Genomic DNA, 72,089 nt, shown 5'->3' with positions numbered 1-72,089 from the left:
AGGATTCTACGTGTTTCTTCTGTAAAAAGAAAGGGACACATGAAGATAGACTGCATTAAGTTTAAGGCTTGACTAAAGAAGAAAGATAATTTTCACGCGTTTGTTTGTTATGAATCTAATATGGTTAATGTTAATCATAATACATGGTGGATTGATTCTGGAACTACAATCCATGTTTCGAATACCTTGCAGGGTATGACAAACCTAAGAAAACCAGTGGGTAGTGAACTTTCAATCTATTCAGGAAACCAGATTAGTTCACATGTGGCCATTGGGACATGCAGCTTAATATTAAGTAGTGGTTTTATTTTGCATTTGGAAAAGACATTTTATGTTCCGAATTTCTCTAGAAATTTTATTTCAGTATCAAGACTTGTACCTTTGGGATTTACCTTTAATTTTTCAGACTCTGGATTCAGTATTCTCAGAAATTCTGAAATTATTGGTTATTGTATTTTGTCTGATAATTTATATCGTCTTGAATTACAAAACAATATAACTCATAATTCTATGCATGTCAATGCTGGTTTAAAACGTTGTATTATGAATGTGAATTCCTCTATTTTGTGGCACTAGAGATTGGGACATATCTCCATTGAGAGGGTAAAAAGATTAGTAAAGGATGAAGTACTTGATAATTTAGACTTTGCTGATTTTGATACTTGTGTTAGTTGCATTAAGGGTAAGCAAACTAACATGTCTAAGAAAGGTGCAAAGAGAAGTTCTAGCCTATTAGAAATCATACATACGGATATTTGTTGTCCGGACATGAACGTTAATGATCCAAAATATTTTATCACCTTTATTGATGATTACTCACGTTATATGTATCTTTACTTACTTCGTTCTAAGGATGAAGCTTTTGATGCCTTTAAATTGTTTAAGGCTGAAGTAGAGAACCTATGCGGTAAGCGTATTAAGATTGTGCGATCTGATAGAGGTGGTGAATAATATGGTAGATACACTGAGAACGGACAAGAACCTAGTCCATTTGCTAAATTTCTTCAAGAACATAGGATTGTTGCCCAATACACTATGCCTTGGTCTCCAGATCAGAATGGTGTAGCAGAAAGAAGAAATAGGACATTAATTGAGATGGGGCGTTGTATGAGAAGTAATGTTAAGCGTATATCTTAAATAGGGTTCCTTCCAAGGCTGTGTCAGACACCTTTTGAGTTATTTAAAGGATGGGAACAGAGTTTGAGACATATACGCATCTCGGATGCCTGTCGGAGGTGAGAGTATATAATCCACAAGAAAAGAAACTTGATCCAAGGACTATTAGTGGGTATTTCATTGGATATGCCAAAAAGTCTAAAGGTTATAGGTTTTATTGTCCATCTCATAGTACAAGGATTGTGGAATCAAGAAATGCTAAATTTCTGGAGAATGACTTGATCAGTGGGAGTGACCTAATTCAGGACATTGTCCTAGAGAGGGATCATCATGAAGTTCCACCCTCTGATTCAAGTGACAGATTGGTTGTCAATCGCGCTCCTCAAGTTCAATCGAGTGTTACACAACTAGTGATAGAAATTCTACAAAATGTCGATCAAAATATGATAGATCATAATGAGGAAGAGGTTCACCATGAGGATGAAAAAGTTCCATTAAGAATATCTATTCGTGAAAGGAGATCGGCTATTCCTGGTGACTATGAAGTATATTTACAAGAATTGGATAATAATATTGGAACTGATAACGATCCTATGTCATTTTCACAAACCGTAAGTTCTACAGATTCTAACTAATGGTTGAATGCTATGAAAGATGAGATGAATTCAATGGCATCTAATGGAGTTTGGGTCTCGTTGTGTTGCTTGATGGTGTAAAACCCATTGGGTGCAAGTGGGTCTATAAGACTAAAAGAGATTCACTTGGCAACATCGAGAGACATAAGGTAAGACTCGTTGCTAAAGGATTCCTCAAAGGGAAGAAATTGACTACACAGAGACCTTTTGTCCTGTATCAAAGAAAAATTCTTTTCGAATTATTATTGCATTAGTAGCTCATTTTGTTTACGAGTTACATCAGATGGATGTGAAAACAACATTTCTCAATGGTGATATAGAGGAAGAGGTTTATATGAAACAACCTGAAGGATTCTTCTCTAAAGATGGTGAGCATTTGGTTTATAAGCTAAATAAATCCATATACGGTTTAAAACAAGATTTCCGCCAATGGTATAAGAAATTCCATGAAGTTATTTCTTCATTTGGTTTCGAAGAAAATATAATGGATCAATGTATATATCTTAAGGTCAGTGGGAGTAAGGTTTGTTTTCTAGTGTTGTATGTAGATGATATTTTGCTAGTAACTAATGATAAAGTGTTGCTACATGAGGTGAAACAATTCCTTTCAAGTAATTTTGATATGAAGGATATGGGTGAGGCATCTTATGTCATTGGCATTAAGATCAATAGAAATAGATCTCGAGGCATTTTGGGGTTGTCTCAAGAGGCCTATATCAATAAAGTACTTGAAATAGTCAGGTCAAAGATTGTTCACCAAGTGTAGTACCAATTGTGAAAGGTGACCGGTTTGGGTTGGACCAGTGCCCTAGGAATGACATTGATAAAGAACAAATGAAGAATATTCCATATGCTTCAGCTTTCGGTAGCATTATGTATGCTCAGGTCTGTACAAGACCCGACATTGAATATGCGGTTGGAGTGTTAGGAAGATATCAGAGTAACTCAGGACTTGATCACTGGAAGGCTGCAAAGAAAGTGTTGAGATACCTTCAAGGTACTAAAGATTACATGCTTATGTTTAGACGGACTGGGAATCTTGAAGTAGTAGGTTACTCCGACTCCAACTACGCTAGCTGCATAGATTCACGTAAATCCACATCAGGATATGTGTTTATGCTAGTTGATGGAGCTGTGTCATGGATGAGTGTTAAGCAAACCTTGACGGCTACTTCTACTATGGAGGCTGAGTTCGTATGTTGTTTTGAGGCTACCTCACATAGTGTTTGGTTGAAAAGTTTCATATCTGGGCTTAGAGTTATTGACTCTATTTGTAGGCCGCTAAGAATGTATTGTGATAATTCAGCTGCTGTGTTTATGGCTAAGAATAATAAAAGTGGAAGTCGAAGTAAACACATCGACATAAAGTATCTAGCCATAAAAGAGCGTGTTCAGGAAAAGAAGGTGATCATTGAACACATTAGCACAGAGTTGGTGATTACAGATCCCTTGACTAAAGGCATGCCAATTAAGACTTTCAAGGATCATGTAGTGAGAATGGTACTTGGTTCCATTATGTAGTACATTCATTAAGTTTTTGTAAGAAACTTTTATTAAGCTGGATATTTTCTCTTTTGGATATATATGCGCATATTTATTAAAGTTATGTTGAGAAATATCATTTTATTTGAACCTCGAATAAACATGGAGTTTACTCATTAAGTTAAATGTGTGTGGTGTGAGTGACTTGATATATTGTGATACATGGAAGATTAATTCTCGCTCTAAGATAATTTGTCGCCATGATCCATATGTTGTGTCTCTTGTTAAATGGACCAAGTGGGAGAATGTAAGATATTCCATAAAATAAATAAGTATTATATTAATATTTAATTAATTTATTTTATGGAAATTAAGTTGGTCCATTGTATGGTGGAATTTACCTAGGATTTTGTTTCCACTATTGTCTCCCATAAGTTACCACTCACAATTTAGGAAACTGTTCAGTTGACTCTTTGATGGCAAGAGTCTATATAAGGAAAACATATTTATTCTGATTAAGTTTCACCAAACCTACCTCATTAAGAAAATATACCATCTAAATTGTGAGGCTGAGGGTTTGGAAGCCAAGTCAGATTTGGAGCATAAGAAATTGGGTTATTCATTAAGACGGATCAATTATTTGAAGCATTGGCTGAAGGTAAGTAATCGATCTCTTTTATCGCTTCTGTATTCAGTTTATACATATTCATTATGAGACTAGAACATGTTATTTTAGACTATAAAACTTACACCGGTTCCATGGTTTTTCTCAGTACTTAACACAACCATGACAATTGAATCTCCATTCAACGCCTCCACGACCACCCGCTCCGTCACAGAACCACCATGATGGCAATTCGACATCCACGGATTCAATCAACATCAGCTGCAGCTCTCGGTCTCGAAACCCGAACGAAATACGAATCCGACATCTACCCTCCATCAAACCACCAGTTTAACTCCCCGCTGCTCCTTTTTCTCGTTGGAACTCCGAGCAGGTTAACCTCGAGCCTAAATTGATGAGCCACCACGACTCAATTTGCAGTATCATGGCCGACCTAATTCAACAGATCTTCCTCCCCTAGCCCGTTGGGTCACCGTCGGCCGAATACCCGGCTCCCAACGCGCAACACTATCAACAACATCTCAAATTGCTCTCCTAGCCGCCCCACCGACTACCGACGCCATCACCGGCTCCAACCACCATCCATTGTTTCTCCAATTTTCAGGAGCTTCCAGGCCGGTAGCCTCACCGGCGGTCGGTGGGCCGGCAGAGAGCCCCCTCCGCTGCTCACCGTCTTGTTTTACCCCATTTGCCCCTTTTGTCTTGTTTGTCTCTTTTGTATAAACATACCCCCCGCCCTTTGTTTTGTTGAGAGGATGTCGTGTGAGAGTATTAGAGGTTTATTATTATTATTATTATTATTATTATTATTATTATTATTATTATTATTATTATTATTATTATTATTATTATTATTATTATTATTATTATTATTATTATTATTATTATTATTATTATTATTATTATTATTATTATTATTATTATTATTATTATTATTATTATTATTATTATTATTATTGTTATTGTTATTGTTTTTTTTTTTTTGCAGGAAATGCAAGGGATCTTCTCATTAATAAATAGGAGTTATAAGACAAGACCCACTAGACAAAAAAACATCCTACAAAGGTAAGCCATGGTAGTCATCTTCCAAAATATAGAACATCAACAAAGTAGTTATCCTCCTAAAAGCCCACCGTATGGTGATACATTCGAGTGGCAATGATAGAATATCCTTGAGTTGAGAGTGTATGGGAAAGGTCCTCAGTTCTCTAAAAATGCGATTATTCCTTTCTTTCCAGATTATGTAAAGAGTACTCACAAAAGCAACCCGTCTAATAACATTTTCACGAGCTCTCCCTCTATTCCATTCTTTAAACCAAGTCATCAAATGGGGCAGATGAGAAGGGGGATCAAATTTGCACATTCTGTTGCAGACCATTGACCAAACCTACAAAGAGTATGAACAAGTGAAGAAAAGATTATGGGCATCCTCTTATGCATTCTCACTGAGTGCACATCGATTGGCCATACTCATGCCTCTACTCTTCAAGTTATCCACAGTTGGAAGCTTATTTGTACATGTCATTGCACCAATGACGGCATGTGTAAGGATAATTTCAGGGTCATGAATTGTCCTATTCCATCCCATAACAGTGGCTTTTAGCCTGCCCAACTCATATAAGCGCCCTACATACAGTTTATCATGTTGAGAGCAGCTTGCTAACAGTTCCTCCTCCCTATTTGCAGACCCAACAAACTGGACTTGCATGTCTTTGACCTGTATAACTGACTTCTAAAACCAAGAGTGTGAGATGATGTTGTTTGTTTGCCAAATGGACATCCCCTTCAAGACATACTGTCTAAACCAGAAAGTCCATAGGCAATCTGGTTTATAGATCAATTTCCATACCCAGCGTGCCATTTGACACATGTTCCAGCTTAAAACATCCTTGATATCTAGCCCGCATTCCCTTTTAGGTTGACACAAACCCTTCTATCCTTGGAAAACCATTCTCCTCTTGCCATCAGGTATCCCCCAGTAGAAATCTCTACAAATTATTATTATTATTATTATTATTATTATTATTATTATTATTATTATTATTATTATTATTATTATTATTATTATTATTATTATTATTATTATTATTATTATTATTATTATTATTATTATTATTATTATTATTATTATTATTATTATTATTATTATTATTATTATTATTATTATTATTATGATTATAATTATTATAATTATTATTATTGTTATTATTGTTATTATTGATATTATTGTTATTATTATTATTATTATTATTATTATTATTATTATTATTATTATTATTATTATTATTATTATTATTATTATTATTATTATTATTATTATTATTATTATTATTATTATTATTATTATTATTATTATTATTATTATTATTATTATTATTATTATTATTATTATTATTATTATTATTATTCATGGAGAATTAGAGGATGAGGATGGGGAATCTGGTGTAGAGGTAAATAATCATACACCTAAAGCTGCTGGTTTAGATATAGGTGATGAGGCATATGATGTATGTGTAAACAATCGTTCACCTACACCTGAAGTTGTTTTAGGTGAGAAGTTTGCTGAAGATGATGGATTCGATGATTTTGAAGTTATCGGTGATGAGAAAATAAATGTTGATGATTTAATTGAGAAGTTGATTCAATCTTAAATGCCTTTATTTACTGGTTGTAAGAAGTATACCAAATTGTCCGTGGTGGTAAAGTTATATACGTTAAAGGGGGCAAATGGGTGGAGTGATAAGAGTTTTACGGATCTTCTAGCTTTGTTATTTGACATGCTTCCTGACGGTAATGTTCTTCTGAGTCGGACATATGAGGCTAAAAAAATGATTAGAGAATTGGGCATGGAATATGAGAAAATACATGCTTGTCCCAATGTTTGCATATGTACCATAAAGATTATGAGAAATTATCATATTGTCTGCGCTGCTCTGTATGGCGTTATAAGACTAAGGAAGGGATCCCAACTAAGGTGTTGTGGTATTTTCCAATAATACCAAGATTCCTAAGGATTTATTTGAATGAAGAAGATGCAAGAATGTTGACTTGGCATAATAGTGGAAGGATTGAAGATGGAAAGTTAAGACACCCAGCGGATGGTAAACAGTGGAAAGAGTTTGACGCTAAATATCCTGACTTCGCCAAAGAAGCAAGGAACTTGCGTCTAACGCTCTCCACAGATAGAATGAACCCTCATGGAAGCATGAGTACCCAACACAGTACTTGGCCAGCTGTGTTGGCCATCTATAATTTACCCCCATGGGTTTGCATGAAACAGAAGTATCTGATGTTGTCTTTGCTGATATCTGGCCCTCGACAACCTGGAAATGACATAGATGTGTATTGGGAGTCACTTCTAGATGATCTAAAGATTCTGTGGGAAATAGGGATACCAGTGTTTGATGGTTATAAGAAGGAAAGTTTTAATCTGAGAGTTATGTTATTGTGTACAATAACTAATTTTCCGGCGTATGACGACCTTTCTGGACATACTGTACATGGGAAAGAGGCTTGCCCATTGTGTGTGTGTGTGTGGGGGGGGTGTTGAATCAGAATATTTGAAGCATTCTCGCAAGCATGTGTACAGGGGAAATCGCCGATGGTTATGCCCTGATCATCATTATCGTAAGCTTCGCAAGGCAATTAATGTGTGTCCCGAGCAACGTGGGAGTCCTCAGATTTTGAATGGTCATAAAGTGTATGAGAAAGTGAAAAATATTGAGATAACGTATGGGAAGAAGGGACCTAAGCTGTCTACTCGTGGTTATAAAAAAAAACCATATTTTTTACCAAACTTCTGTTAGGTTCATATACATATTATTAGACTCCTCTAATAGTGAAATAATTAACTTGTTAATTAATTGTTCTTTAGATCTAATGCATGCATAACAAAATGAAAGATTTATAAGAAAAACAATGTTCCTTACATTGTTATGTATTTCGAAAATATGGGCACAAGTAAGGTCACCTTCCTTCACTTGTTCTTGAGCTAAATATGATGGATGATCCTCCTAAGACTCCAAGTATAGAAGCCACTCCAATAAATTGCACCCAAGATTAATCCCAAAAATTCCTACTAATATTAACTAGATATATAGTAGAAATATTTCCTTAATAATACTAATGTTCTTGCATTACTACCTCTAGTAATATATGATGAGTGTATTAGTATTTTAGAGAGATTTAAGCAATTGCATGTGAGGAAAGGCTTGAGAGAAAAACAAGTAAAGAAGCAACAACAAAATGAGCAACTTATGCTCCCTTTTGTAAGCCATAAACCGGTGGCTTTGGGAGCTTCAAGGGAATATTTTTCTCTTGTTTTTATTCTCTTGTTTAGTTTAGGTAGAGTGTGTAAGAGTAGGAATGATTAAAGCTAGTATGCAAGGTCACTATCAAGCTTTAATCATAAATCAACAAAGACAAAAGAGCATATTTTGCTCATCTTATTTGGCCGAAATATTGGTCCTTATTTGGTCCATTTTTTTGCGTTTTGTCATTTGTCCCACAAATGCTTATAAGTCTTATGTTTAACTATCTTACATATTTAATTATTAATGTAATCGTTTAACACTTAAATATTACACTTAATAATATAATATACGCTCCACTTTTGAGTAGTATACTACCATTATATCAAAATATAATGGGTCCCATAATTACTAGTTAGTTAAAATTACAACTTCTTGTAACTTTAAATAACTAATTATCTCTACCACAAAACTTATATTAATACCTCAACAAATTTAGTAATATAACACTTAATTACTAAATTTAATCTTATTTAATCACATTAAAATAAGACGCAAAATTGCACTCCCATAATTAAGGAATTAATTAATCTATATCGCATACAATTAATTAAATATCTATTTGGGCCTCATCCTATAGGTGTGACCTAAAGGGATCAAGTGACCACCACCGTCACACGGCAGTAATGTCAAACTCTACTTAGCCAATCATTACCGATTAATGACGGTCAGTCGACTGTATAAAGAATCATTCCTCACGTATTCTTAATATGAGATTTAATAATGATATTTTAATCATGTGATCGCACTATTGTTGAGGACACATTTCCCAACAATCTCCCACTTGTCCTCGACAAGTGTGCGTCACCAATTCTCTTGTCCTATTACAATCTCCCACTCAATGCAAGGTGTCTTGCAGGTCGTACTTACATTTGATCATATCTTGAGTGTGACACCCCACGATAGCGCGGAAAATATAACTAATAAAATGCGGAATTTTAGAGAATTTTTGAAACTTTTTAAAATTTAAAACGCGGGTTCACCAAAATCTAAAACATAAATAAAGAGTGCGGAAATAAAGATTTTAAATTATACAAACGTGATAGTCGAGGTGAGGGAAAATATATCCCTCGAATGACAATACAAAAAAAGGTAGGTCTAAACAATCCTAATAAATCAACTACTAGGCCGAAGTGCTCGCTAGCTCACACATGTCTTCACCTCTTGAATGCATCACTAATACCTGTCATTCATGTAAACATGAACGCCACAGTCAGTGGGGAGTAACTCAAGGTTCTCTCAGCCACAATATGTCGAAACGAACATAACAAAGAACGTAAACAAACAATCATATTAGATAAGACAAGAGTGAATCGAATCATAACTCAACATGGAATTATACGTGTTTAAACCAACAAGAGTAAAAGTAATGATGGAATAAACAAGTAAGGCATAAGCAACAATAAATAAATGGAAAATAAAGACAAGGAAACCGACACGGCCACTTAGCCATGAGCACGTATTTCAAGGAGATATGACCAAAGTAACCATCCAGATAATGCAAGACATTTATCACTCTTAGACTATAATTTCCCCGGGTAGGACTACGATAATAATACGGTCCTAGTCTAAATCTGCAGATTCTCGGGTGTACATCCCGATTCGACGTGCGCCAAAGACAAAGACGCACCCAAGACTCGACTACTAAGGAGACCGAGTACCCCAATCGCCCGAAACAAAGACACGAAAGTGGCGGAAAGACTAAGATAAGACTCACTTGCCGAACAAAGACAAGTGGCCAAAAGCCGTACTTGCGAACAAAGACAAGTAGGCCAAAACCGTACTTGCTTAACAAAGACAAGTAGGTCAAACCCGTGCTTGCGAACAAAGACAAGGGGGCAAAAATGTATGTCAAGCACGTCCGACGGTAATATGGCATTTCCACAAGAATACGACTCTTACAAGTAATTATTTATAATACCCTTTTCATGCTTGTAACATATAAATAAACATTTCATTTCATAATTATACATGCCGGTTAAATAGAATAAACAAGTACAACAAACAAGTACATGGGACGGGATTATTAATGTCACACTCATACTTATGGCTTGCATCTCACCATAAATACGGATGGGAACATCTGTCCCGACGATCATATCGCAACTAGAGGGCCTATGGCTCACCCCTAGTGTCCGATAGGACCACGACTCACACCACCAAACAATACAAGACATTATCAAGGATATGACCCTTCACAAATAATTACTTAACAATAAATACCTCATACTTGTCTTGTGCAGATAAATATTTCATTTTGTATTTTATCATTCCGGTTAAATAAAATATAACAAGCGATAAGGAATAATTTACGTTATATGAATTACGGGCCAAAACATAGACAACCACAAACGGGCCACTTCTAAGACCATACCATCTTATAAAATTGACCCAATACCATGAGGTATGAACAAGTCCAATATAGGGCACAACAAATATCAAACAAAAAGAGGAAGGGAAACAAAGTGGGTAACCCACAAAACATGACCCAATAATAAATGAATTATCACCACCTTTCCGGAAATTATTGGACTGCATTGTCCATTTAAGAAGAAAACAACTAACTTATACATCATCCGAAATCTATGACCCCGTTTTGTTCAATATGATTCACTGCAATAAAAATAAAGAGGCGGTAACTTCTGGACCGAACATGATAATCAGTTAATCACCAATGCCAAATACAGTCGAAATAGACAGGATTGAAGTTCAAGCCACCAAAAAAAACAATATCACTTGCCCTCAAAAATCTTTCAAATCTTTCAGAACTAACATACAGTTTGAAATAGAAAAAGTAAATGCTCCATATCAGGGGAAAACAAATTCCCAACATGCAGTTTGCTCTTAATTAGAAAGCAGATTAAGAATTCCCAAACGAAAGCGGTATGGAGCCAAAATATGACAGTACGTCATCCTACACAACCGTCCATAGGACGGGTATTTCATCAAGTATCACAAAACAGAGGCAAAACCTCAAGTATCGCAGCACAGACCGACATCAAACAGCGCATTTCAACCACTATTCGAGACGGGAATCATCATACAAATGCGAAACAACATAAAGACTCAAACTTTACTAAACAAGAACGTATCAAAATGACGCCTAAGACGGAAATTCCGACAATTGTCGAGTAACCTGTCACCGTTACCTGTTTATGAGCTCTTAAACGTCCAAGGAACCATCCAAGGGTGATTCTAAACCCAAAAATGGAAGATATTAGCCCAGAAACCGCATCCTTGAAAGATGGTCGAAAAGAAACCGGACGAAAGCTGGGTTCTTTCTTGTACATAAAGGAGGAGGACGAGATGGGGAAGCTATTGGTGCAAAAATAATGAGATTTGGTTGAGGAATGAAGGCGGGATCTGAGATGGGAGGAGCGTAAAAATGGCGGAGCTTCTATTTTTGGGTTGTTGTAGCTGCGTTTTTGTTGTTTTCAAATGAAGGGGAAGAGGAAAGAGGGGATGCAGTGGGTGTGGGGTTGGGACACGCTTAAGCAACAGCAACAAAACATATACTACTACATAATAATATTAATAATAATATATAATAATAACCAATGAATTATAATAATATATAATAATAATAATAATTAGAAGAGATATTTAAAGATAGAGTGTAAGGGGTAGGTGAGCGTGTTGTCAAATTCTGGTTGGTCCGGATTAAAGTGGGTACAAAGTGAAATGTGACGGTCTATAGCTAGACGGAAAAATGTCTCGAGTCTAAATTAACTTGAGACGGAAACTAATATTATTACTGCTCGACCAAAAATACGTATACATTTATCCTTATGTAAATTATGCCTGAAGAATATAATTTGATAATACGTATTTTTATAAAAATTAGCTTTTATATAATACATTTATAAAAATCGTATTTGAAATGAAATTATTTAAATTGAATAATTCAAAAATATAAAATAAAGCAATCAAACGGTTTAATAAATTTTAAATGTCAAAATTGAAAATTCGCGGGTGTTACAATCACCCCATCTTTTAAAAAGTTTCGTCCTCGAAACTTAAAGGTAGAAAAGAAAGGTTATAAAAAAAAAACTGAACTTTTAAAATCGGTAACCAAAACATTAAAAAGGTTACTTGTGAGAATTAAAATTCTTTCAAAAGTTTCAACTAAAATTTTCCGACAGAACCAAGTCGAAAGGCAACCATTTGTATAAATCAAAATTAAAATACTTCCCAAAACATTAATGACGAGTTTTCAAAAGTGTACGTCTCATTCATGGAACGAAATTGCTCTTGTCGTGCACACAAGAACCCTTACTTTCCAAGTCAAAGACAAATTTAAAACAAAAATCATTCGCCGACAAGCATAGAACAAGTTATTAAACGTCTCTAATAACGAGTTCTAACATCCGATCAACGTCAAAATCAAAAGAAAAAGGCAATCCACTCAAATTTTCTCTTGTAAAAGTCAAAATAGAAATGAAGATTTCTCCTTTAAACTCAAAAGGGAATCAAATTCCTGAAAATATAGCATTATTCTTTGACAAAGAAATCATAAATAGATCAAAGTTTAACAGAAATTGGTTAAAATTTTAAAGAAATCTCGGGTTTAGCAATTAAAATTCTGATAAATAAGTCTATACTCAAGGAACAAATATGGAATTAAATCAAATTTTCATTTTCAAATCTTTAAAATAGGTAAGGTTTTGCAAAAGTAATATCAACTCTTAATCAACGAATCAAAACTGGTAGCTTGAAAGTTTAGGAATTGAACAAAAGAAAAGTAATTTAGACAACATAAATACCAGGCACGCTAAGAGAGTCCAGACTTAACCAACAAGGAGAGCTATGATAAACTTCACAGGGTAAAAATTGAAGTCAAACTAATAAGAATGTCAAGGGTAGAGTTTTTTTTTTTTTTTTTTTTTTTATAGGTCACTAGCATCGAACTTAAGGGAGGAGCAAGATGAGGCGAGGGAAGAGAGGTATGAACGGTAACGTTTATGGTCAAAGGAGAAGATGAATTAGACAACAAGGAAACGGCAAGTACTCAAACCTCAAATAACAACATCATCCTAAGCGGTTCCGAAAACTTCCTAACAACAAAACTCATAATCACAACACTCCCAAGGATTTCCTCAAAACACTCATGTTACTTCATCCTAAGCAATTCCATGAAACAAGGTACTCAATACAACCTCAAAGTTTCTATAATCATATGGTTAACAAGGACTTCTCAATACTAAGTCTCTCTCTCTCAACTCAAAAACTCTCAAGAGCCAACTAATATCAATTCACATTACCAATCCTTTATGGTCATCAACATCCCAAGGAGTATTCTTTCAAATCTGACATCCTAAGACTTACTTACCATCAAATTCCCAAGAAACAAGGTCTTAATTGTAACAACACTTTATCACCTCATATTCCTCATCCTAACACCAAAATTGAAACTATGTCCTTCAACTTAACAATTGGTGTCAACCATACCTTTATCCTTTCTAGCTACAAAAACAAGCACTAAGACTCTCCAACAATGTAGCTTACTCCCGCTCTCATACCATACCTCAAGTAGCAATCAATATCACTCACTTAAACCAACTAGTAATCCCACAATTAGCATTTATCACATGGTGACACATACTTTAAACCCTCATATTCAAAGCAACTACCAATGTTAATCACAAACTTGACTTACTTAGTCAATCCTATATCCTCAATTTCACCATTCAGTTTAATCCACCTTAGGTCAAGTACTCAGCACTAGTATCCCAAACATAAACAACAAAGTCAGGTTCTATAACCTTAGTTACCAACGCAACTCACACTTGACACACAAAATCCATCAATCAAATATACTCACTTTATCAAGGATTTAGGTATAAGAACCATCAAGTATGTCTCATCACACTACCTAAGTCTTTCCAACATCAAATCCTCTCAAAACCAGGTTTAAGGGTCAAAACACGAACAATCTCCTCAAAAGTCAAAATTTCCAACTAAGGTCAACATTCCTCAAAATAAAGAGTACTGTAAAAAGGCGTTAAGAGAGATTAGCAAGGATCAAAGGACAAGTTAGGAGTACCACAGTAGCTTTCAAAGTAAAACAGAAAAGAGTTTAGAAGAAGAATAAGCACCAAGAGATAAAGATTAAGGCAAGATACACAAAGAACGAGAAACATCTTCAGGGAAGGAGAAGCACTCTTCAAAGGTTGAACAAATCTTCAATCCTCATCAATAGGCACCAAATCTTGATCACCACATTGGTAAGTTCACGGTCATTGATCCACGGGCATAACAATTATTAAATGGCAATCAACAAACATGTTAGAACCTAACAAAGAGCAAACACACTACAGACTACCACCTTAGGTCCTTAAGTCTACCCATCTCTCATTCATTATTCAAGGTCAAGTTCAAATTAAATTTGGGGTACACGTGTGTGCATCGGGAGCAATATAGGCTCTGATACCAACTGTGACACCCCGCGATAGCACGGAAAATATAACTAATAAAATGCGGAATTTTAGAGAATTTTTGAAACTTTTTAAAATTTAAAACGCGGGTTCACCAAAATCTAAAACATAAATAAAGAGTGCAGAAATAAAGATTTTAAATTATACAAACGTGATAGTCGAGGTGAGGGAAAATATATCCCTCGAATGACAATACAAAAAAAGGTAGGTCTAAACAATCCTAATAAATCAACTACTAGGCCGAAGTGCTCGCTAGCTCACACATGTCTTCACCCCATGAATGCATCACTAATACCTGTCATTCATGTAAACATGAACGCCACAGTCAGTGGGGAGTAACTCAAGGTTCTCCCAGCCACAATATGTCAAAACGAACATAACAAAGAACGTAAACAAACAATCATATTAGATAAGACAAGAGTGAATCGAATCATAACTAAACATGGAATTATACGTGTTTAAACCAACAAGAGTAAAAGTAATGATGGAATAAACAAGTAAGGCATAAGCAACAATAGATAAATGGAAAAGAAAGACAAGAAAACCGACACGGCCACTTAGCCATGAGCACGTATTTCAAGGAGATATGACCAAAGTAACCATCCAGATAATGCAAGACATTTATCACTCTTAGACTATAATTTCCCCGGGTAGGACTACGATAATAATACGGTCCTAGTCTAAATCTGCAGATTCTCGGGTGTACATCCCGATTCGACGTGCGCCAAAGACAAAGACGCACCCAAGACTCGACTACTAAGGAGACCGAGTACCCCAATCGCCGAAACAAAGACGAAAGTGGCGGAAAGACTAAGATAAGACTCACTTGCCGGAACAAAGACAGTGGCCAAAAGCCGTACTTGCGAACAAAGACAAGTAGGCCAAAACCGTACTTGCCAGAACAGCACAAGTAGGTCAAACCCGTGCTTGCCAGAACAGCACAAGTAGGGCAAAAATGTATGTCAAGCACGTCCGACGGTAATATGGCATTTCCACAAGAATACGACTCTTACAAGTAATTATTTATAATACCCTTTTCATGCTTGTAACATATAAATAAACATTTCATTTCATAATTATACATGCCGGTTAAATAGAATAAACAAATACAACAAACAAGTACATGGGACGGGATTATTAATGTCACACTCATACTTATGGCTTGCATCTCACCATAAATACGGATGGGAACATCTGTCCCGACAATCATATCGCAACTAGAGGGCCTATGGCTCACCCCTAGTGTCCGATAGGACCACGACTCACACCACCAAACAATACAAGACATTATCAAGGATATGACCCTTCACAAATAATTACTTAACAATAAATACCTCATACTTGTCTTGTGCAGATAAATATTTCATTTTGTAATTTATCATTCCGGTTAAATAAAATATAACAAGCGATAAGGAATAATTTACGTTATATGAATTACGGGCCAAAACATAGACAACCACAAACGGGCCACTCCTAAGACCATACCATCTTATAAAATTGACCCAATACCATGAGGTATGAACAAGTCCAATATAGGGCACAAGAAATATCAAACAAAAAGAGGAAAGGAAACAAAGTGGGTAACCCACAAAACATGACCCAATAATAAATGAATTATCACCACCTTTTCGGAAATTATTGGACTGCATTGTCCATTTAAGAAGAAAACAACTAACTTATACATCACCCGAAATCTATGACCCCGTTTTGTTCAATATGATTCACTGCAATAAAAATAAAGAGGCGGTAACTTCTGGACCGAACATGATAATCAGTTAATCACCAATGCCAAATACAGTCGAAATAGACAGGATTGAAGTTCAAGCCACCAAAAAAAAACAATATCACTTGCGCTCAAAAATCTTTCAAATCTTTCAGAACTAACATACAGTTTGAAACAGAAAAAGTAAATGCTCCATATCAGGGGAAAACAAATTCCCAACATGCAGTTTGCTCTTAATTAGAAAGCAGATTAAGAATTCCCAAACAAAAGCGGTATGGAGCCAAAATATGACAGTACGTCATCCTACACATCCGTCCATAGGACGGGTATTTCATCAAGCATCACAAAACAGAGGCAAAACCTCAAGTATCGCAGCACAGACCGACATCAAACAGCGCATTTCAACCACTATTCGAGACGGGAATCATCATACAAATGCGAAACAACATAAAGACTCAAACTTTACTAAACAAGAACGTATCAAAATGACGCCTAAGACGGAAATTCCGACAATTGTCGAGTAACCTGTCACCGTTACCTGTTTATGAGCTCTTAAACGTCCAAGGAACCATCCAAGGGTGATTCTAAACCCAAAAATGGAAGATATTAGCCCAGAAACCGCATCCTTGAAAGATGGTCGAAAAGAAACCGGACGAAAGCTGGGTTCTTTCTTGTACATAAAGGAGGAGGACGAGATGGGGAAGATATTGGTGCAAAAATAATGAGATTTGGTTGAGGAAGGAAGGCGGGATCTGAGATGGGAGGAGCGTAAAAATGGCGGAGCTTCTATGTTTGGGTTGTTGTAGCTGCGTTTTTGTTGTTTTCAAATGAAGGGGAAGAGGAAAGAGGGGATGCAGTGGGTGTGGGGTTGGGACACGCTTAAGCAACAGCAACAAAACATATACTACTACATAATAATATTAATAATAATATATAATAATAACCAATGAATTATAATAATATATAATAATAATAATAATTAGAAGAGATATTTAAAGATAGAGTGTAAGGGGTAGGTGAGCGTGTTGTCAAATTCTGGTTGGTCCGGATTAAAGTGGGTACAAAGTGAAATGTGACGGTCTATAGCTAGACGGAAAAATGTCTCGAGTCTAAATTAACTTGAGACGGAAACTAATATTATTACTGCTCGACCAAAAATACGTATACATTTATCCTTATGTAAATTATGCCTCAAGAATATAATTTGATAATACGTATTTTTATAAAAATTAGCTTTTATATAATACATTTATAAAAATCGTATTTGAAATGAAATTATTTAAATTGAATAATTCAAAAATATAAAATAAAGCAATCAAAAGGTTTAATAAATTTTAAATGTCAAAATTGAAAATTCGCGGGTGTTACATTGAGTGGTTTTCTCGATCTGGAGATTAACTGTCTGACCGGAATTATCTATCACAGATACCTTCCAAGCGTGGCCACGCATTTCCAGTTAACTACTCCTCGAGTGGCCTTGAGATTTCAAACAACCCTGAGAAGGGGTGGACAATTTCTATCGCCCTATTCCCTTCGTTCAGCCACAGACCATCATAACCCAAAATATACCCAGTTTGACCTCATATACGAAATCGTAGAGTATAAATCAAAGCTAATTAGAAGTTGGCCAACTTGGGCGAATAGTCTCTAGTCAAAAGAATTGACTCATAAGAATACTATAGTAGCTCTTGCCACGACCAGGCTTTATGAATTACCAAAACTCTATAAGCAGTCACTGCCCGACAGATTGTCCCATACAGTCTGCCTATGTGATCGACTAGTCATCTTATATGACTCTATGGCACTTGAACTTGCCATCAATCGCATCACACTCTAGTCACTTCGAGACGTCACCTCATATAAGTAACTAGGGGCGAATACCATGTTAATCCAGTTCACTTTAATGGGGTTCAATTTGTCTCCACAACCCATTTGGATAGAATAAGGTTATAAATAAACGAGTTTGTATAAATAAACTCAAAAGACAAATGCGATTATCATATATGAACCAAAAACTCAGATTTTTATTTCATATCTTATAATCTAATACAAATTTGGCATACGCCTTAGACCCATGGATACAACATGATGGTTATGTTTTGTTTGCGATAAAGGTTTGGTCAATGGATCCGCTATGTTGTCATCCGTTCCAACCTTACAAATCGCTACTTCCTTTCTTTCAACAAAATCCCTAATTACATGGAAATTTCTAAGTACGTGTCTAGATTTATTGCTAGACTTGGGTTCTTTAGCTTGAAAGATCGCCCCACTATTGTCACAGAAGATCGTGATAGGATCTTTGGTGGTGGGAACTACCTTTAGCCCTTCCATGAATTGCCTAATCCACACGGCTTCCTTAGCAGCCTCTGATGCTGCAACGTACTCAGCCTCCGTAGTAGAATCCACAATCATAGCTTCTTTGAAGCTTCTCCAGCTTATGGCACCACCATTGAGCATTTATATAAATCCAGCCTGGGATTTCATATCATCTCTATCTGTTTGAAAACTCGAGTTTGTGTAACCCTTAACACATAACTCGGGGTCACCTCCAAACACTAAGATAGAATCCTTAGTCCTTCGCAAGTACTTAAGGATATTCTTCACAGCTATCCAGTGACTCTCACCTGGATTCTCTTGATATCTACTAGTCATGCTTAAAGCATACGAGACATCTGGACGACTGCATATCATGGCATACATGATTGATCCAACAGCGGAAGCATAAGGAATCAACTTCATGCGTTCAACATCTTTGGGTTTGGAAGGAGATTGAGACTTGCTCAAAATGATTCCACTACCTATAGGAATCAAGCCTCTCTTGGACTTTTCCATGCTGAAACGTCGAAGAATCTTTTCAATATAAGATTCTTTACTTAATGCCAATATCCTTTTGGTTCTATCTCTATAGATTCGGATACCTAGTATGCGTTGTGCTTCTCCTAAATCCTTCATTTGGAAATAATTTCCCAAATACTCCTTGACAGAGGATAACATTGGAATATCATTTCCAATAAGTAGTATGTCATCCACATACAATATTAGGAACACAACATTGCTCCCACTGAACTTCATGTATAAACATGGTTCCTCAATACTTCGAGTGAAACCATTCTCTCTTATAACATGATTGAATCGATGATTCCAGCTTCTAGATGCTTGCTTAAGACCATAAATGGATCTCTTAAGCTTGCATATTTTATTAGGATTTTTCAGATCTATAAAACCTTCAGGTTGTAACATGTACACCTCCTCTTCTAAATGCCCATTTAGAAAAGCGGTCTTTACATCCATTTGCCATATTTCATAGTCATGAAATGCAACAATCGCTAACATTATCCGAATGGATCTTATCATGGCTACTGGAGCAAAGGTTTCATCATAGTGAAGACCCTGAACTTGGGTAAAACCCTTTGCAACAAGCCTAGCCTTGTAGACATCATCATGTCCTTCTATGCCATTCTTTATTTTGAATATCCATTTACATTGAAGAGGTCTCACTCCTTCAGGCAAATCAACCAAGTTCCAGACTTGATTTTCATGCATAGAACTTATTTCGGATTCCATGGCTTGAAGCCATAAAGCTGAATTAGGACTAGAGATTGCAGCTTTGTAGATAGCAGGTTCGTCGCTTTCTAGAAGCAACACATCAAGACTCCCATCCACTTCGATAAGTCCCACGTATCTATCAGGATGGCGAATTTCTCGACCCGACCTTCTTAATTGAGGAACGACTTCCGAATTAGATGACGAAAGAACGTCTTCACGTGCCTCTCCATTTGTCTCTACTTCGGTTTGTGTCTCTTGAACTTCATTAAGTTCAAAATTTCTCCCACTCTGTCTCTTAGAAATAAAATCACTTTCTAAGAAGACAGCCTCATTAGACACAAACACTTTGTTCTCTTGAGGTTTGTAGAAGTAGTATCCTCGGGTGGTGGTAGGGTAACCCACAAAGATGTATTTTTCGGATCGTGGGGCTAACTTGTTATCTGTCTTTACCTTGACGTAAGCATCAGAACCCCAAATCCTCATGTAGGATATATTAGGAACCCTTCCTTTACATATCTCATATGGTGTCTTTTCGGTTGCTTTTGATGGAATAATGTTTAATGATTTAATTGCAGTTTGGATTGCAAATCCCCAAAACGAGTTAGGTAACTCGTTTAGACTCATCATAGATCGAACCATATCTAGTAGGGTTCGATTTCTCCTTTTGGCTACACCATTTAGTTGTGGTGTGCCAGGTGGAGTGAGTTGTGACACAATGCCACAATCTTTCAAGTGTGAATCAAATTCATTACTGAGATATTCTCCACCACGATCAGATCGTAGTGTCTATATCCTTTTGTTCAATTGGTTCTCAACTTCATTCTGAAATTGTTTAAATTTCTCAAAAGCTTCACTCTTATATTTCATTAAGTAGATATACCCATATCTACTCAAATCGTCGGTGAAGGTAATGAAGTAATCATAATTACCCCTAGCGGTGATACTCATTAGTCACAAACATCGGTATGTATAAGGCCCAAAATTTCACTAGCTCGTGTCCCTTTACCACTAAAAGGATTACGAGTCATTTTACCTAGGAGGCATGATTCGCATATACCATATGATTGGAAATCAAATGGTTTGATCACGTTAGTAGAAACTAACCTCTTAATGCGATTCTCATTGATATGACCCAATCGACAATGCCAAATGTAGGACTCATTTGGATCACTTGATTTGAGTTTCTTGGTTTGAATGTTATAGATGTCATTCCTTGGATTTGATGTTTCTAGAACATAAATACCATTAATAGATGAACCTCGGCCTATGACCAAGTCATTTCTAGAAATAGTGCAACAATTGTTCTTGATAGCAAAATTAAATCCATCTATGTCTAACATAACAACTGAAATAATGTTCTTAGAAAGAGTAGGTACATAAAAACAATTATACAAATACAATTCAAATCCATTCTCTAGAACGAGTACATAAGTACCCTTGGACGCGGCCGCTACCCTAGCTCCATTTCCAAGTCGGAGATTAACATCGCCTTTGTTCAGCTTTTCCACGTTTCTTAGCCCCTGTAAATGATTACAAAGGTGAGAACCACAACCAGTATCTAGTACCCATGTTGTCGTGGAAGTGAAATTTACATCAATAACATAAATCTCAGAAGGAATTTTACCAAGTGGAATGACAAGTCCATCCCTTATATTTCCCAAATATATGGGGCAATTTCTCATCCAATGTCCAATGCCATAACAATAATGGCATTTATCATCAACTTTGGCTCCTCTACCATTGTTGATTTTTCTCCCTTTTCTTCCCTTCCTTTTGAACATTTTCCCATTAGTAGCAAGAACTTGCTTGCTTGAGCTCCCACTTACTTCGGCATCCTTCTCTTTCAAAGATAGGGACCTCATAGACGTAGTGACATGGTCTACCTGAGACGCATTCACATAAGGCCTAGTAATAGTAGGAGGTATGGAGGAAGTGATGAAATTGAGATTTCCATCGGAACCGATCCAAAAATGAAGCTCTCTAGTAGTATCGAGTTAATGGTTGGAGCAAATTTTGTCGAATAAGTTATGACATGACTCAACGGTAATTGGTGTTGTTGCTTGTGATGGATCCATTGTGATATAAATCAACTACAATTTGGGAGGTAAAAGAAATATTAACATTTATCATTTTAATTAAACTTGTAAACATTTTTAAACAAGTTTTAACATTTATATAGTGACCTCCACCCAACTACATAAATGAATCCGAGATCCAAATTCATATCAACTCGGGCACGGTGAGCCGATTAAACCCTTATTAATATAACTCGGTGGATTAACTCTTTAATCGATTCTACTTTTAGAACTCTCGGTCGATAAAAATTACTCTAATTCTCATCTTTAGCCCGGAACACTTGCGACTACGGTCAACAATACTTCCGTTGAGCTCAATCCAAATTTCGATGTAATAACTTTTTACTACCCCACTTCGCCAACGTAACAAGGTTTGTATTACGGTGAAGCCGGATTAACTCCCTCGTGAAATTGGTACTTCATGGGTTTCTACTATTTGGTAAGGCTTTATCTCAATTATTATATGTGAGAGGTCTTGTCAATTTATTATCTATCACATTTTAAGTGAACTAAAGCGGTGAACTACGATAATTATAATTGAAACTGTCGGTTACTCGATATGATATGCATGTCTTGTTATGGCGATTTGGCGATGCATGCAACATATTAAAAGAAATGCAAAGCAATAAATAAAATTCCTAGTATGGCCTTCCTAAATAGAAAATTAAATAATCTATTACAAATTTGGAAACCAACTCATTTGGTCCCTTGAATCTTCAAATGGCACGCCTCCCAAGACACCGTCTTTGTCGGATCACCTTTCCGAATGACACCGTCTTTGAAGATGCTCCATAATTACAAATAGTAATAAAAATACAAAACTATTCCTATTATACATTTGTAAAATGGAAAAATTAATGAAATAAAAATAAAAGTGATACGAAATCACATTAAATTACAACCGAATCAATATTCCCTTTCATTACGGGTAATATCGATTAAAACTAAGGTCATACTAAGATAAAATTACATAATTTAAAATTACATAAATAAAAGACATTCAACAATTGAAATATGCAGTATTATAATATGTACCTATCATGCAAAATCATGTGCCAAATCACCCTATTTAACTTATGTCGTACATATAACCCGGTTTTATGGAAATGCGTGATAATAACCTTTTAAAATCACTAATTAACACTTAAATCACATCTAAGCTAAAGTTAATTATCCTAACACATTTTAAGACTCAAAAATTAGTCATCACTCAATTTTTGACAATAATTCAACTTGATTTAAATTTATGCTCATTTTTTACCTTAAAAACATAATATTTATGAAATAAATCCAAATTACATCATAAAAGTTTCAAAATTTGAATTTTAAATTTTTGATCATTCTGGAATAATTCCATGACCCTCATAATGTCAAAAATCACGGTTAAAATTTTCGAATTAATTTTGAGAAAATATAGTTGCATTTTTATCGGTTTTATCTCATAAAATATATAAAGTATACGAAAATTAAAACAATAATTTTTACAACTTTATATCCGATTAGTGGGATGTTAATGCAACTTAAAATAACTTTCTCAAGCCATGCAATACGTTTTAGCTAATTTTTGCTAAAATAGTCACTATTTATGTCATTTTTACTCAAAAATCCATAAATCATGCTAAAGAAGATATTTTAATCTAGACATTTACATACTCTCTTTATATCTTGCATGTGACATCATATTAAAATATCATGGCTAAATTCGAGATTTAACTATTTTTAACCATTTTACCTCTTTTAATCCATTTTTATCTCATAAAAATCATAAATCATGCAATATTAATCAAATTAACTCGCCGTTTTACACACATATTGTAAAATATGCATGTGAGGTCATATAAAAGTTTCAAGGTCAGAAATGAAGTTTAACTATTTTTAGCATTTTAATTCCCATTTTAGTCATAAAAATGTAATAAAATGACCAAGAATCCTTAAAATGAGCAATAAATTTCCATAAATTATAAAAATGACCTAAAAACATTTTAGGACCAGAATATATAACATGCTGGTGATTTCGTGGCTTATACTTATAAATCACAAATTTTTAGCTTTATATGTTAACCTTTTAACTCGGAAAAACAATAACCGATTATGCATGCAACATCCTTATGCTCTGATACCACTTGTTAGGTTCATATACCTATTATTAGACTCCTCTAATAGTGAACTAATTAACTTGTTAATTAATTGTTCTTTAGATCTAGTGCATGCATAACAAAATGAAAGATTTATAAGAAAAACAATGTTCCTTACATTGTTATGTATTTGGAAAATATGGGCACAAGTAAGGTCACCTTCCTTCACTTGTTCTTGAGCTAAATATGATGGATGATCCTCCTAAGACTCCAAGTATAGAAGCCATTCCAATAAATTGCACCCAAGATTAATCCCAAAAATTCCTACTAATATTAACTAGATATATAGTAGAAATATTTCCTTAATAATACTAATGTTCTTGCATTACTACCTCTAGTAATATATGATGAGTGTATTAGTATTTTAGAGAGATTTAAGCAATTGCATGTGAGGAAAGGCTTGAGAGAAAAACAAGTAAAGAAGCAACAACAAAATGAGCAACTTATGCTCCCTTTTGTAAGCCAAAAACCGGTGGCTTTGGGAGCTTCAAGGGAATATTTTTCTCTTGTTTTTATTCTCTTGTTTAGTTTAGGTAGTGTGTGTTAGAGTAGGAATGATTAAAGCTAGTATGCAAGGTCACTATCAAGCTTTAATCATAAATCAACAAAGACAAAAGAGCATATTTTGCTCATCTTATTTGGCCGAAATATTGGTCCTTATTTGGTCCATTTTTTTGCGTTTTGTCATTTGTCCCACAAATGCTTATAAGTCTTATGTTTAACTATCTTACATATTTAATTATTAATGTAATCATTTAACACTTAAATATTACACTTAATAATATAATATACACTCCACTTTTGAGTAGTATACTACCATTATATCAAAATATAATGGGTCCCATAATTACTAGTTAGTTAAAATTACAACTTCTTGTAACTTTAAATAACTAATTATCTCTACCACAAAACTTATATTAATACCTCAACAAATTTAGTAATATAACACTTAATTACTAAATTTAATCTTATTTAATCACATTAAAATAAGACGCAAAATTGCACTCCCATAATTAAGGAATTAATTAATCTGTATCGCATACAATTAATTAAATATCTATTTGGGCCTCATCCTATAGGTGTGACCTAAAGGGATCATCTGACCACCACCGTCACACGACAGTAATGTCAAACTATAGTTAGCCAATCATTACCGATTAATGACGGTCAGTCGACTGTATAAAGAATCATCCCTCACGTATTCTTAGTATGAGATTTAATAATGATATTTACATCATGTGATCGCACTATTGTTGAGGACACATTTCCCAACAACTTCCGTACTGCGTGACCTCCCGGTTAGACATTGCCTAGATTTTATGCACATTGAAAAGAACGTTTGTGATAATATAATCAATACTCTGCTGAATGTTCCGGGTAGGATAAAAGACAACAAGGCAGTGATACGTGCAATTTATATACACTTTTTAGCCTCTTATTGCACGCATTTCTATGCCATTTCTATCGCTTTGTATTGCAAAATGCCCCGAATTGGCTACTTTGGTTTGTTTTATCTTAATTTCAGAAATGGACTTAAAAGTAGTGGAATCGTGCCTTAGTCGTCCCACATTGCATGCATTTTAAGGAGACGGAGATTTAGAGCAGACGTCGTACCTCGAGAAGCGTGAAGGGAGGTCATTGGAAGGCTAACCAAACGAAGTCAAGCTGTCTTCAGTGGATATCTACTCGATCGAGTAGTTTGGCAGTCGAGGATGGTCGATCGAGTGGTTCTTGAGCTCGATCGAAATAGGCTAACTTGGAAGTGTTCGATTGAGAGCCTCAGTTCCTCGATCGAATAGTTTTGCTGGATAAGTACTCGATCGAGGGGAATAAAAAGCCTCGACCGAGTGACTAGCTATGTACACGGGTTAACTAATCCGTGTTTAGGTTTATGTTTTGTTAATTTTCACTTCCCTATAAGGGAAGTCGAGATTAGGTCATAAACATCTCTGAACATCTCTTAATACTACTGAACACTTCTTTACACTTCTTTTTACTCTTAATTACTGCTGCAACTTGTTCTTTACGCCGGATTCGCTAGATTGTAATCTTTCTCTACTCTTAATCTCAATCTAATCTTTTCCTTGCTTTAATTATTGTTATTCTTATTTTGTTGTCTCTTAATTATTGTTGGTATAATTCATCCTTTAATTCTCTTTATCATGTCTCTTAGCATATTCATGTTTATTGTTGTTGATTGCATCGATAGCATGAGTAGCTAAATCTCCCTATGTTAGGATTAGGGGAGCCATGGTAGTAAAGTGACGATGTTGTGAATAGGCTAGACGATTAATTGTGAGAACCTGTGACCATAGCAATATAACTGTAATATACTTAGTTGAGTGCATGCTTCTAAATAACTTTAATCTGGTTAACTTCGCTCCTAGATCGGAAGATTGGAATGAACAGACCTGCTATGAACAGTAGACTACCCTAATGAGGATGGACGTTAAGTTAGTAGTAATCTAGGGTGGATAGCGGACTGGAAGGACCTTTCCCTAGCCCTTCTCACAGTAGATTGTCTAGACTATTTATGACTGAGTTAGTAACTGCCATGGTGAACCGAAATCCTAACATATCTCTCTTTATCTGATCACATCATAGCTTTTTCTTGCTTTTATTGCTCTTGTCTCTATTTCTCTTCCCTTTTATCTTCAGTAGTTTAGAAAACAAATTTAAAACCCCCAATTGTGACCTGACAGACGTACTTAGCAGATAGATACATTAGCCTCCCTGTGGAGATCGACCCTACTTATCGCTAGATTCTGTTAGTTGTATTTAGGTAATTATTTTTGGTACATAACGACCGTATCAAATTTTGGCGCCGTTACTGGGGAGGCAATTGGCCTATTTATCTATTTTTGTTTCGTTTGTCTCTCAGTCTCAGAGAATTTTTAATTCCTTGAGACAGTTCTTATTTATTTAGTTAGTTCCAGCTGATCCTAAACTAGGAAGGACCTTTCGTTATTGACAGAGACTGCAGAGAAAGATTCAAAAGGAAGCCTTGAGTACTTTTGAACCCGATCTAGAACATTTCCTATTTGCAGAAGATCCGTCTTTATAAGAAGACAAGTCTATTTCTGCCACCAGTCCTGTGAAAATACCTAATATTGCAAGTCATTCGGAGCCTACAGCTACCTCAATCACTAAAGGTTTCAAGCTTTCGACCGAGGATGGAAATACATTTGACATTCGGTCGTCCTATATCAATCTGGTCGAACGGAACCTGTTCCAGGTGTGGCAAGTGACGATCTGCGTAAACATATGGAAGTTTTCTCTGACTATTGCTCTACCATTCCCGCTACTAAGGGAGTGACCCAGGACAAGATTAAGGAAGTTCTATTTCCTTTCTCTTTGACCGATGGAGCCCGAGAGTGGCTCCCTGATCTTGATAGAGAAGCAGCTGGTATCACCAACTGGGAGACTCTTGCCCTTGCCTTTTATAAAAGGTATTTTCCTCCACAACGGACTAATCAATTGAGAGGAAAAATTACAAGTTTCAAGCAAGCACCAGATGATAATTTTTATGAAGCTTGGTGCCGGTTTAAGAAGTTAGTGCAGTCTCTTCCTCATCATGGTTTCGATCAGTGGTTCTTGTGCAACCAGTTCTATAATGGATTGTATGACGACCACCGTGCTATCTTAGACGCCTCATCAAATGGACGATTTCAGAAGAATAATGATGATGACAAGGGATGGGGAATAATAGAGGAGATGGCTATCCATTGTGTAACACTACGGATTTTCCTTGGTGACTACTCGACCGAGTAGAGCCTACTCGGCCGAGTAGTGCTCTGGGTGTGTGTTATTTTGGTTCTGCCGAGGAATACTCGGCCGAGTATAGTGAATACTCGACCGATTATTGGACACTCGGCCGAGTATGCACTTACTCGACCGAGTGTCCGGTTTGGCGGAGTGTTATTTCGACGGTTTGATTAGGGAATGTTTAGGGTATTTTATACAACCGCGTCAGTTTCTAATATCATTTCAAAAGCTTTATCATTTCTACGTTACCCTAATCACACCCAAATCATTCCCTAATCCTTCTCTTAAGCATTTCGTAGCGTCATTGTGTGGATAATCGTCGTGGTTCGTGCGTATAAGTTCTCGTTGCACTGTTGGTAAGTTCTATCTTCGTGATTATTTGTACTTTTGTGAGTTACTGTACATTTATATGAGAAGAAGATTTTGGGAATTGTACAAAGTGTAATCGTGTTACATGATCATTGTATAGGAGAAGACTTCGTAGAGGAGCCTTTTTGATTGTTCGTGTTTCATACTGTTGTTGATTGCTAAGGTAGGGTTTCCCTACTCAGTTTACTGTGCTTTACTTGACATGTTGTTGTAATTATCGTTGTCTGTTGATCATCGTAGTATGGAGGTTTTTGTGACAGTGTTGGTGTGAGGGGATTGAGATGACTGTGATGTCATGTGATTGTGATTGTGGTGGAGTCACTTGCGGGAGTGGCTTCACACCCTAGTTCGCCCTCCGTGGAACCCGCCACGGGAGGGGATGTGCACATTAAGGAACAGGGATCGATGTCGCTCGTTGAGGAGCTGGACTAGGTGGATCGGCTGCGGTCACCCACTGGCGGCGAGGATTACCTGTTGCGATGGGTAATCTGGCAGGGCTACACACTTTGGTGTGTAATCGGTTACTATGTGAGCCTGGATGTTTGGGAATTGGGTGATGATCAGACGATTATTGCATTTGTTTGTATTGTTTGTTGAGTAATACTGACCCCGTTGTTATTTGTGGAATCTGCGGTGATCTATTCGGGGATGGTGAGCAGGCTTGACAGGTATTGCTAGTGAGAGCTTGGGGATTGTCTTGGGAGATTTGTCACCACAAGTCATAGCATCACCGTCTGAGTCTTAGTGGACTTTCCTTTAATGTTAAGACTTGACAGTTGTATTTTGTTAAACAGTATTTGGTTTTGGATATTGTAAACTTTACATTTCACAGTACTTTAATAATAGTGCTCATTTCAGACGCTTTTGGTATGTACTCACCTCGGGCAACCGAGATGGTAACGCACTTTCATGGTAGGGTGGTCCTGGTAAGGCACCTTGGTATGAGGGGGTGTTACAAAGTGGTATCAGAGCGACCCTGCGACCGTGTGGTGAGCTCGTGGTCGGGAGTACCCGGGTCACACACCTAGCGGGGGAGGATTCTGGGCTTGGCTGCGGTCAAGTTGGAGGCACAACGAGGACGTTGTGGTCTTTAAGTGGGGGAGATTGTAACACCCCAAGTTATTGAGAGTAAGGTTGTCCCACATCGGGGAATTGAGGAGGTTGTGATATGTTTATAAGGGATTCCACCCACCACTTAGTAACAAGGCCTTGTGCTTTTGGGCTTAAGTGAGGACAATTAATGGGCCCAAAAGTGCACACCCATCTTATTCGGGTTGTGTACGACGGTGGCGGGTCAGGTTGTTATAAATGTTACAAAGTGGAATCAGAGCCGAAGATTCCGGCACCTAAACAAATGAATTTAATGAACCTAGGGAGTCTAAATAAAATGAACCCGGGGAGAGTTGTTTGGAGCTACCGCAAAGACTCGGGAGACGTCCCGGAGTCGCACATTGGCCCTTACTGACTCGAGCCGGTAACATGGGGGAGTGTGATGAGAACTAGGCTTTGTATGTGCACGTATGTGAAGATGCATGTTGGTAAAAGTCGATAGTTGCAAATATGTGTGTTGAAGTTCTTAATTGTTGTGATGGGAGGAGTGGTAGATGAAACGGGTTGTGATTTCAATGTTGGATTTAGCATATGTGCAAATTGGATGCTGATATGGTTACAATATGGTATTAAAGTTTTAATATATGCGTTGCATGCTGACGTGATTATAACATGGTTTTTAAGTCCTTACGTATTTGCTGCGGGAATAGTGAGCATGATAGGGGAATCGTAATCAGAACTTTGTTTATAGCGTAACTCGGCCGAGCAGGGCAGGTACTCGACCGAGTATGGAGTACTCGGCCGAGTAGCCAAGAACTCGACCGAGTGTTGTTTGATGGAAAGTAGCAGTCGCTACTGTTTGTGATAACTCGACCGAGTATGAATGTATACTCGACCGAGTAGTGTTCACTCGGCCGAGTGTTGTTACACTCGACCGAGTGTTGTTTTTGTGTTTTGACGTTTGCCTCTGGAGTCGATACTCGACCGAGTATCTGGGAGGATACTCGACCGAGTTAGCTTTACTCGACCGAGTATGATGTATACTCGGCCGAGTGTTCTTATGGCGAAAGAGTGTTAAATTTTGAGCATGTGTTTACGTTTCCTTCATTCTTATCAGCTCAAAATGCCGCCCAAAAGAACTCCCGCGCAGATCCAAGCTTCAGAGATGACTCTTGATGAGGTTGCTCGCATGATTGAGCAACAAGAGGCTATTCTTGAAGCTCTCAAGAATGTGGGAAAAGGGAACGAGAAGACGATGGATGCAACCCAGCTTAGCATCAACATTGCTCGTTTCCACCCTCCCACATATGACGGGGTAGGTGAACCAAAGCTGCTCGAGAAGTGGCACCGTGAGATTGAAGCTCTCATCGAAATGGTTAAGTGCCCCGAGGACATGATTGTTGAGCAGGTAGTGTACTACCTAAGAGGAGAAGCGGCAGTTTGGTGGCAGAATGTCAAGGATGATGCTAGAGCTTACTACCAGGCGGAAGGGGCTATTCCGTGGTCTGGGTTGAAGAGTGCTATGAGAGAGCAGTTTGTGCCGGAGCATATCCGACACAAGATGAGATCCGACTTTGATTCTTTCACCATGACTGAGGAGATGACGGTCACTGATTACTATGATCGGTTTTTGGAGCTATCTCGTTATGTGGAAGATATGCAGCTCGGGCAAAGAGGTTTGGCTCTCCGTTTTGAGAGGGGTTTGTCTGCTAAGATCGAGAGTCGTATGCCGGCTGGGGTTGCTACTGACCTCAAAGAAGTGTATCTGAGAGCGGGTCAAGCTGAGAGAATGGTGGATCTCTCAAGGGAGATCGAGGAGAGGATCACTACGAGAAAGAGGAAGGCCGATAGTGGGAACAACAATCAGCCAACCAACAAGAAAGGGAATTTCAACCATGCTAAGGCTTTTTCTAGTGGAGCTGGTTTCTCTGGAGGTTCTCGTGGCTGGGGAAAGAATGGGGGTCGGACTGTAAGTGACAACACCAACCTTACGTGTTTCAACTGTGGTGGGATAGGCCACAAAAGGCGGGAGTGCACGAGCTACAAGCCCGGCAATGGTTCAGGAGCTCGATCAGGAAATTTTTCTCAGGGGCCGACTCAGAGTTTTGCTAGCAACCGACCGGGAGGTTCATGGGGCAACAGAGGTAGACAGGGTAACCAGGGCGGTTACAACCGCGGTGGTGGTGGATCTTATCAGCGCCAGAATAACAGCGTCACCCAGGATTCGGCAGCTAAGCCAAGTACCTCCAATGCGTCAGTTCAGGGTGGAGGACAGAAAAACAGTGGAAAACTCTTCATGATGGACAAGCAGGAAGCACAAGATGATGCTCATGTAGTTACCGGTACCTTTCTTGTTAATAATGTACCATCCTTTGTTTTGTTTGATTCCGGGGCTACACATTCTTTTGTGTCTAAAAGTCATGCAGTGTCTATGGGTTTGGGAAAGTTTGAGGTTGTAAAAGATGATGTGTTCATACCTTCGGGGGAGTCTGTGTCGTGTCTCAAGTTATATAAGGGTATATCTATGGTGATTGGAGGGGTAGATTTACCAGTAGACCTGTTAGAGTTTCCTAAGGATGGGTTTGAGGTGATTGTCGGGATGGATTGGCTAGGTAAGTATGATGCCAGGATAGATTGTAGACAAAAGAGAGTGTCTTTAAAGGGTCCCAAGGGTGTTAGGGTGTCCTATAGAGGGTTTGTGGTAAAGCCTAAGTGTAGGTTTATAGCAGTTATGACCTTAAAGTCATGTTTAAGGAAGAAGTGTCCCTTAATTCTTTGTCATGTGAGAGATCACCGAGTAGAGCCGCCGACAGCTTCTGAGATTTCCGTGGTGAAAGAATTCGAAGATGTCTTTCCTGAGAAAATACCGAGTTTGCCTCCCAAGAGGGATGTCGATTTCAGCGTGGAGCTTAAGCGGAAACGGTCCTATATCTAAAGCACCTTATCGTATGGCACCTAAAGAGTTGGCTGAGTTGAAGAAGCAGATACATGAGTTGTTAGGCAAGGGTTATATCAGGCCTAGTGTGTCACCGTGGGGAGCTCCAGTTCTTTTTGTAAAGAAGAAAGATGGGAGTATGAGACTCGTGCATTGATTACGAGAGCTCAATCGGGTCACGATGAAGAATAAGTATCCGTTGTCGAGGATTGATGATTTGTTCGATCCGCTAAGTGGAGCTGGTGTGTTCTCTAAGATTGATCGAGGTCGGGGTATCATCACCGAGGATAGCAGATGAGGATATTCCTAAAACAAGATTCCGATCTTGTTATGGTCACTACGAGTACGTGGTGATGCCTTTTGGGTTGACCAATGCGCCAGCAGCTTTTATGGATTTGATGAACCGGATCTTCACACCGTTTTTGGATAGGTTTGTGGTTGTTTTCATCGACGATATCTTAGTTTATTCTAAGACTAAGGAAGAGCACGAAGAGCACTTGAGGATAGTTCTACAGACTTTGAGAGAAAATCAGCTCTATGCCAAGTTATCCAAGTGTGAGTTCTGGTTAGAGGAAGTGGCTTTTCTGGGCCATGTAATATCTAAGAAGGGGGTATCTGTGGATCCTAGTAAGATTGAGGCCGTTACCAAGTGGGAATCGCCAAGAATGTTCTTGAGATTCGGAGTTTCTTAGGCCTTGCCGGCTACTACAGGAGGTTTGTGAAATATTTCTCTACCATAGCGCGGCCTATGACATCCTTGATGAGGAAGGAAGTTAGATTCGTTTGGGATGAGAGTTGTGAAACGGCGTTTCAGACCTTAAAGGAACGCTTGACCACGCTCCTATCCTAGCCTTGCCGAGGGTTGTGAGAACTTTGAGGTCTACACCGACGCTCGAAGAACGGTCTTGGTTGTGTCTTGATGCGGGAAGGGAGAGTGATAGCCTATGCTTCGAGGCACCAAGCAATATGAGGAGAACTACCCTACTCATGATCCGAGTCAAGTGCGATTGTGTTCGCTCTTAAGATTTGGAGGCACTATCTTTATGGCGCAACTTTTAAGGTGTTCTCTGATCATAAGAGTTTAAAGTATATCTACACTCAGAAGGAGCTTAACATACGACAGAGACGGTGGATGGAGCTGATTGGAGATTATGATATGGAGATCATCTATCATGAGGGTAAAGCTAATGTTGTTGCAGATGCATTGAGCAGGAAGAGCGTTCATTCGCTATGTACAGCTATGTCCTTGCTGAAGTTGAGAGATGAGATGTCTAGTTTGGGGATCTTTATGATTCGAGAGGGGAATACCATCGGGGATTTGACGATCGAGCCAGAGTTGTATGAAAACATCAAAAGTAAGCAAGAGCTTGATCCTAAGATCCAGGAGTGGAAGTCTAAGGTAGAGAGTGGAGCAGCTTCCAGGTTCTCTATACATCCAGATGGGAGTGTTCGTTTTGATGGGAGATGGTGTGTTCCTGACGATGCAGAGTTACGGAGAATGATCTTGTCAGAGGCTCATTGCACTCCTTATTCAGTTCACCCGGGCGGTGACAAGCTTTACAGAGACCTTAAGAAGACTTTTTGGTGGCCGAACATAAAGAGGGATGTAGCTGAGTTTGTGGCTAGATGTTTGACCTGCCAAAGGGTCAAAGGTGAACAAAGGAGACCCTAGGGTAAGATTCAGTCTTTGACAGTGCCCGAGTGGAAGTGGGAGTCGATCTCCATGGACTTCATTGTGGGGCTACCTAGGTCACAACAAGGTAACAACATGATTTGGGTAATTGTGGATCGGTTAACCAAGTCAGCCCATTTCGTTCCCATGAAGGATACTTGGTCTAAGATGCAAAATGGCATTGGGTTCACGAAAGCATGTGGTTCGGTTACATGGTATCCCGAAAGATATCGTTTCTGATCGTGATGCGAGGTTCATATCAAAGTTTTGGCAAGAACTGCAAGAGTTGATGTGTACAACGTTGAAAATGAGTACAGCTTTTCATCCGGCAACCGATGGTCAGACAGAACGGACCATCAAGACCTTAGAAGACATGTTAAGGGCATGTGTTATGGACTTTGGGGGCAGTTGGGAAGACAGACTTGATTTAATGGAGTTTTCATACAATAATAGTTATCATACAAGCATTGGGATGGCACCTTTTGAAGCTTTGTATGGCCGAAAATGCCGAAGTCCAGTTTGTTGGGATGATAGTTCCGAGGCAGTGGTTTTAGGGCCACAATTGGTTCAAGATATGGTTGAGCAAATTCAGTTGATTCGCCAAAAGATGAGAGCAACTCAAGATCGCCAGAAGAGATACGCCGACTTACACCGCAGGGACATTGAGTTTGCCGTAGGTGACAAGGTTCTTTTGAAAGTGTCACCTATGCGAGGTGTTATGAGGTTTGGGAAAAAGGGTAAGCTAAGCCAAAAGTTTATAGGTCCTTATGAAATTTTGGACCGTGTTGGCGAGGTAGCCTACAGGTTAGCTTTACCACCAGCTTTGGATAGAGTGCACAATGTTTTTCATGTATCTCAACTCCGGAAGTATGTGAGTGATCCATCACATATCCTCGAGATGGAGAACATCGAACTTGATGAATCCTTGTCCTATGCCGAGATTCCTAAGGAGATTCTTGATCGCAAGGTTTGTAAGACCCGGAATGGTGAGACGGTCTTACTCAAGGTCCTTTGGTCTAATCATAATGTGGAGGAAGCCACATGGGAACCTGAGGAAGCTATGCGAGAACGTTTTCCTAACCTTTTTGATCAGGTATGTTTGGTTACGGGGACGTAACCGTTGTCTTTTTAAGGGGGTAGGAGATGGTCGCGATGGTGTTTTGTTTTGTTTTTCTTTGTTTGGTTCGAGTCGGGAGATGATTTTGTGGTAACTTGTTGTGGTGCTTGTATAGTTCCTTGGAGTTGTTTCATGTAATTGTTATAGTCTTGTGACGTAGTGTTGTGCTTGCTTGTGTAGTAGAGTGTGAACTTCGGGACGAAGTTCTTTTTAGGGGGAAAGATTGTAACACTACGGATTTTCCTTGGTGACTACTCGACCGAGTAGAGCCTACTCGGCCGAGTAGTGCTCTGGGTGTGTGTTATTTTGGTTCTGCCGAGGAATACTCGGCCGAGTATAGTGAATACTCGACCGAGTATTGGACACTCGGCCGAGTATGCACTTACTCGACCGAGTGTCCGGTTTGGCGGAGTGTTATTTCGACGGTTTGATTAGGGAATGTTTAGGGTAATTTATACAACCGCGTTAGTTTCTAATATTATTTCAAAAGCTTTATCATTTCTACGTTACCCTAATCACACCCAAATCATTCCCTAATCCTTCTCTTAACATTTCGTAGCGTCATTGTGTGGATAATCGTCGTGGTTCTTGCGTATAAGTTCTCGTTGCACTGTTGGTAAGTTCTATCTTCGTGATTATTTGTACTTTTGTGAGTTATTGTACATTTATATGAGAAGAAGATTTTGGGAACTGTACAAAGTGTAATCGTGTTACATGATCATTGTATAGGAGAAGACTTCGTAGAGGAGCCTTTTTGATTGTTCGTGTTTCATACTGCTGTTGATTGCTAAGGTAGGGTTTCCCTACTCAGTTTACTGTGCTTTACTTGACATGTTGTTGTAATTATCGTTGTCTGTTGATCATCGTAGTATGGAGGTTTTTGTGACAGTGTTGGTGTGAGGGGATTGAGATGACTGTGATGTCATGTGATTGTGATTGTGGTGGAGTCACTTGCGGGAGTGGCTTCACACCCTAGTTCGCCCTCCGTGGAACCCGCCACGGGAGGGGATGTGCACATAAAGTGACAGGGATCGATGTCGCTCGTTGAGGAGCTGGACTAGGTGGGATCGGCTGCGGTCACCCACTGGCGGCGAGGATTACCTGTTGCGATGGGTAATCTGGCAGGGCTACACACTTTGGTGTGTAGTCGGTTACTATGTGAGCCTGGATGTTTGGGAATTGGGTGATGATCAGACGATTATTGCATTTGTTTGTATTGTTTGTTGAGTAATACTGACCCCGTTGTTATTTGTGGAATCTGCGGTGATCCATTCGGGGATGGTGAGCAGGCTTGACAGGTATTGCTAGTGAGAGCTTGGGGATTGTCTTGGGAGATTTGTCACCACAAGTCATAGCATCACCGTCTGAGTCTTAGTGGACTTTCCTTTAATGTTAAGACTTGACAGTTGTATTTTGTTAAACAGTATTTGGTTTTGGATATTGTAAACTTTACATTTCACAGTACTTTAATAATAGTGCTCATTTCAGACGCTTTTGGTATGTACTCACCTCGGGCAACCGAGATCGTAACGCACTTTCATGGTAGGGTGGTCCTGGTAAGGCACCTTGGTATGAGGGGGTGTTACACATTGTGCTAAGTATGGGAACCCGAGAGATGGTATTCGGACAGTTAATTCTGTTGATAATGCAGTTGTGGCTCAACTTGAAGCCATGAATGCCCGTTTTGATAGGTTGGAATTGCAGAATGCTGGTGATCAACAAACGGTTCACTTGTTGACTAGGCAAGAAACCGTTTCATGTGAGAGTTGCGGTACTAATGACGGTCACACTGCTGTTGACTGTCTAACTGAGAAGGAGTAGGTTCTTGCGTTTCAGCAATACAGGGAAGGTGGCTCTTATTATAACAATCAGAGTGAAGTCCATCCCAATTTGAGATGGACTAGTCAGAATGTGTTAAACCCTTCACCTCCACCGCAGCAGCAACAACCTTACATCCCTCCTCACAAGGCTCAACAAGGCTTTCAAAAGCCTCCATCTTTTCCACCGCCGAATCAAGGAGCTTCTTCTAATGGTGTAAGTGAGATGACTGAGTTGAACTCAATGATACAATCGTTGACTGTTCAGCTGCAGAAGAGTGACCAACAGAAAGATGCATCGATAAAGTCACTTAAGTCTCAAATTGCTCAACTCGCTGCCAACCAATCTTTAAGGAAGCCGGGTCATTTACCGTCTCAACCCGATAAGAATCAACATGAGACGATTAATCTGATAAATTTGCTAAGTGGTCTTTCTTATGAACGACCCAAGATGTCGACTGATGAGGACATTTAAGACCCGAGACCTGTTGATGCTGAGAGTGAACAGTTGTCAGTGGACGAAACAATGCTAAATCCAAGGAAGATCCTCGATCGACTCATTTCTGGTGGTCGATCGAGTAGAAATGCAGGAAATAGTACTCGATCGAGTGATGTTGGTGTTCGATCGAGTAAGGTTGATAATGATGATTTCGTTCGAGTATAGGAAATTCCTCGATCGAATGAAATTGTTGAGAAAAATGCTCGATCAAGTGAAATCATACCTCGATCGAGTGATGCTGATAAAGAGGACTTCGATCGAGTGGTTGATGATGCTCGATCGAATGAAATTGTTGCTGAGAGACCTCAATCGGGAGGAAAAAGGGATCGATCGAGCAGAAATATTGATGATCCTGTCGAGACATTGACAGAAAGAAACAAAGGGTTAGAAATTCCTATCACGGTTCCCTTTCCAAGGCGATTGTAGAATAATTAGGCCAACCAAAAGTTTGGTAAATTTGCTGAAATCCTGAAGAGCCTTCATGTCAACGTTCCTTTTGCCGAACTGCTTACGCAGGTACCCTCTTACATAAAGTTCATGAAAGAAATTTTAACGCGTAAGAGGCATATAAGTGACCATGAAACGGTAGCTTTGACTGAAGTAGGGTCCGCCTTATTTCAGAATAAGACACCACCAAAACAATCAGACCCGGGTAGCTTTTCGATTCCTTGTCATATAGGGACCCACTTAATTGACAATGCGCTATGTGACTTAGGAGCTAGCGTAAGTGTCTTACCTCTGTCTCTTGCTAAGAAATTAGGTTTGACCAAGTTTAATTGTACCAATATGACAGTTCAGATGGCTGACCGTACGACATCACGGCCACTAGGTGTCTTAGAGGACATACCTATGAAAATCAGGAGATTCTTTATTCCCGTTGATTTTGTGGTCTTAGACATACCCGAAGACTCTTATACCCCTATTATTTTAGGGCGACCATTTTTGTTTACTGCTCGCGCAGTAATTGATGTCGGAGGGAAGACCCTTACCTTCCAGGTAGGAGATGAGGAGCTGACGTTTTATCAGTCCAAAGCTCGTAGGGCCCCTATGCAAGTTCAACCCTGCAATGCCCTACCCTCTATTGACCCAGACACAGACACTCCAGCTGAAAATATTGAGTATTGTGCTGCTATAGTGACACCTCCGCCTCAGACTGAGAGCGAAAATGAGGACCATTCTGTTGTTTTCCTTACTGCAGGTACAGACAGAGTGGATACTGGAGATGCCGTCGGTCATGGTACAGTGAAGGTCAATTCAAGTGATTGGAATGCCGCCAATGAAGAAAGGAAAGCCAAAGGAAAGAAGAGAGTGAAGGCGTATGTCGACGCAAACTATTATCCTTCCATCAGTTGAAGTTCAAGCTCATGGCGATCCAAGAGGACGGTCCGCGATGCTGAAGGGACCTCCTCCAGTCAGAAGCCCTCTTTCGGGCTACTACAGTGCTTTGGAAGATAAGCGGGTGCCCCGTTGTAACATTTTGTAATTTTGAATTTCCTTTAGACATTTTAATTGCGTTTTAGGTTGTTAGACAATAGCGTAGTTAGTTTTAGCATAAAACCGAATATAGACTGCGTATTTTTGTGATTTGGTATTTGCGGGACGTATTTCTATGTGTTTTTATACAGGTTTGGGGAAGATTTATTGCATTGGTATGCGTGCCAAAGGAAAACACCTCAATCGAGTTCTTTTTGTACTCGATCGAGAGGATTGCCCAGTAAAGGAGTTGGATCGAGCTGTTTCTGTCATTCGATTGAATTGTCAAAAAGGAAGAGTTCTCTATCGACGGGCTTTTTACTCAATCAAGAAGAATGCAGGGAAAAGGACTCGATCGAGTGGTTTCAAATCACTCGATCGAGTGATTAAGGCTTATAACACACAGGGAGACTTTCTTCCTTTTCTTCTATTTTCATTCTAGCTTTTATTTCCTCCTCTTTATGCGACAAAACCCTCTAAATCCCCCCAAATCCTCCATTTTTCTTCCCTATTACCAAATTAATCTCCCACATTGGGCTTATTGTTTAATTTTCGACAAAAGCGCTCACCCTTCACCTTCAAATTCGTCCTTGTTGCGTTTTAATTGGGGAATTAGGGTTCGTTCATAGTTGGGTTTTAATCCGCCAATTTCTTGTGTTTTATTTCGATTAATTACATCTTTTTGTGGGTCTTCAATCAAGTAAGTATTTCCCTTTTTTTTGGTGTAATGTAAGAATTTCATTAAGCACAACTTAGGTAATACAACCTAACAGTTTTACAAACTAAGCCATTTTGATAGAGACATATCTCTATTGACATACATCAATACTTCCTAACCATTGCCTATCATGAATATCAAATTGGTTTTGGAAAGTACAAACTCGAATCTTAGTAACATTTCTAGCTAGCCTAACCACCTCTGCAGGACTGACCAGCGACAGCTCCACCCTTACTCTGTTCCTATGCAACCATATAAAATAGAAACACGCCATGAAAGCACAAAGCAGAACACCTCTTCTATTCTTAGACCACTTCTGCAGCCAAATCCATCGAAGTATATCAGTAGATGGAAGAGCTACATGACAAAGTCTAGCCATTTATACCAGAATAAGTCTGTTATACGAGCGCTGCTGGAATAGGTGCATGTGTGTCTCTGCAGCACCTCCACATAAGAGACAGTCATCATCAGGAGCAATACCCAAACCAAAAAGTTTTGTTTTAACCTGCAAAGCTTCCCTGGCAATGAGCCAGCAGATGAATTTATGCTTAGCAATTGCCATCTTGTTCCACATAATATAATGCCAATCAACAGGCTGATACTTCACTCTCAACAGCTCATAACCACTCTTCACTGTATAGCCTTTAGCATCTAGCAACCATTGTCCCCGATGGAACTAAACTAAGCTTATCACGCACTCTGCAAACTGTTCTCCATCCCCAGCTAATGTCACCACTGGGTACATACTCAGTCCAACTCCTGCCTTTTAAATAAATCTGGCTGATCCATTTCACCCATAGCTTATCAGGATTAAAAAAGATCCACCAAACTAACTTCCCCATAGCAGCAACATTCCACACAAAACTATCCCTTAAGCCCATACCACCCTCCTTTTTTGGGGAACATATCTTTGCCCAACTAACAGGGGGTACTCTAAGGTGATCCACACTGCCATCCCACAAATAATTACGACAGATGGAGTTCAACCTATGCAATACACCTTTAGGAATGACAAAGATACTCATCCAGTAAGTATACAAGGAAGTCAATACTGAATTAACAAGTACCAACCTCCCAGAGTAGAATAGGTGCCTGGAACCAAAACTTACTATTCTTGCAGTAATCTTCTAAACCAAAATTTGACCTTGAGCTTTTGTTAATCTGCCAGCTGTAATGGGCACTCCAGGATACCTGAAAGGTAGTTGTCCTTCCTGAATTCCAGTGGCAAGCAGAATATCCTCCTTAACTTCCCTAGGGACTCCATTAAAATAAGCATTGGTCTTGAGAGGGCTCATATGTAAACCAAAAGCCCTAGAAAAGTTAGCAAAAGCTCGAAGTAAAACCATGATAGAACCCACATCACCTTTACTGAATAAGAGCAAGTCATCTGCGAACATTAAGTGTGACAGTTTAATTTTGCCACACATATGGTGATAAGTATTTCCCTTTATTTATTGTTACTTTATTGCTTATTTTCGACCTGATTTAGGGCATTAGGGTTCGAAATTTTCGAGAATTCATGATAAATTGGGGAAAATCATATTGTGTTTGATTATTTGATTAATTTGAGGACTTATTTGATTGTTAGGATGGATAGTAACACAATGCCCTCGACTAGTTCTACTGTTACCCCATCCCTGTCTGAGACGGTGGTCCCTGCTGCTGCCACCGTCATTTCTGCTCTTACTACCACAGCCAATGCTGCTTCCACTGCTACCGTGCCTTCCTCAGTGACGACCCCTACTGCGTCGTCACCGTCTGTCACAGCTGAGTTCACGTACGCACTCGTTCCCAGTCGGCCTGTCACAGGCCGTGCTACCGCTGCTACTGCTGGCCGAGGGCGAGGCCGAGGTCGGGGTCCTCCTACTGCTGGATGCGCTACTGCCACCTTCCGTGCAGACACCTCCCTTGACCTGCTGCCTTATTACCCTGAGGTACGTTTCGTGAACCCTTTGCATTGAAAACGTTTTAAAAATTTGATGCGTTGTGACATTATTTCTACCAAATTCCTGAGTTGGACTACACTTGATAGATTGGGGATTTATGAGCCTGTTGCCGAGTTGTTAAATGGGACGGGGATGACTGGGTTTACCACCATGCATGCACTGACCTACGAGCAGCTCACACTTGAGTTTTTTAGCTCATTTACCTTTTCTGCTGGTGCCTACGACATTGACCCAGCGAGCCCTTGTGTCTCCTTTAGGCTGTTTAACCAGACCACTACCTGGATCTTAGCTGAGTTTGGGGGGCGGTTAGGTTTGTCTTCTCACGGTGACTTGGACCCTCCTCGGAAGGTCCTATGTTAACTTTGGCCTACCTTGGAACATACACCCTTTGAGGAGTGTAGGCTGGCTCACATTCATCTACCCCCGGCCCGTTACTTTTTATGTCTCATTGGTGGGACAATTTTTGGCCGCAAGGAGCCCAACAACATTAATAACAATGAGTTGTCGATTTTAGGGGGCTATCTGAACATTGATAGCGCTGGCCCCTTCGTTCTTAACCTTGCTTATCTAACAGCTAAACATTTTAATGAGGTTGGGCAGAAGGCGTCGGGCGCGATTACTTGTGGAGGCATAGCCTCTTTTACTGCCCGTTCCCTTTACACTGATTTCCCCAGAGGGTTGACTCACTTAGATAAGGAAGCGGATTTGGATGTTAACGCCCTTTTGGCGATGTTTTGGTTAGCTTCAGACCATCGGACCTGGAAGATTGGCCGTTCCAGGTCCGTGACCTTACCCTCTCCCGACCTACCTCGTCTTATACCTTTGACTACTTTGTCGGGTAGGTTACCTCCACCTCTACCTTCTTACCACCTACCACTCACTATTCCTACTACTTCCGCTCCTAAGAAGCGGAAGAGACTTGAGACCGGGGAGGGGTCCACACCGACTGAGGCTGGGCGGATGTCCACGTCCTATTAGGTTCATATACCTATTATTAGACTCCTCTAATACTGAACTAATTAACTTCTTAATTATTTGTTATTTAGATCTAGTGCATGCATTACAAAATAAGAGATTTATAAGAAAAACAATGTCCCTTACATTGTAGGATGGTTCAAAATTTTTGGGCACAAATAAGGTTCTCCTTTGATTGCACCCAAGACTAATCCCTTAAACTAATATACTAATTAACTAGAATAATACACTAGTACCCTTAAAATTAATTCTAATATTGTTATTATTACTACACTAGTAACCTTATTTTTATATTAGAATTGATGAACAAATTTTTGTGATCTAAAAACTTGTTTTAGAGAGATAGAGAGAATGTTCATCAATTTTGCATGTAATGTGTAAGAATGAAAAATAAGAGAAGAAAATTCTCTTAAAAGAAAGAGGAGGAGCCGGATGGAGCAAGAGCAAGGTGCCAAAAATTGGCATCTTACTTTTCCTTTTGGTCTTATCCATGATATAGGTATCTAAGGCTAGATGTAGGTAGGCATCATTATGCTATTTTATCAAATAAAATAAAACAACCATAATCCATCACATAAAATGGACTACCATTTTATTTTGTCAATTTGTCATTTGTCACACAATATGTCACTAGTGATACTTGATCACATAAATAAAATGGGTCATATAATTATAATTCACAACATCTTGTAATTATAATTAACCATTTTTTCTTATCTCTATTGTTTCACAAACAATAAACAATTTTAGTAACAAAGCATTTTAATTACAAAAATAAATCTTATTTAATCCCATTACAAAAAGATATAAATATTCTCTCTCACAATTGAATTGTTCAATTTTAAGAAATTGATTAACTTGTATCGTCATACAATTAACCAATTTGTTTATTGGTCGGTCCGCTTTGAGCTTATATTTCGGTTACTTGTTGTAAGGAGCACCTAGACCAAAACAATATTTATAACTTCAAAAACAACTCTACTATTAGTAAAGAGGCAAGTAAAGGTCGGATCCCAAGGGATGGGTATTGATGTAGGATTTTCGATTGCAAGTAGTGGTGTCTAGGGGTGTCACAATTTGGGTTGAGATAAGAAGATCACTAAACTAAATAACAATAAAAGTAAACAAGCAAGATGACCAAAATGAGATGTAAACAATTGATTAAAAGCACTAGGGTGTCATGGGTTCATAGGGGATTCATGGGAATTGATCATACAAACATATTCTCAAATTATAAGCAAGCAGTTATTGTTGTGATAGGAACGAGTTGGTTTATATCTTACAATCCTAGGAAGGTTTGGGTCCCGGAGCCGCATCGATTAGATTGTACAACACCTACAAGTCAACTTAATCCTCCCTACTCAACTATATGCATGCTCTAATGAGACTCGAGTTGTTTTATGTCTTACAAGTCCTATTGAAAAGGTAAGTGATGGGTAAAAAATGCAAAGATTCATAGGCTCGCATTTCATTAAACATAACATGTGCATAAGTTGAGTTCACAACAAGCAAGCAAATAAATTATGTGAACATATTAGATTAAGCATGAATCATCCCCCATGTTGGTTTCCCCTAATTCCCCATTAACCCTAGTTAAGGAAACTACTCACTCATTATCAAGTTTAACATGTTAACAAGGTTGTCAATCATATCAACAAAGCAAAACATGATGAATGAGTAAAGATGATTAACAATAATTAAAAAGGAATTAAGAGAATTATACCTAATGATGATTCCAAAATAATAAGCAAAGAATAATAGAAGTACTTGATGAATGATTGGAAGGTTGTCAATCCTCCAAATAAACCCAAATAATCTTCAATTACCCAAAATAAAGGATGAACAATAGAGAAATTAAGGAAATGAGATTTGTATTAAGACTTGATTAGAAGTTGATTACAAGATTAAAGGGATATTAGAATAATATAAACTGCACTAAATATTGATAAGAAGAACATGATAATCTAATTAGGCTAATGGGGTATTTATAATGGGGATTAGGTGCACAAATTAGGGTTACTAAGGGCTTAAATGACGATTAAGTCTTTGAGGAATCGCTCATGTCAAGAAAAGATGCGGGTCTCTTTTTAGCTAGTGTTTCAAAAATATGCGCATCTCGAATGGAGAAAGAAGAGGACGTGTTGCACTGGAGGACAATCCGAGCGTCCAAAAGGTCGGGACGAGCGGATTGTGTAGGCGGTGGACGAGCAGCCTGGCAGCTTGGGCGCTCTGATTGTGGAGCTTCTGGACGAGCGTCCCGATAGGTGAGACGCTCGGATCCTAGTCCAGCGTGCCATTTATTCTTTTCTTCTTTTCTTCTTCCAACAATCTTCCGGGATTTTGTCGGAGATGCAAGGATCTTCTTCATCATTGCCCATCTACTACATTATGTACAAAGGCCTTCTAGTCTTGTCTTCTCTTTGATGCTTGGTCATTAGATTCGATCAATTTAGCTCTATTTTGCCATGAAAATGCAAGGTTTGCACTCCTCTCCTACCAAGGAAACAAAACCTCAAAGAATATGCAAAACAAAGGACTAAAGATAGTAAATGACCCAAATATGCACTAAAAAGCATAGGAACGAGGCTAATTCGGGGACTAAATATGCTCAAATATTAATCACATCAAATATCCCCAAACCGAACCTTTGCTCGTCCCGAGTAAAGAGGTGACAAAACTAGGACCCTTATTTAAACTATCCTACTAATATAACCGATATGAGACAATTAGCGGGTCTCACTCCGCCCCTTCAACTCACAACAAGACAACCATGAGGTAGGATGCCTTCTTGCAAGGCAAGGTGGGTCTTGCCAAAATGGTGACACATCCAATCATTAAAGCACACAAAATCAAGTAATGTATGCATCTACAAAAACAAATAGCCACTTTCCTCATCTAAGTGGCGGAAATTATTTAAAGGAGAAGCAATCTAAGGGTACACACTCCTTCATAGATATGGTTTCTTCAAACTACTATGCCTAGAAGGATACCAATAAATCACCTCCAAGTTGTGTCAAGCTAGGGTACCTTTGTCCTCAATCGTTAAATGCTTTCGTCAAGAGTAGACTCCCTATGGTGTTAGAAACACTGGAGGATTGCGGAATTCCCCTTCTTGCCAAGACAAGAAGAAGGGTCGTCCCCTCTCTACCATGCACAAAAGTGGATACGATGGAAAAGAGATCAATAGGACTTGAGTTTCATTTGGGAGTTTGCTTTTGTTGTTGTTTTCCCCCCCAATTTCTTGTGGTATTTGACATTTGAGAACACTTTCTTTTTGCCATTTTTTTTTATGTTTGGCATTTCAATACTTGACAACTTTTAAATTTTTGCATTTTCTTTTGAACATTTTCAAAGTCACCCCATTTGTAAGGAGGGTGCTTATATTTGAAGCATAGGAGTCTATTTTTGCTCCTCTTTTCTTTTGATGCGATTTTGCAAACTTTTTGACATTTCATTTCACTTCTTGAACTCAAATTTGAATTATTTTTGTGCCCATTCCCTTTGATGACAAAATATATGGTAGAACATGGATGAATGATGGTTGCATTGTTTCAAGGGTCACCTTGGAATAAACGGTAGCCAAGGAGTTATCACACCACAAGGTACTCTTTACTAGGTCTTAATCCATGGGTCAAAGGATACTAGCATGACACATCCTAGGGTGTTTTACAAGTATTCTAACAAGAAAAGTCTTAAGAAGAAAAAGCATCTACTATGGCCTATATATACTTGTCAAGCTTCTTAAATAGACGGTTTCGCAACATTTTCCTAACATGCAATCTATATGCCATGATGCAACTAACATATATACATCCTAATACATATACTTCTACCAACTACTATGCCAAATAATATAAATGCAAGACCTAAATTCATATTGTTTATACCGCATCAATCAAAATAAAGCCACATAGTCATTAACATAGAGAGGAAAAAGGAGATTGAAAAGATCATACCATGCGGTCTTCAATATCCTCATGTCTCGGATGTGGCGTAGTCAATCAATGTGAATAAGGATGAACAAACACAATATATACAAAACAATATATACAAGACTATACTACAAAGGAAATGAACTTGTTTTTGGATTTTCAATTTTACAATTTTTTGGATTTTTCGATTTTTTTTTTTTTTTTTGATTTTTTTGGATTTTGTATAAAAGTTAAGTTAGAATTTCCCATCCCGACACTAGTATGGGCATTGTCCTCAATGGCCAATACGATAGAAAATTATACAATGAATATGCATGATTTCTAAACTAAATGCAAACTACACTAAACTGCATTACATGATGCATGTATTTTTGTTATGGCGGAGAGCATAACTTAAATTATCTCCCAATGCATATGCATGGACTTCCCCAAACCAAAATAGACATTAATTTTAATGTCATGAATTTCGGGGGAGTTCATGCACATGGAATGCAATGCATGAAACTAAAGATTGTCATTTTGGATTTTACAAGTCGGGAACAATAATAATGAACACCTTAATGAAGCCAAGGTGTTAGTCCTCCAATGTTGCTAGGACTCCACAAAATAATCAAGATAAAATAAAAACAAGAGAAGTAGACAACCCATAAGGGAGGTGTAAGAATGTAGGAGCCTCCAAAGTTTGCTAATCCTCACCCATCGTATCATCATCATCATCATCTTCCTCTCTTGAGGCATCATCAACCTCCATAGATGTGGAATCATGTCCACTCTCACTTTCACTTGCTTGTTCTTCCTCACTTTCCTCTTCCTCTTCTTGGACTTCTTTTTCTTGAACCTCTTCTTCTTCTCCTTATTGGTCACCACCCTCTTCAACAACCATCTCCTCTCTACCCGGTCTACCACTAGAAATGCTAGGAAAGAATACTTCCCTATCCGCCCAACTAGGCAAAGGACAAGACGGATCAAGAAGTCCTTGCATAGCTAGATGTAAGAGGGGCGGATATTGGGCCTTGTAAGCATCCACTCTATCATTGTAAGCTTGCTTATGCATTTCCCTCATGAGTAGAGTCAAGTAATCATTTCCCACTTCGACATCTTTGGTTTTGAACTCGTGGTATTCAAATGGGTAAGGTGGGGTGATAATGAAGGAGGAGGGCTCGACAATTTCGCCCCTTTGTTGTTAATGATATACTCGGTCTCTTCGGAGAGTGGGAGAAGGTAGTTTGATCGGTGAACATTCAATCGACAAATTTTAGAAGGCAATGTGAAGGATCTAGCTTCATTTATTAACTACCCATATTTGTTGTCAAGTGTGTCGTGCTTGACCCACTTAAACTTGTGAATCATGGTGTCCATATCAATAAGATGGCCTCCTTTAACCGGCACATAAGTGTTGTTTTTTGTTGAAATTCCGGTTGAAATGCTTAGCCAAATGGGTAACTAGTCCTCCATTGACAATAAAGGCGGTGCCTTCTTTGCCACAATCGACATTAAGCCATCGTTCAACCAAAAGTCTTAAAGCATTGTATGGCTTGGTAAATTCCCTCCCAATGTTCAAGGCCGACTCAAGAAGAATACAATCAAGTTTGGTAAGATGATTTGTGCCATTTATTGCTATCAAAGTATTCCCAATGACCTTATGCCATACTTTAATGCCCGGATGGTGGACTAAGAGAGCAAGACAATCATGAAAGCGTATGAATTTCTTTCCGGAAATTGCCATCCAAAGAGGAGCGGGGTCATACTTGATAGGAATCTTTGTATATTTCGGGTTATCACTAAGGCCTAATATCTTACCCAATTCGCCATAAGTTATGCGTCTATCAACATTTTCAAGACGAAACTCGATGTTGGTTCGAGTCTCCACCCTTGTGACTTTCAAAGAACTTAAAAATTCCAAGGTGCGGGAGGGGTATGTCAATTTTTTCATTGTAAACAATTTACCCAATCCCATAGACTCAAAGAAGGTTTTGGTTTGTTCAAGGACACCCAACTTTGACAATCCATCTTCGCAAAAAAACTTAGTAGGCATGATGGTTTTCTTAGCAAAGAGAATGAATTTCTCCCTAGGGTGGGACTCGGAAGTGAAAATTACCTCTGGATAATTGGATAATTGTTCAATCACCGGCGTTGAAGTAGTAGCTTCCATAGTGGGATTTTTGATAGGGCAGATGTCGTCGGGTCTCCTAATCAAACACATTTATAATACTCAACAAACAACTAGTTAGTGGTAAGTCGAGGTCGATCCATGGGACGGTGTGCTTTGGGTTCTAAGTCTATCTATCTCAATTCATGCTAGTGTCACAATTTGTTTGGGTTTGTAGTTGTGTCTAAACTAATGCAAGCGATAAAGTAAAACACGCAATAAAGCAAATAAAGGTGTAAACAAGTAATTAAAGGTGCTAGGATATTATGGGTTCATAGGGGATTCATGGGAGTTAATCATACAAACATATTCACAAAGTTGGAAGCAATTAATGTTGTAAAGGAACCGAGTTGGTTTATGTCTTACGGTTCTCCGGAAGAGTTGGGTCCCGGAGCCAAATCGATTAGATTGTACAACACCTACAAGTCGACTTACTTTCCTCCTAATCACCTCTATGCATGGTCTAACAAGACTCGAGTTGGTTTTTATCTTACAAGTCTTGTTGAGTAGATAAGAGATGGGTAAAAATACAAGGATTCATAGGCTTAGCATTTCATCAAACAAAACATGTGCATAGGTTGACATCACAACAAGCAAGCAAATTAATTATGGAAACATATTAAATTAAGCATGATTATTCCCCATGTTTTTCTCCCTTAATTACCCACTAATTCTAGCTAAAGGACTATTCACTCTTTATCATCGGAAACATGTTATTAATGCTGTCAATCATTATAACAAGTATAAACATGATAAAAGTTTAAGGAAATAAACAATAAAGAGTAAAGAGTAAAGGAATTATACCAAACTTGAGATGATCTAAATAATAAAGCAAGAATAAAAGAAGAGAACTTGATTGATTGATGAAGGGTTGCCAATCCTCTAATAATAACCCAATAATCTTCAATTACCCAAAAGTAATAAACTTGAACAATAATTAAGGAGAGATTAATGTGAAATTTGTGGAAAGATTCAAGAGTAATCTAATCTAATCTACTCCTAACCTATTCTAAGAGGATTTTCTAATGTGGAAGCCCCCCTTTGATTATCATCAAAATGGGGTATTTATAGTAGTGCCTCATTAGGTTAGCTAAGGCTAAACTAGTAATTAAAAATTCTAAGTTCTAAGCAAAGAATCGCAAGTATTTCGAAGAGATGGGCATCTTTGCTGAAGGCGCCATGGTCCGCTCGTCCAAGAGGTAAGACGCACATATTGTTGCATGGAGGGACGAGCGGCTGAGGACTCGGGACGCTCGGATTGCGAGCTCCTTGGACGAGCGTCTTGGGCAACTTGGACGCTCGGATTCCTCTTGCAATGCTTCCCTTCGCATACTTCTTATTCTTGCAATGTTGGTATTTAGTTCTTGCCCTTCCTTTCAATACTCGTTCAACCAAGATCGTCAATGTCCTTCCAAATAGGCTCAAGAGACAGGAACTTTCCGCCTAATTGTCTTCTTTCCTACAAAGCAATAGGAAAGCAAAATAGGAAGCATTTGACGGGTAAAATAGCTATGAGACGCTATAATAATATGCAAAATAGGTTCAAGTAGGGGACTAAATGTGCGCAAATATGAGTCACATCAAATATCCCCAAACCGAACCTTTGCTCGTCCCGAGTAAAGAGGTGACAAAAACTAGACCTTTATTTAAACTATCTTAATAACATAGCCGATGTGAGACAATTAGCGGGTCTCACTCCGCCCCATCAACTCACAACAAGACAACCATGAGGTAGGATGCCTTCTTGCAAGTCAAGGTGGGTCTTGCCAAAATGGCGACACATCCAAGCATTAAGGCACACGAAACAAGTAATGGATGCATCTACAAAAGAATAGCCACTTTCCTCATCTAAGTGGCGGAAATTATCTACAAGGGAAGCAATTCAAGGGTACACGCTCCTTCATAGATATGGTTTCTTCAAACTACTAAACCTAGAAGGATACCAATAAATCACCTCCAAGTTGTGTCAAGCCAGGGTACCTTTGTCCTCAATCGTTAAATGCTTTCGTCAAGAGTAGACTCCCTATGGTGTTAGAAACACTGGAGGATTGTGGAATTCCCCTTCTTGCCAAGACAAGAAGAAGGGTCGTCCCCTCTCTACCATGCACAAAAGTGGATACGATGGAAAAGGGATCAATAGAACTTGAGTTTCATGTGGGAGTTTGCTTTTGTGGTTGTTCCCCCCCCCCTATTTCTTGTGGCATTTGACATTTGAGAACATTTGTTTTTTGCCATTTCTTTTGATTTTTGGCATTTCAATACTTGACAACTTTCAACTTTTGCATTTTCTTTTGAATATTTTCAAAGTCACCCCAATTTGTAACGAGGGTGCCTTATATTTGAAGCATAGGAGTTTTCATTTTTGTTACTCCTCTTTTCTTTTGATGCATTTGCAAACTTTTTGACTTTTCATTTCATTTCTTGAACTCAAATTTTTGAACAATTTCTTTTTGTGCCCATTCCCTTTTCGATGACAAAATATATGGTAGAAAATGGATGAATGATGGTTGCATGGTTTCAAGGGTCACCTTGGAATAAACGGTAGCCAAGGAGTTATCGCACCACAAGGTACTCTTGACTAGGCCTTAATCCATGGGTCAAAGGATACTAGCATGAAACATCCTAGGGTGTTTTACAAGTATTCTAACAAGCAAAGTCTTAAGCATAAAAAGCATCTACTATGGCCTATATACACTTGTCAAGCTTCCCAAGTAGACGGTTTCACAAAATTTTTCTAACATGCAAACTACATGCCATGATGCAACTAACATTTATACATTCTAATGCATATGCTTTTACCAACTAGTATGTCATATAAACTAAATGCAACTCCTAACAACACATAGATACACAAACCGCAACAACAAAATACAGCACATCCTCCTTGACATGTAAGCCCATCCTCCTCATATGAATAATGAAAAAGAAATGGAAGGGAAATAGAGATTAGAGCGGTCATACCAAGCGGTCTTCATTTTCCCTTGCTAATGCCTCAATTATAGTGTTGTATCTATGTGAGAAAAGAACAAAAACACAAGTATATACAATTCTACACTACTAAATTAAAGAACATGTTTTTGGTTTTTCAAATTTTCAATTTTTTATGGATTTTGTTTTTATGAAATTAAAAGACATATTTTTGTGATTTTTCGAAATTTTTCAATTTTTATGCATTTTTGGAATATAAATTCCCATCCCCCACTTTATTTTGGACATTGTCCTCAATGTACATGTAGGAGTAGGAATGAAAAGGAAATACATGTTTTTTTTTTTAAACTTCAATAATGTACAAATGCAATGATATGATATGAATGAATGCATGCTCTTACTAAATGCAATTCTATATGACATATGAAATAAATTAATGTAATCTAAACTACACTATATGATGCATGCTAAATGCTTAAGTCACCTATGAGCAAACCTCCCCAAACCGATTTAAACACTGTCTCTAGTGAAGAAAAGAAATAGGATTGGTCATTAGTGACTATGCATGAGTTCTAGTCTATATGCAACTATCTACATGAGATATATCACAATGCAAACTAAACTAATCATGTGGTAAATATATTACAATGCAAACTATACTATATGAACTAACTAATGTAAATGCAATATGAAATATAATACAAATGCAGTTGAAGGCTAAACTAAATGCAACGCACTATACAAAAGAGAGAGGAAGAGAAAAGTATCATACAAATAGAGGTGGTGAGGTAGGCATCTCCACTCGTCGTCATCATCTTGGTGGTAGCCATACCTATTAGAGCTTCCTCCTTGGTCATACCCTCCTCCTTGACCAGAGTATCCTTCACCTTGACCATCAAAGTTCCCGGCTTGGTTCCCTTGATTAGGGAACAAAAGATGTGGTTGAGCCCAAGATGGTCGAGGGCCATTAGGGTCGATATACCCTTGTTGTGCCATTTGGTAGTACTGAGGATAAAGGGCCATGTAGTTATCGACCCGCCCATCGTGTACTCCGAGATCAACCTTCTTCCTAAGTTTCATCAAGTCATGCATATCCGGAGCATCGGGGATTTGTGGTGTGAATGGCGTATGAGGAGTAGGGTATGGTGGGATAGACACATAGGATGGCGGGGCAATGGGACTTGCCGGTATCCCATGTGGTTGTGGAGGTTGGCGGGGTACTTATTCTCTTTGTGGGGGCTTGGCGAGGATTTGGATGTCGAGAAGGTAGCTCGGCCTAGGCGAATACGGGCTCAACCTTGGGTCGGTACCGGGTATATTCCACCCCGAAAGAACAATAGAGGAACACCTTTTTATGAACCATTCTACACTCCCATTTTGAGTGTAGGCACACCATCGGTGGTGGTTGAAGACGGTGTCCTCATCAATCAAAGTACTACCCTCAAGAGGTGTATAAGTCCCATGGGTGTTGAACCCGGGACAAAGGTAGTTTGCCAAGATAGTAATTAGACCTCCCATCACGAAGGTCTTAAGTTGAGAGTTCCCTTGAGAGAAATCATAGAATCTCGTAAGCATCTCAAGGGGGGTATTGAAGTTGTACCTCCTTGTCCCCCGGGCATTTAGATAGGACTCAAGGAATGTCAAATCGAGGAGAGTGCACCTATCTTGCTCATATCTCCCATTAATGGTGCCGGCTATGAAACGTTCGGTGATGCGAATCATCGGGTGTTGAATAGCAAAGGTGTAGCATTGTTTTTGGTGAATGAAATCCCTCCCGGAAATAGCCATCCATACTAGGTCCACATCAAAGTCGAACGGTTGCACAACCGGAACTTCATACAAACATTGTTCCTTATGTTCGAAACAATACGAAGGCTACTCTAAAATTCACTACTACAAATCCAGACAACTAAAACGCCCCTTTAACAACGATTATTCACGAAAATCACAATAGACGTTGCAGACTGTATGGCGCGAATTTTACTAAAATTAATTACAACGGGTATGGTTATAACAACCGTTGTTATAAGTTTTAACAACGGGTTACACATGCACAACCGTTGTTAATAATTTGGCGCAAAATTGACGCAAAGTTAGTGAAAAGTAATCACAACGGGTACTTTTGAAACCCGTTCTTAAAACGTATTTGACAACGGTTGTTGTTTTACAACCGTTGTTAAAACGTTTTAACAACGGTTTTTCTTTAATAACCGTTGTCAATACCTTCCATACTATAAACCACACAAACACAAATCAGCTACAGCCACAAAACACAAACCTTTATACAAAAACAGAAACACAGCAGACAAACACAAACACAAACACAAAACACACACTTTCTCATCGTCTCTTTCTCTCTTTCTCATCATCGTTTTATCTTCTCGCCGTCACTGTTGATTTCATCGTCTCTTACTTTCTCTAATTATCAGGTAAATCTCGCCGTCACTGTTGGTTTCATCGTCTTTCATCGTCATTATTTTCTTTTTCTAATTATTTCATTTGCATCTATGTGTTTTTATCGACCATTATGTTATTTCTTTAAGTATTATTCGCTTAATTAGCTAGTAAAACAAATTAAATAAACTAAAACAAAGAAGAAGCAAGATGATAGAGAGGAATGCATGATAAACATCATTAATATATATATATATATATAAATATATAAATACATAAATTAAAAAAAAATTACATTAATAAAAATGCAATTCTAATATTTTCATAGAGAGTCTTATTCTCTCCTATGATATCCGTCCTCTCCTCCTTGGCTATTTGGAGGTTCCGTTCAGCAGTTGCTATATCGTCATATAGCTGCAACTGCTGCTGCTCTGTCAAGCCATCTTTTTTGGCGTCCTTCGGTATGGATCGAGCATCCGCAAGGTAGCTCCTGAAACTTTCCTCAATGTGGAGCAACCGGCGGATGAAACTGTTGTTCTTCTCGATCATAGTAAGTCTTAAGGATGATATCATTCATTTTGTTGATGAAGTTTTTAGTTTGTTTGAATGATTAATTAGGGTTTATTTGGAGTTTGTTTTAGCAGTTAGGGTTTGGAGATGTATACTGAGATAATGGAATGTTAGTTGAGATAATGCATGTATTTATATTAAGCAATGTGTGGTTTGAGTTATTTTTTAATTAATATATAAGTTAGGAAGTTGTGCCATAATCATCATCATATCTCTCTCTGCTGCTTCAAATCTTATTACTAACCCTTCTCATTCCATATTGTCCATTCATATGCACAGGGATGGCAGTAATAATGCATGCATCGGAATTATAACGGGCCGTAATTATGCATGCATCTAGTAATATTTAATTTAATTTTTTTTATTTTTTAAAAACAAACAACAACGGTTATTTATAAACAACCCGTTGTCTTTAGTTATAACAACGGTTTTGTATATTACAACCCGTTGTTATAACTTTTCCCCCAAAATTGAGTCACACTTTCCACAACGGGTTTTTATAGTTAAAACCGTTGTTAATAGTTTTAACAACAGGTTCCTTAAGAAAACCAACCGTTGTTAAAACCTTTTACAACGGACGCATTAACAACGTCCGCTTTTTTATATAACAATGGTTTTTAACCGTTGTTATCGCCTGTATCTGTAGTAGTGATTCCAATGTAAGGCTAAGGTACGTCTCTTCATGGGCATGGAATAATTTCCCAATCCCCAAACCGTCAAAGAACATTTCGGTTTGGTACCTTATACCTAGGATTTCTAACACCCTAGTGTCAATAAACTGAGTCGGTTCGTAATGCTTACATAGCAACTTGACGAACTTAGTAAAGTGGCCATCAGATGTGAAGAGTACCTCCGGAAAGTACTCGAGTTGCTCCACCCCTCCTCCTTTCATGGGATGAAAGTTTCTTGGTACCATCATTTGTTGAGGGGATGAAGAAGATGATCCCTTGCGTTTCTTGGTAGCGGCTTCAACAAGCTTCTTGGCTTTTCCCTTGAGGTTCATCATTTTTTTTTTTTTGGGAAAGTTAGGGTTTGGTTGGTTTTTGTTGAGAAGGGAGTGTTTGAAGATGAAGATGAGTGGATTTTGTTTAGATAAGATGACGAAATAAAGGATGGTGGGGATATTTTTATAGAAAACAGGGGTGGGACGAGTGGCCGAGGGTCGGGCCTGGGCGGATAATCCGAGGAAAACGCAGAAATCCGAGCGTCTTCATGGACAGGACGAGCGTCTTCTTCAGGTGGTCCGAGCGTCGAAAGAAAAATTCGCTCGAATTTTGTTACAGGGATCCTGCTTCTTCTGGGAGGAACAAAAGACGAGCGTATTGTTTCTGGGTCAAGCGGCTGAAATTGGACGAGCGTCTTCTTCAGAATCCGCTCGGATTCTAGTTCAGTCCCAAAATTTTCTTCAGGTATCCTACAGGACGGGCGTCCAACTTGGAATACGGGAGTCTTTCTCTGGACGAGCGTCTTGGGCAACAATCCGCTCGGATTTCGTGTCAGAACTAAACACCACCTGGAGGGAAGCTGAGGACGAGTGTCCAGGCCTCGGGACGAGCGTCTTCTGCTGCTTTTCAGACATTTATTTCTTTTATTTTACAAGATTGTACCCTTGCACCCTTTTTATATTCCTCCTTATCTTTCTCTGAAATTTTGCTCAATAAGAACGTAAGAAAACTCTCTCTCACTACTCTCATGTAAGAAATTGTAAATAAAAATGCGAAAACGTACAATATTATACAAGGTAAAGGTCCTAGAAATATCTTACAAATGGTGGTTTGAGATAGGACTCCACCAAACTAGTTCAAATTGTAGAAATTCTTGTCCAAAGAGCTCAAGGCTCTTAATAGAAGATCAAAAGCTTGTGAACAAGCTCCAAATAAGCATAAGTATGGTTTGCATAACTTCAAGACGAAGCTTGGCCAAGGGTATTTGTCATTCATTCTTGTTTTCTTTCTCTTCTTTGCACTTGAATATTCACGATGCTTCAAACAAATTAGCCCATGATTCTTGTCATTATAAGGTAAGAAGTATGGTTCATGGTTGTCCGGAAACTTCCACTCACCACCTTTTTCTTCAATTTTGGTGATGATAGCGTTTTGATTATTCAATCCCCCAAGAGTAGAAGGAGAATCCTCATGACCTTGATGATCGAGTTCCTTAGAAGTTGACATTGTGGGTGCCAAATTTCCACAAGTAGCTTCATGTGCAAGTTTCTTTTTGAGCTTTTCCACCAAGTACCCTTTGTATGATATCTTGACCTTTTGGAGGAGATCCACCATGTCGTCTTCAACAGTCATAGGTTCCATAGTGGGTGTAAAGTAGTCTTCATAGGAAATAGGGAAGGGACATTCTTCTTCTTGATAAGATATCTCAAATTTCTCAAGGATAGGCTCCTCAACGAGAGCATCCTCATAAACTTCCGCTTCCTTAACCCATGAGTTCTTGCAAAAAACGATTTTATCATCATAGCTATCTTCATAAGAATCATAGATGGGGGATTCATTCAACTCTTTCTCCAACATCTCAAATTTCACATCAAAAGACACACCCTCATACTCACAAAGGCTAAGAGTACTTGGCTTACTCAACCTCATATTTTCCTTATCAAATACCACACTTTCATACTCACAAGCGCTTAGAGATTGGCTCTTCCCATTTCTCATCAAAGGTAAATCCTTCAAACTCGCACTCACGATCAATGTCCAAGGAATGGTGGGGAGTGATTGTTTGGGTTGCCTTCATTTGGGCAATTTGAATCTCCAACTCTTCTCCTTGGGTAACAATGCCTTGAATAACATTGTCCCTCTTTTGACTTTCCTCTAGCGTTTGTTTGAAGAAATTTTGTTGATCTCCCATCATTTGGAGAATCACATTTTGAATGGGTTCATCATCTTGTTGTGGGTATGGGTGAAAGTGCTCATATTGTGGCATTTGGAATTGATTGTAAAGTGAGTTTTGGGTAGGAGGTTGTTGTGGATAATGGATGTGGTGATTTTGTTGGGAAAAATTGGGGTAGTAGTTAGGATTTCCATTGTATGAATAATAAGGTAGGTTTGTGTTGACTTGCTTCTTAAACTCCCCATACCCATAGTCATACTCAAAAGATCCACCACATACTCCATATGTCGAGTCTTGAGCCATCATAGCTAAGACAAGGAAACAACTACAAGCATGGAAGCTACACAAAAACGGTAAGAACAATCCTTGAGGAACAAGTTTCTCAAGGTGAAAGCAAAATCAAAATAGACAAACAAGTAAGAACTTAATCACATAGCACCGTCCCCGGCAACGGCGCCATTTTGATAGGGCAGATGTCGTCGGTTCTCCCAATCAAACACATTTATAATACTCAACAAACAACTAGTTAGTGGTAAGTCGAGGTCGATCCATGGGACGGTGTGCTTTGGGTTCTAAGTCTATCTATCTCAATTCATGCTAGTGTCACAATTTGTTTGGGTTTGTAGTTGTGTCTAAACTATTGCAAGCGATAAAGTAAAACAATCAATAAAGCAAATAAAGGAGTAAACAAGTAATTAAAGGTGCTAGGATATCATGGGTTCATAGGGGATTCATGGGAGTTAATCATACAAACATGTTCACAAAGTTGGAAGCAATTAATGTTGTAAAGGAACCGAGTTGGTTTATATCTTACGGTTCTTAGAAAGAGTTGGGTCCCGGAGCCGAATCGATTAGATTGTACAACACCTACAAGTCGACTTAATTTCCTCCTAATCACCTCTATGCATGGTCTAACAAGACTCGAGTTGGTTTATATCTTACAAGTCTTGTTGAGTAGATAAGAGATGGGTAAAAATGCAAGGATTCATAGGCTTAGCATTTCATCAAACATAACATGTGCATTGGTTGACATCACAATAAGCAAGCAAATTAATTATGGAAACATATTAAATTAAGCATGATTATTCCCCATGTTTTTCTCCCTTAATTACCCACTAATCCTAGCTAAAGGACTACTCACTCTTTATCATGGGAAACATGTCATTAATGGTGTCAATCATTATAACAAGTATAAACATGATAAAAGTTTAAGGAAATAAACAATAAAGAGTAAAGAGTAAAGGAATTATACCAAACTTGAGATGATCTAAATAATAAAGCAAGAATAAAAGAAGAGAACTTGATTGATTGATGAAGGGTTGTCAATCCTCCAATAATAACCCAATAATCTTCAATTACCCAAAAGTAATAAACTTGAACAATAATTAAGGAGAGATTAATGTGAAATTTGTGGAAAGATTCAAGAGTAATCTAATCTAATCTACTCCTAATCTATTCTAAGAGGATTTTCTAATGTGGAAGCCCCCCTTTTATTATCATCAAAATGGGGTATTTATAGTAGTGCCTCATTAGGTTAACTAATGCTAAACTAGTAATTAACAATTCTAAGTTCTAAGCAGGGAATCGCAAGTATTTCGGAGAGATGGGCATCTTTGCTGAAGACGCCATGGTCCGCTCGTCCAAGAGGTAAGACGCTCGGATTGTTGCATGGAGGGACGAGCGGCTGAGGAGTCGGGACACTCGGATTGCGGGCTCCTTGGACGAGCGTCTTAGGCAACTTGGACGCTCGGATTCCTCTTGCAATGCTTCCCTTCGCATACTTCTTATTCTTGCAATATTGGTCTTTAGTTCTTGCCCTTCCTTCAATACTCGTTCAACCAAGATCGTCAATGTCCTTCAAAATAGGCTCAAGAGACGGGAATTTTCCGCCTAATTGTCTCTTTTCTTACAAATCAAACACAAAGCAATAGGAAATCAAAATAGGAAGCATTTGAGGGGTAAAATAGCTTTGAGACGCTATAATAATATGCAAAATAAGTTCAAGTAGGGGACTAAATGTGCGCAAATATAAGTCACATCAATTTTGTTCTTGAACCTCCAACCTTGCCTCATGGACTACCAATGCCTTTGATACTTGTTTTGCTTGAAGAGCCAATTGCCTTTTCGAAAGTGTCTTCTTTTGGGGTTCCTTGTTGCCTCCTTTAGTTCTTACCATTCTCCTTTGCTTGATTACACCAATGAAAGATTGAAATCTTCAATTTTTAGTGATACCCAAATCGATTTAGGATGAAAAGAATGTTGCTTTGTATCTTAAAATTCGACTCAAAGGTTTGAAGATTTTTGTGTTTGAATCACTTGTTGTTGCAAAAGGAGTGATTAATTTTTGTTGTGAGGAAGTTTGGATTTGATTTGGTTGAGTTTGGTTGAGGAAATTTGTTTTTGTTGATAGAGAGGATGAGGGTTTTGGGGTTTTTGGGTTTTGGGTAGTGTTTGTATGTTGGAGAAATGAGAATGAATGGGTGAAGAGGGTTTTAAAAAGACCCGTTACATTTGAAACTGCAGGGGAAGACGAGCGCACCAGGTGTCGGGACGCTCGGATTCTTCAAAATTTGGCTCAGGAAAAGACGCCACAGGACGAGCGGATTCCTGGAAAGACGAGCGGATTCTTCGTGGTGAGACGAGCGTCTTTCTGGGTGGACACTCGGATTCCTTTACAGTGAAAAATCCCAAAATTTTGCAGCAAAAAGACGAGCGTCTTTCTTGAAGGACGACCGTCTAGAATGAGACGAGCGGTTTCTCAGCTGAGACGCTCAGATTCACAGTCAGACCAGATTTTTGATTTCTGCAGCTCTACCAGACGAGCGTCTGGTAACTTGGACGCTCGCGTTTCTTCAGGACGAGCGGATTGTCCATTTGGCTGCTCGGATTCTTCCTTGGCCACACGGATTCAGGTCCATCCGTGGGTACTTCGTAACCCGTGTCATTTTCATTATTCAATTCTCGTGTTGTTCATTGTAGGGGCACTCCAAAGGCATGAATAGCCTAGGTAATTGCTATCCCCACACTAAGGTAAAGCACTACACATCAATAAAATCATAAGTCCCTCCCTCACTTCTCTCAAAATGATGAATATCTTGATCAAGGCACAAAAATATAGATCCAAAAATGATAAAAATGCAATGTAATAATTGAAATGCAAGTTAGGGAGTTAGAGTATTTACAAATGGTGGTTTAGAGAGGACTCCACCAAACTCTCATTCCAATGTGATATGTCAAGGGGGGCATGTTCAAGGTGTTGTTGATGTTACTCAACACCTTGAAGAAGTAGTCGAAAGCTTGCTCATTATCATGATAAAGGTCCTCAATAGATCTTTGCACTTGTTGTTCTCCATGATGGTCTTGGTTCATAGCATTACCAATATAGGGATTGAATATCCCGTCAAACTCATCATCCCAAAGACCGCAAAATTCGTCTACTTGATCACTAAAAATGTCTTGAGTTGATAGAGACAACTCTCCTTCTTTCTTGTCTTGGCCAATGGGACCATCTTCTTCACTTGTCATGGGTGAGCTTTTAAAGCTCTCATTGTTGCAATTTCCTTGTTCTTTTGATGGAGCATCATCCACTTTCTTTTTCCATTGAAATTCCAACTTCTTCCTATCATCCTTCTGGCTATAGTGATCAACCATAAAACATGGCTCATACAATCAGGGAGCTCTCATGGTCTTCTCAAGATTGAAAGTAAGGGTTTCATCTCTCACTTCAAGGGTGAGCTCTCTATGATTCACATCGATCACCGCTCCCGCGGTGTGCAAGAAAGGTCTTCCTAAGATAATAGGAATGTTGGAGTCTTCTTCCATGTCAACAATAACAAAATCTACCGGGATGAAGAATTTTCCAATTCTCACGGGAACATCTTCCCATACCCCTAAAGGTGTCTTAGTTGATCTATCCGCCATTTGAACCGTGATGTTGGTACATTTGAGTTCTCTCGTTCCTAGCCTCTTGTTAACCGAATATGGCATGACACTAACACTTGCCCGAAGGTCACATAAAGTTTGTTGATTGTAGTGTCACCAATAGTGCACGGAATGGAGAAACTTCCCGGATCCTTGAGCTTTGGAGGTGAACTCCCTTGAAGGATGGCACTACTCACCTTAGTGAAGGAGATAGTCTCAAGCTTCCGGATTGATTTCTTCTTCGTAAGGATGTCCTTCATGTACTTTGCATAGGCCGGAACGTGATTGATCAATTCCGTGAAAGGAATCGAGACTTCTAAATTCTTCACAATTTCCATGAATTTTCCAAGTTGGTCATCAAACTTAGGCTTAGCTTGATGACTCGAGAATGGAAGTCTAATCACAATGGGCTCCTTTTCTTTGGCCTTTTCTTCACTTTTCTTTGAAACTTCTTGATTGGTGGGTTTTTCTTCCCTAGAGTTTTGCACAACTCTTTCCTTGTCACTAGCTTCCACAACTTCATCCTCAACTTGCTTCTTTGGCCCTTCATATCTTGTACCACTCGTCAAGTGGATGGCACTAACTGTTTCATGTCTTGGGGGATTACTTTGAGGTGGTAATTGCCTCTTTTGTCTTTGAGAACTTGAAGATGCTAGTTGGGTCATTTGGGTTTCCAACATTTTTGTGTGGGCTAGCATGTTGTTGATGGTGATGTCTTTTGCTTGTCTATATTTTTACATTTGAGTGAAAAATTCTTGTTGATTCTTTTGCATTTGGAGGACCGCTTTTTGAACATCAAAGCCTTGGTCATTTTGTTGATTGTATGGAATTTGATTTTGATAACCTTGGTTTTGGTTGTAAAAGGGTCTTTGATTTTGGTTTCTCATGGGAGGTGGGGTGTATGGTGGTTGAGGGTTTTGAACATTTTGGCTTTTGTATGAGAGATTTGGATGGAATTTGGTGTTTTCATTGTAATAGTTGGAATAAGGGGTACCACTTTTGTATGCTTGAAAGGCATTCACTTGCTCATTTGTTCCCCTACATTCACTTTGGTCATGTCCCAAAGTTCCATAATTCTCACATATCCCACTTGGGATTAATGAAGATGCCACCATGGCATTAACATGTTGCTTTGGTGATTTTGAGGCTTCTTCAAGCTTAGCTATAGCCTTTTCAAACTTCAAGTTGATGGTATTAATATGAGCGCTAAGTTGAGCACCCAATTGAGTAATAGAGTCCACTTCATGCTTTCCTCCTCTAGTAGCCTTGCGAGGTCAACTATATTGTGAATTATGGACCGCCATTTCCTCAATTTTGTTCCAAGTTTGATTATCGTCAACTTTGGTGAACATACCATTTGATCCCATGTTGAGAATGTTTCTTGAGTCTTCATAAAGACCATTCCCAAATTGTTGTACCAAGAACCACTCGCTAAGTCCATGATGAGGACATGAGCGACAAGTTCCTTTGAATCGCTCCCAAGCTTCATACAAAGATTCTTCGTCCCTTTTCTTAAAGCCCGTAATTTGAGCTCTTAGCATGTTAGTCTTTTCCGGAGGGTAGAATTTTTTGTAGAAAGCTAGAGCCAACTTCTTCCAAGAGTCAATTCCAAGAGTAGCCTTATCAAGGCTCTTCAACCATTGTTTCGCGGTACCAATTAGAGAAAAAGGAAATAAGACCCATCGAATTTGATCTTGAGTCACTCCAGTTTGTGAAATCGCATCACAATAGTCACAAAAAGTCTCCATGTGAGAATGAGGGTCTTCACTAGGCATCCCCCCAAATTGGCTTCTTTCGACTAATTGGATAAATGCGGATTTTGCAATGAAATTTCCGGTTAAGTGTTGTGGTGTCGGAGTTCCATTGGGTAGGTTCTCCTTGGTTGGTACGGAATGTGATGAAAACTTAGGCATTGTGGGATGATTGTGTGGTTGATTTTGTGTTGGGTTCTCCTCACCTTCTCTTGCAAAAGGGTTGATGAAGTCAATAGTATTTGGTTGAATATCTACAACCTCACCAATACCTCTCAAAGTATTTCTAGCAAGTCTTGTATTGGTTGTTAAAGTCCTTTCAATTTCGTGATCAATGGGTAACAAGTTACCTTGTGATCTTCTAGACATGCAAAATATGAAACAACTCGAAAACAATTAGAACAAACCTTGAGGAGTTTTACTTCCCAAAGGGAAAGAAAGACACAACTAATAACAATCAAAGAAAATTAAATCAAGTTAACACCGTCCCCGGCAACGGCGCCATTTTTGGTCGGTCCGCTTTGAGCTTAGATTTCGGTTACTTGGCGTTAGGAGCACCTAGACCAAAATAATATTTATAACTTCACAAACCCTCCAGAAACAACCCACGACCCATACAAAAGACAGCACGCTACAACCACTACCATCCGGCATCCACCGTACCAACTACCACCTCCGACCACCCCACTACCACCATTAGGACCGTCTAACTCCGACCTAACCAACTACCCAAACCCCAGGTCACGTTAACAACCAAAAATGACACAAACCCCGTCTTTCTCACCCACGACCTCCCCTATTTAGACGTCCAAACCGCCACCCAAGGTGGTCAGCTGCGGTCAAGGTTGGTCTTATTAGATTTACGACAGTCAAGGGTAAGTACTAAGGTCCACGACACTATTCACGGTGGTCTATACGGTGTATAGACGTTAACATAAATTATTAGGACAATATAAACATGAGTTGTGACGATCTTACCTTTTATCGCTTGCTTTATTTGCTCTTTCCGTCTCTTAAACTCCTTCTCTTATTTTTATGAATTACTTTTCAGAATTAACATGGTATTTATAGTGTAAGATTAGAGAGTATGTGAGGTCAATTAGGAAACTATTACAATTACCTTATTCTAATTAGTATAGGAATTGCCATTATTATTATTATTACCACTACAAATTATATTATTATTATTATCATATATTATTAGTCTTACCATAACTAGGATTTTCTCATATTATCTTTACTAATCTTATTATTATTATTATTATTATTACACTATTATTATTAATAGTATTATTGATATAATTATTGCTATCTTTACTTAATTATTATTTCCTTATGTTTATTATTAAATCCTGATTTAAAATCCCGTACCATCTACATATAATTTCGGCCTCCTTACCTTCTCATAAAATCACACGGCCCAATATAGGAATACCAGTCAATTCCAATTCCCGACTTGTTTACTTGCTCTATTATTTAATTAAACATCTTAGGTGTAATTATTATTGGAAATGCCTTTAATTAATAATTTAAATTACATATATTATTCTTATAAATTATTATCAAAATAACGGGGTATTACAGTCTTCCCCCCTTAAAATGAACTTCGTCCCGAAGTTCACCCACAAGTACTACCACAACACTTATAAACATCCACATAAATGAGCGTCATCCAACTTACGATTATCAACCACATCAATCTTATCACAAGGTATACAAATAATAACTCAAAACATTTGTAGTATTACATTCCTTTCCCCTAAAAATAAACTTCGTCCTCGAAGTTCGGAATAACAAACAATAGGAATAACCAAACCCTTGTAGGAACGTCACAAAACATGAAACACACATTGTTACATAAGACAACTATTATTTCCAATACAACACCCGTTAGTGGCTAAATGAATAACAAAATCTTTGATTCACTTCTAAATAGAAAAACCACAACATACCATATACTCGAACTAACTTTATTTAAACTAAACTACTTTACTTAACTACCAACGAATACATTGCCAGAATAAATAATAATCTATAACAAAAGACACATAATTGTTTAGTCTTTTCTTAATAATGATATCTAATTTAAACATGGGTGCAACTAATATAAATATTTAGGCTTAGGAAAACACATTCCGCATATCTCTAGACATGTCATCCTACCTCACATAATTCACAACATCAAAATATCAATGTGCAAGAGATAAGAAATAAAACTTATACCTTTTCAAGGCTAGGAAAACATGTTATAATTTCTAAAAATCATAAGTAATTAACAACGAAATTACTTCTTGAGAACTTATCCTTTTTAGAAAATAAAGAGAGTTAGTAAACTATGAGAAAAAGAATCAAATAAAAAAACTCATAAGATCAATTTATAATGCATTTTACAAACTACTTGGTCGAAACAGAAATTTTACAGCAACTTGTCAGAAACTTAGGTCAACTTGTAAAAATTACTATAAATTGTCAAAATATTTTCTTGTAACGTGGCTTATCAATTTAGAAACATAGACGGATATTTTAAACAGTGGAGTTTTAGTCATGCCTAATCAATAAGTAGTTTTTAAATGGCAAATTTTACAAAAACATGGCGCGAAAACATCACTGTACAGGAATATTTCGACCACTGTCCACTAAAATATTTATTTATCCTAAACCGTATATTATTTAAGCATGAAACCAGTGGCATATGAAAGCTAACTCACAAGGGTATCACACAGAAAAATTTCGTATAAGGATTTTAAACAGACAGTAAATGGCAGCCAAAACAATCAAGAATAAAATCTTGTGAAATCAACCAAAATCACACCCTTCACAATTCCACACAATAATTAATACTTTACATGTTTAATCATATTCACACCTTCCACATACATGACAACATACTTCCTCATATCAACGTACTTATAACAATGCTTAAAAGAAATCATATCACATCCCTCCTCCGTAAAACAAGGTTACGCCCCCGTAACCGCAATCATCAATGAAAACAACATTTAAACAAGGCAACAAGAACTTTCAAGACAAAACCAACAATATTCATTTTAAATTACCCCACACTCTCAAGTATTCTCTCAGGGTTCCCGGTTCAAAACTGAGAGGGTCAAGGTACGAATTAAGGGATTCTGCTTAACCGCACTAAGAGGGGCTCCAAACAGTGTCTACCCGGGGTTCATTTTATTTAGACACAACCTAAGTTTATTATTATTCATTGGTTAGGCCCGAGGATCGTTTTGCTCTGATACCACTTTGTAACACCCCCATTTATTCAGGAGCCTTTAGCTAGACATTCCCAAATAAATAGGACTGTTACCATCTCGGTTTCCTGAGGTAGTGAATAACAAAGTCCAATTCACCAAAGTACTTTACATTAAAAGTTAGCGATTACTTGTTCATTACAACTTAACCAACTAAAACTTAATATAAAATAATTACAACTCGCAGCGGAAATAAATATAGTGATTAAATATTCTATGTGGTCTAGACTTCTAGGTAGATTGGCCAAGTCCTCACGCATTCCCATAAGCTCCCAAGTCAGCTAATCTTTAGTACCTGTCAAATCTGCTCCCCATTAAGGTTCACCACAGGTGTTCACGAATACACTATCAACCACGAGGTTGAGAAGGAATAGCCAAACAACCACAATAAATGGATACAAGAACAATATTAAATGCAAATGCAATGCATGCTCATGATCAGTCCTCCGACGCTCCCGTTCATCCCGCCAATCCCTGGCCGGGGTAGTCTCATCATCCCAACCGAAGTTGAGGTAGTGTCATCATCCCAGAAACAAGTCCTACGAACCATTCGAGGTATCCAATGCAAGTGCTCATGATATGAAAATGCAAACAATTGAGCAACACAATTTCTTACCATCTCGGACACGGTGAGGAATCCAATAATCAATATAACCATCTCGATCCACGAAATGAGGTAGTCAATAATCAAATCATCTCAGTCACGAGCTGAGGTAGTCATTAAACAATTTATCTCAATGCAACCAACCAACAATCATATATCACCAATCACAATTCCAAATAATTCAACCAATAAAATCAGATAATACCATTCTAGTAAACATTAAAGTGATTGAGTAGCTATCCTACCTGGCAAGCAAATCCAAATTAAGCAGCTCAAAGCAATCCAAACCCGATTATAATTTTCTTCACAATCGTCACCTAATCAAAATATTATAATTCTTCCATCAATTATTAATTATTACTACCCATTATTAAGTACTAATTTATAAATTATATTAATTAATCAAATTAATTAATTATTAATTATTAAAGGGTTGAGATATTAAAACCCGATTCAATTACAAACCCGAGTCAAACTCAACTTAAAAACTCGACTCAAATAACTAAACCCAACACCCACTATACAATAATCACATAAAAACTAAAACATAACCCACGTACTACACATCCACTCTACCCCCACACACACTTATAAACACTTCTCGGCAGCCTACAACCCCGACTACCACCGAGAGACACCACCACAGCCGCCCCATCACTTACCTGGCCAGCCACCCCCAAACAACGAGTAGCAACACCCAACCGGCTCCCTTTCACGCCTAGCAACACAACAACAAACGCCACCAATAACCGAAAACCCGACAAAAACAAACTTAACGTTTAAAACTACTACTTACGACCACTACCACCACCACTACAGGCCACCATCGTCCTCCAACATACCCACCATACCCAGCACCACCAGCAACCCATCCATGCCCACCATACCTCGCCCTAACTACCACCCACGACTCCACAGCAACAACAAACACCAACACCAACTCGCCCAAACCCATGTTAACAACCCACCATACCACGCAGCAACCACGAGCCACCCAACCTACCTACCTCCTCCCTACACCACGACCCATCCAACCATCCCCTAACCACCATCATAACCACCACCATCCACCCTCAAAAACACGCCCTAAACAGTCCCACAAAACCCGACACAAACAACCCTATACAAACACTCTCCCCCTTACACCACCTCACGACCATTAGTGGCCACCATCGTAGTCTCCCTTAACCCACGGTGGTTCCAAAACAGGCAACGACCCCTCTCGGCAGCCCACAACCCTCCAGAAATAACCCACGACCCATATAAAAGACAGCACGCTGCAACCACCACCATCCGGCATCCACCGTACCAACCACCACCTCCGACCACCCCACTACCACCATTAGGACTGCCAAACTCCGACCTAACCAACTACCCAAACCCCAGGTCACGTTAACAACCAAAAAAGACACAAACCCCGTCTTTCTCACCCACGACCTCCCCTATTTAGACGTCCAAACCGCCACCCAAGGTGGTCAACTGCAGTCGAGGTTGGTCTTATTAGAGTTACGACAGTCAAGGGCAACTACTAAGGTCCACGACACTGTTCACGGTGGTCCATACGGTGTATAGACGTTAACTTAAGTTATTAAGACGATATAAACATGAGTTGTGACGATCTTACCTTTTATCGCTTGCTTTATTTGCTCTTTCCGTCTCTTAAACTCCTTCTCTTATTTTTATGAATTACTTTTCAGAATTAACATGGTATTTATAGTGTAAGATTAGAGAGTATGTGAGGTCAATTAGGAAACTATTACAATTACCTTATTCTAATTAGTATAGGAATTGCCATTATTATTATTATTACCACTACAAATTATATTATTATTATTATTATTATTATCATTTATTATTAGTCTTACCATAACTAGGATTTTATCATATTATCTTTACTAATCTAATTATTATTATTACACTATTATTATTAATAGTATTATTGGTATAATTATTGGTATCTTTACTTAATTATTTTTTCCTTATGTTTATTATTAAATCTTGATATAAATTAAAATCCCGTACCACCTACATATAATTTCGGCCTCCTTACCTCCTCATAAAATCACACGGCCCAATATAGGAATACCAGTCCACTCCAATTCCCGGCTTGCTTACTTGCTCTATTATTTAATTAAACGTCTTAGGTGTAATTATTATTGGAAATGCCTTTAATTAATAATTTAAATTATATAAATTATTATCAAAATAACGGGGTATTACACATGGTTTCTGCTATTTGGTAAGGCTAATTCTCAATTATTATAAGTGAGAGGTCTTGTCAATTTATTATCTATCACGTTTTAAGTGAACTAAAGTGGTGAACTACGATAATTGTAATTGACACGGTCGATGACTCGATATGATATGCATGTGATGTTATGGCGATTTGGCAATGCATGTAACATATTAAAAGAAATGCAAAGTAATGATAATAAATTCCTAGTATGGCCTTCCTAAAATAGAGAATTAAATAATCTATTACATATTCAGAAACCAACTCTTTTGGTCCCTTGAATCTTCAAGTGGCACGCCTTCCAAGAACACTGTCTTTGAAGAAACTCCATAATTACAAATAATAATAAAAATACAAAGCTATTCCTATTATACATTTGTAAAATGGAAAAACTAGGAAAAAATAAAAGTGATACGAGAACACATTAAATTACAACCGAATCAATATTCCCTTTCATTACGGGTAATATCGATTAAAACTAAGGTCATACTAAGATAAAATTACATAATTCAAAATTATATAAATAAAAAAATATTCAGCAATTGAAATATGCAGCATTATAATATGTATCTATCATGCCAAATCATGTGCCAAATCGCCATATTTAACTTATATCGTATATATAACCCGGTTTTATGAAAATACGTGATAATAACTTCTTAAAATCACAAATTAATACTTAAAATAAATTTAAGCCGAAGTTAATTATCCTAACACATAGGACTCAAAAATTAGTCATCACTCAATTTTTGACAATAATCCAACTTGATTTAATTTTATGCTCATTTTTTGACCTTAAAATCATAACATTTATGAAATAAATCCAAATTAAATTACAATAATTTAAAAATTTGAGTTTTATATTTTTGAACATTCTAGAATAATTCCATAACACTCATAATGTCAAAAATCATGGTTAAAATTTTCGAATTTATTTCGAGAAAATATAGTTGCAATTTATCGGTTTTATATCATAAAACATCTAAAGTATCCAAAAATTAATCCAATCAATTTTACAACTTTAGATCTGATAAGTGAGATATTTATACAACCTAAAATAATTTTATCATGCCATGTAATTCGTTTTAGCTATTTATGCTAAAATAGACACTATTTATGCCATTTTTATTCTAAAAATTCATAAATCATGCAAAATGAAATCATTTCATCTCAAAATTTACATACTCTGTGTAAATCATGCATGTGACAACATATTAAAGTTTCATGGCCTGGTTCGAAATTTAACTATTTTTAACCATTTTACCTCTTTTAATCCATTTTTATCTCATAAAAATCATAAAACATGCAATATTAATCCAATTAATACGAGATTACACACAACTTGTAATATATACATATGAGTGTATATAAAATTTTCAAGGTCAGAGAGTAAGTTTAACCACTTTTAGTCACTTAACCACCATCTATGCCATTTTTACACTAAAAAATTAATAAATCATGAAATATTAATCACATTAATATGATATTTTACATGCAATACATAAAATATTCATGTGAGGTCATAATAAAATACACGGGCAGTAGTGAAGGTTAACTTATTTTAGTGAATAAAAGTTCATTTTACTCATAAAATGTATTAAAATCACTAAAAATCATTACAATGAGCAATAAATTTTCATAAATCGTAAAAATGATCTAAAAACATTTTAGGACTAGAATCTATAACATGAATTATGATTTCGTGACTTACTCTTATAAATCACAAATTTTTAGTTTTATATGTTAACATTTTAACTCAGAAAAACAATAACCGATTATGCATGCAACATCCTATGCTATGATACCACTTGTTAGGTTCATATACATATTATTAGACTCTTCTAATAGTGAACTAATTAACTTCTTAATTATTTGTTCTTTAGATCTAGTGCATGCATAACAAAATATGAGATTTATAAGAAAAACAATGTCCCCTTAAATTGTAGGATGGTTTGAAATTTTTGGGCACAAATAAGGTCACCTTTCTTATTTGTTCTTGAGCTTAAAATGTTGGATGATCCTCAAAAAATCTCAATGTAGAGATTCTCCTTTGATTGCACCCAAGACTAATCCCTTAAACTAGTATACTAATTAACTAGATTAATACACTAGCACCCTTAAAATTAATTATAATATTATTATTATTACTACACTAGTAACCTTATTTTGATATTAGAATTAATGAACAAATTCTTGTGATCTAAAAACTTGTTTTAGAGAGATAGAGAGAATGTGAAGCAATTTTGCATGTAATGTGTAAGAATGAAAAATAAGAGAACAAAATTCTCTTAAAAGAAAGAGGAGGAGCCGGATGGAGCAAGGGGAAGGTGCCAAAAATTGGCATCTTACTTTTCCTTTTGGTCTTATCCATGATATAGGCATGTAAGGCTACATGTAGGTAGGCATCATTTTGCTATTTTATCAAATAAAATAAAACAACCATAATCCATCACTACTCCCTCCATTCAGTCCATATCACATAAAATGGACTACCATTTTATTTTGTCAATTTGTCATTTGTCACACAATATTTCACATGTAGTATGTTACATGTTATTAATTAATTTAATGCATTTTTATCACATAAATATCATTTTATGAATTAATTAAATTACATACAACAAATTGACTAGAGATACGTGATCACATAAATAAAATGGGTCATATAATTATAATTCACAGCATCTTGTAATTATAATTAACCATTCATTCTTATCTATATTGTTTCACAAACAATAAACAATTTTAGTAAAAAAGCATTTTAATTACTAAAATAAATCTTATATAATCTCATTACAATAAGATATAAATATTCTCTCTCACAATTGAATTGTTCAATTTTAAGGAATTCATTAACTTGTATCGTCATACAATTAATCAATTTGTCTATTAAGGGAATTGTCCTTTAGGTGTGACCTTAAGGGATCAACTGATCACCACCGTCAAACGACAGTAATGTAAAACTCTAGTTAGCCAATCATTACCGATTAATGATGACCAGTTGACTATATAATGAAGCATCCCTTACGTATTCTTAATATGAGATTTAAACATGTGATCGCACTATTGTTGAGGACACATATTCCAACACG

The 72,089-nt window shown here is 37.9% G+C and overlaps 1 non-coding gene across 1 annotated transcript; it reads left to right on the top strand.

The window, feature by feature from the left end:
* Positions 1 to 62,583: 62,583 nt before the first annotated feature.
* Positions 62,584 to 62,690, top strand: LOC141593791 (small nucleolar RNA R71). The gene has a single exon (XR_012521855.1). It is a non-coding gene; the product is annotated as a small nucleolar RNA R71 (small nucleolar RNA).
* The last annotated feature ends 9,399 nt before the right edge of the window (positions 62,691 to 72,089 follow it).

Source organism: Silene latifolia, chromosome 7, assembly GCF_048544455.1.
Source record: "Silene latifolia isolate original U9 population chromosome 7, ASM4854445v1, whole genome shotgun sequence".
NCBI lineage: Eukaryota > Viridiplantae > Streptophyta > Magnoliopsida > Caryophyllales > Caryophyllaceae > Silene > Silene latifolia.
This window is presented reverse-complemented; position numbering and strand designations above follow the sequence as displayed.